The sequence below is a fragment of the Populus alba genome, chromosome 1, assembly GCF_005239225.2.
Source record: "Populus alba chromosome 1, ASM523922v2, whole genome shotgun sequence".
Lineage (NCBI taxonomy): Eukaryota > Viridiplantae > Streptophyta > Magnoliopsida > Malpighiales > Salicaceae > Populus > Populus alba.
Genome location: NC_133284.1, coordinates 41012162 through 41084250, shown reverse-complemented (window position 1 = coordinate 41084250; position 72089 = coordinate 41012162). Strand labels below are relative to the sequence as shown.

Sequence of the window (72089 nt, the reverse complement as noted above, 5' to 3'; positions counted from 1 at the left end):
TAAATTAGTGAAAAGGATGAGATATAATGTAAAAAACAAGAAGAAACTAAAGATTTGTGGTGGGTTTTGAATGTTGAGAGAGGGACATAAAGAGAATAATATTAAAAACTGAAGCTAATGACTTAAGGGTTGGCTCCGAATGATGATTCTGGGACTTAACGATGATAATGTATGTGACATAAAGATAAATCTAGTTTAAGAGAGAGAAAATTGGATTTATCTCTTTGATTCTTTTTTGTTTTTATTTTTTACATGATAGAAATTGAAAGTTAAAAGAGAGAGAAAAAGATAAGGTCAAACAAGTTGGGTATATTGTGAGTTATTAATGAAAAAAAAAACCCATACCAATCAAGTAACGATCAAAATTTTGTTTTGATTTATGATTTTTTATTAGTGGAGACAAAGAGGAGAAAATGAAACTCTTTGAAATGAAGGATTAATATAGGACAAAATCTGTTTTATTTATGTTTTTATTAAAATTTAAAATTTATATTAACCTAATAAATAAAGTGTAATTTCTAAAATTACAAAAGGAAAATATAATCCTTGCAATCCTTGGAAAGGTATAACAGCCTGGCCCAACCTGCCATATATTGTCCGCTTTGAGCTTTAACACCCTCATGATTTTGTTTATGGTAACACGAGCCCACTCCTGAGCATGATGCTCCAAAACACATATGACAAAGTAACACAGTGGCCCACACCTGTCATATGTTGTCCACTTTGGATCCCTCCCATCCCAGGGTTGCCGACCCGCATGATTTTCAAACGAGTATGACAAATCAACAACCAACACTTTTAATCTGCAAGCTTGTCTTGCTCGTTTTTTGATCTATATACTTCTTATATTTGATAAAAAAAAATAAAAAAAATTAATAAAATCAGTTACCATTCCCGCACCCGTTGATGTGAGATATTAAAAAATGTCACAATAATTACTACTAGATGTTAAAACAACTAAAAAAGACTATAATGCTTCACTATCATATGAATAGTGAAGCGCGCCTTAATCTTTTTTTTTTAAAATATATATATATTTTTTAAATTCTACATTTCAAATATTTTTTTTTAAATTTCATCATTCAATATTTGATTTTGAATTGGCTGTTATAATTTATTTTGTTTTGTGTTTTATGAGGTTATCATAGTCTTAAATAAACGCCCTTGTATTTGGTTGGTGTTTAATTTTTTCAAGCTTTTTTTTTTTGTTATAATATTATTAAATAAAAAATAAAATTTTTAAACCCAATAAAGTTTATGATCCGGATCGTGTGAGTTAAGCCGCGAAGCCTAGGTTGATTCAACATGTCACAATCTTAATATTAAAAAAAAATCATCTTGAAATATTTTGTAAAACAAACATCCCGATATTTTGTTAGTTCTTAATTTCATGAGCGTCTATTTTTATTATCACATCATTAGGTAAAAAATATTTTTTTAAAAAAAACAGAAGTGTTAAACTTAGTGGAGTCCATGATTTGGGTCGTAGATTTGACAGGTTAAACCGTAAAACCCAGATCGATCTAATATGTCATTGTCTCAATGCTAAAAAAATGTCATCTTGAAAGTTTTTTAAAGTCAAACAATGCTTTTTATCAGTCATCCGTGTTGTCTTTAAACTCATAAAATTGATTGAGTCATGTCGAAACAACTCTCACATAATTTTATTTGAAACATGTGCTAGGCAAGGAGTTGAGTCGAGAGTTTTTAAATTTGACCCCTGAGTCAGGTTTAGTAACAACTAGATAGGTTGTTCGCGCATTGTCGCGAGCTATTTTTGAAAACACGCGTTGCTTTTAATTGTGTGACAATTGAAAGATAAAAAATGCTTTCTAAACATGCAATCAAGAGCTAATAGCATTAAAATGTATATGATTTATCTTTCAAGGCTTGCTTAAACTGACTAGAATTTCATATAAGAATTAAATTGTAAAATGTAAAAGGGACATCAATCTAACAAAGCATTGTTTGAGCAACTTAAAACAAAATATGGCATGATGAACAAAATGAGTATGGAAGCCTAACTTTTAAATGAGAAGTGCATTTCCAACAACTATTAGCAAGTAAAGAATAACAAATACTTGTCAACTCCTTGTTACTGCATGGATCTGAATAATTTAGTTAAGTATCTGCAAAAATATTTATGTATTTATCTATGTATTTGGACCTAATTTATAAAATAAATATGGTACTTACCTCAAACACTCGCTTTAAAAGGTAAATTTTTCTCCTAAAAGAAAGTAACCTAAGAACACCTAAAGCCTTTAAACTTTCTTGGGCAAGCATTGACCAAATAGTTTCCTCCACCAGATTATGCACACGCGTGCGCACGCGTACACATATATATAACATAAAACTTATGCACACATCTAACTAAATAACCTAATAATCATTGTGTAAAGTAATGGGGAAAAAAAATTCATCAACAATAAACAAAAATGAAATTGAGATAACCAAGTGAAAAATTAAGATCAAGATATCTTACATCGCAACACAGTAACTTACATGGTCATGTTTAGTAAATACCTCTATCAAAATAAATTTGTAATAGAAACCGACACACATATAAAATTTATTAAGCAATATATATATATATATATATATATATATATATATATATATATATAATATATATATATATATAAGAATGCAAGGCTGCATATAACACATAAAATTTATTGTTTTGCACAAGCCATCGATTGTTGGTCAAATCTGTTAATTATTTTCAATTTACTTTTTTTTTAATCTTACATCCAAAAGTGCCTTCAAAACATAAAACAAATAATATCAAGGTATTATATATATAAAACATAGGCAAAATAATACGTAAATATGAGTAAAACTATCAAATAATATGGTCGCATCAGAGGTTGAGGTCTATGATTGGGTATGGTAGTTGGTGATGTTAGGCTTGTGTGATTAACTATGATGAATTCTTAGTGGCTAACAGTGGTGTGGAGAGAGGATGAAGATGGGGTGGCCATTTTTGTTATGTGGCTAGTGTTGGTTTTAGTTTTAAAGGGGCAGTGATGTTTAGCTTACAGTGGTGTTGAGGTTTGACCATGGAGAAGGGTATTTTTGCTCAATACAGAAGGTGGTGAGTTGTTCTGAAAAAAGGTTGGTGGAGTCCATTATGAAGGTGACGGAGATGGTGGCACATGGGTCTAAGATGGAAGGAGGTAGTTCATATTTGGTTCTTCCTTTTAAAGAGAAAGAGTGAAGTCACAAGTTTTGCTACTTTTTTTCTTGGAAAATGGAGGCTTTGAGGGGAGCTGATAGACCAATGTTTACTAGCAATTGGGAAAAGAGGATGATAGGTTGAAGATGATCTTTTTTTATTCTCCTTTGTAACTTACTATTGGCCTAAACAAAAATGGATTTATGGTTTTTTAAGTGTGTCTTTTTAGAGAGTGTGTGAGTTGGTGAGAAAAGTGTGGGGAAATGTTTTGGTATGTGGGTCATTTTTGTTCTAACTAATTCCCTCGTAAGATTCCTCCCCCTTCTTATGTGATACAACCATCTATTTGTAGGCAAAATAATTTGTCATTTTCCTTCTAATTTCTTGGTCCCCAAACAACTAAAAAAGCTTTGGTCTTTTTTTTTTTTTTTTTACACTTTTGGTCCCCTTGTCCAAATATATTATTTTTCTTTTTTCTTTTTCTTATTTATTATATTTTTATATTTGTTTTGAAAAGACAATATCAATGTCGAATCAATAATTTTAAAATGAGCGTATTAAAAACTAAATGTGTTGAAAGTAAATTTTTGAATTTTTAATTCTTTAGAAAAGAAGCTGGTAAAGCCAAAAACAATGCAATTACATCAAAAATATATATTTTTAGAATTTTTATTGTTTTTTTTTCTATTTTTTGGATTCTTTAAAAAAAGCAAGAATAAGAGGGTAAAAAATCGGGTTATGACAACATCAATCCATTTGGTCTATATTGCTTTTTGTTTCACTCTCTAAACTCTTTTCTTTCTTTTTATTTTCTTTTTTACAGTTGTCATTATAAAAATAATATAAAATAGAAAAATTAGGGGTAAAAAAAGGGCTATGATAATGGTGTTTAGAATAAACATATTTCGACAAAGCATAAACACTCCATTCTTGAATATCTAAATTGAAACATTCTTGATGAATGAATAATATTTATATTAAAAAAAAACTAGTCACTAAGAGATTTAGTCAAACCATATATGAGTTTTATAATATCCGAAGGAGCATGACATGTTACTTGACGTTGCACTTAATCTTTAAATATAAATTAATCAATATCTTGTAAATATATTTTCTTATAATCATTTAATTAAATAAAAAAAATTCTAAAAAGCAAGATTATTTAACCTAGCCAGGGCCATGACCTAAGTCATAAGTTATACATGTTAACCTTATAATTTTCTTTTTTTTTTTTCATAAAAAACACCAAAGCAACTTTGTTTTTAATTAATTTTTTAAATTCAAAATTGGTTTTGCTAGGTCGATCGAGTAGTAGGCTCACTTACCAAGTCAGTTGGGCCACTTGTTAATTCTCACCTAGTTTACTTTGATTCTTGGCTTCGTCCTAGATTTTTGGGTCACCATGTTGACCTGACGAGCTTGGCTTGATTTAATAACATTACTGAAGAGTTTCCTTAGGTAGCATATAGGCAACTGACTAGTTATGATAAACTCGAAAAGAAGTGGTGAAAACTCTGTTCAACACACTATTCATACAGGCACAAGTATTATGAATTGTTACCGTGCCTTTTTTCATCCCTATTTTTTATGTTATTTTTCCCTTATAGAACTAAATTGATAACCAATTTAAATAAATTTGTTAAGAGAGGAAAAAATTGAAAGAAAGGGACCATAGTGAAAAAGGCAAAGACAATAAGTGGAAGTTCCAAAATTCATTTAAAACATTCACTTTGGTTCTCTAACCTTATAAAATATAACTTTTCAATATCTCAATATTTTAAAAATCCAATTGTGGTACAAAACTTTATTTTTCTTATTTTTTTTAGTTTCTGATTTAAAAGAAGAGATAGAAAGTGGTTGGATTTTGGTTGTAGAGAGAGAAAATCTCAATTGATACTAATTTAGGTCATGAAAAGAATGATTTTGGTGTCAACAGGATCTATTTGATGAGAGGAGTTCCATCTAGGTGTTCTCTTCCCTTCCCATCGGCTAAAATGGTTGATATGAGCTCGGGAAGGTTTTTATTACTATTGATTTTAGTTTTTTAGACAATATCCTGGGTTATTGATGCCATGAATAGATTTGTCAAGGTGTTTAGGGTTTTTTCTAGGTGTTTTAGATCAAAATATATTAAAAATCAAGTTTTTTTAACAAAAACAAAAAAGCATGGCCTGGATTTTTAATGACCTTTCAGTTGCCTGAAACTAGACAAGCATATGACGCATCATCTATCATAGCAGGTGACGTGTCATCCACCCCTTGAAAAAGAAAAAGAAAAAGAAACCTAGCTCAGGTTCGCATACTAGGTTTTTGTTTTTTTAATTTTTAGGATTTTTATATTTTTTTTCTTTAATTGCATCCTTCAATGTTGACACTTTTTATTAGGTTCTTATATTGAATTTTTTTTTTCATTTTTATGATTTGTTTTAATATATTATGATTTAATTTTTACTTAGTTTACAAACAAGTTTTGATTTTTTTTTCTGGTATTAGAAGTCATTCTTTCTATGTAGTCGTATTTGTGTATTAATTTTATTCAATATCTTTTCTATAAGTTTCTTTTTATCATTTTATTAGATGAAGTATTGGTTTCATAAATAAATTTATTAAATACAATTAAGTTTATGACCTGTTTTTTTAGATTAGATATTTACTTTATCTATCTTTTAACTTTTCAATTTAGTCTTTGGTTAAATATTATTTATTTTTTACTTGGTTTTCAAACAAAATGATAATATTTTTTTTTCAGATATATGCAACCTTGTATAATTTTTTATTTGATTTTATTTAGTCTCTTTTATATATGTGTCTATTTTTTTTTAATCGTTTGATTAAATAAAAAATTGATTTTAATAAACAAAATCATTAAACACAATCAGGTACAAGACATATGTTGTGAGATTAAATATCTTGATATATATTTATCTCTTGATTTTTCTAGTTTAGTCTTTAGTTATCATTAATGATTTTTTTATATATTTATTTTCACAAATAGTTCTTGATTTATTTAATTAAATGCAGGTATAAACTCTTTGATTTTTTTTATTAAATTTTTTTTTGTAAAAAAACATATTAGAAAAGTTAGCATATTATTGTTTTACTGAAAAAAATATTCAACCTTAAATGGAGCATGAGCCAATAAACTTGTCTATAAAATATGTTGTATGGTTCTACAGTAAATGGTGTACAACTGTCTGGCATAAGACAATAATTGAATTTCAGGACATGTTCGTTGCTGGTAGTGAGACGCCATCTAGGACGGTAGAATGGGCAAAACAGAAATGGTAAAACATCCAAAAGTAACGGAAAAGGCACAAGCAGAAGCCAGGCAGGTCTTCGCAGATGTTGATGAAGCAGGTCTTCACAAACTGGACTGCTTATAGTTGCTTGTCTAAGAACCTCTTGAACATACCCCAATTCCTTTACTATTTCCAAGAGAAAGCAAAGAGGCTTGTAAGATTATTGGTTTCGACATGCCTGCCCAATCCAGAGTTATTGTGAACATATGGGTAATTGGGAGGGAACCCATTAACTGGACTGAGCCTGAGAGATTCTATCCAGAGAGATTTCTTGATAGGTCAATGGATTATAAGGGGATTGATTTTAAATTCATCCCATTTGGTGCTGGAACATTGTTTGGTATGGCTACCGTGGTGCTTCCACTTGCACAGCTGCTATGGTTTTAATGGTCTGAGATCAGCAGATCTTGCCACGTCCCAGAGTGAAAAGTGCAGGACTTCAAGGAATAAACAACAAAAGTGCAGGTCTTCAAGGAAAACACAAGTCTGCAATTTTTCTGCAGAGTCAGCTATGAATAAGGGAGAGTCGTCCCTAAAACTGCTGAACTTTTAATTCACTCTTCTCTCTCTCTTATAGTTCCTTGCAAAACATTCAACCCTATTTATACATACAGAATCAACACACCTTCCTTACACTTGTTCACTTTAATTACCACTTAAGCTAACTCTAATTGCATTAACTAATTAACACAAGTTCATGTCAGTGTCAGTAATTTCCTAGCCATAAACGTCCTGAACTAATTAACACAAGTTCAGGACGTTTATGGCTACAGTGAGAAGATCATTTCTCATTTTAGCAGAAGAATAGAGCGTTTCAGCAGTGGGTTTTTTGGTGCCAGAAGAGCTGCATGTTGAGGGACAATTACTCCGCATTGACAAATTTTTCTGCTCACAAGAGTTTCATGAGAGACTCGAGTTTTATCTATTCATTATTGGAATCCATTTTCATGGATCTCCTCTTGTTCATGTTGATCTTAAATAAAGACCTGACTTGTTTCCTACTGGATCATGTAATTAAGAGACAGCAGTAATTGATGCCCTTGACACAATCTCCATGCAACCAAGATCATGTCTTAGCTCCCATATGTAAATTTACAGAGACAACAGTGATTGCACTGTTCATAGCAGTCTATTTATCTCCTCAAATGCTATAAATGAATAACAAAAAAAATTAATTTTTGACATCCATTTAAAAAAATATATAATTTTTAAAAGGATTATGGAATGTTGGTCTATAAAGGCTTTTTAATATGAGCTAAACCCTTGACTAGTTTTATAAACAAGTTATAAACCCAGTACGAATGAATAAATGTATGAGTGAACATTATTATTTTATGACAAAGTAAACTTATACATAAATAACACAAAGGAACATCAAACATAAATAAAATGCAAACTTTTAAAGATTTGGCCTCGATGTGCAAAAACTAAAAAGACTTGAAACACATTAAATATATTCACAATGCAAATTTATATACAAAATACAACATGTTAAAAAACACATTAACAAATCAAAACGTTCACATAAATACACAATTAATCTTAAAGTTTGTTCAAATCCAACAATTTCATCATAAATACATATCTAAAGCAACCATAAATCAAAATAATATTTCATAAAATATTTAGATTTGAAATAGATCTTTTGGAGTGGATGTGGTGGACCAGAATAGGCAAAAATAGTTAGCGAAAGTGGAGAAACAACGTTGGAATAGTGTTGCACAAGTTGGCAGCGGTGACTCGGATTACGTCGCACCATTCAGCTAAACCATGTGGAGAGGAGGTGTCGACTAGTCCCCAGGAAGCACCACTTCTTCTTTTTCCTCATGTTGTTAGCGGTGGAAGTCACCTCCATTTACAGAAGGAGAACAATGTCAAAAAGTTTTGATCTTTTTTTGCCCTTAATTTTTTTTTTTCATTTCTAGCTAGATAGCTTGGTTTTCAACATGTCGTTAAGTTTATTGGCGGGGAGGGGAGGCATGTGGGCCTCATGAGGCTACAACACTTCGCCTTCTTCCTTTTGGCAGTGTCAGTGTAAGCCACCACTGGCGGTGGAGCTAGATTTGAGAGCTTGAAGCTTTGGTGGCATGCTGTCTTTTTCTACTACTTTATCGTTGTTTCATTGTTCTTCTTTCTTTCTTGATTTTTATTTTTTTGTCCTAATTTATGATTAGTAGAGGTTGTTGTGTAGCTGGAGGTATTGATGGGTTTATAGCAGTGAAGTTTATGCCTTGACCATCTCTATACTAATACCATGGAAGACATTTACATATCTTGGGAAAGGGATATTGCATGCATGATCCTTGTCATTATCCTTTTACAATCATATATAGCGAGGAGGAAATGGCATCTCAATCAACAAAATTATTTTTGAAATCTCACAAATAAAAATAAAATTAAAAAGATAATTTTATTGGCAATTTTTTGTTTCAAATGTGCTATTTAGGAGTTATATTCTTAGTCTTTGAGCTTGAGTTCTTTATTTGTTTCTAAGTATATTTGTAAATTTAAAATGCTAGCTAGGACTTAGGCCCGTATATTGTTGACAAGTTAATAACATCAACATCCAAGCCTTCCAGCTAGGATTAATTAAGAAGAAAGATGGATAATATATGTAGGGTTTAATATTGCAGTAGTGATTATTTTTTAAAATATTTTTTATTTAGAAATATATTAAAATAATATTTATTTTTATTTTTAAAATTTTATTTTTGATATCTACGTATCAAAACAATTTAAAATTAAAAAAAATAATTTAAAAAAAATTAAATTTTTAATAAATAATATTTTCATCCCAATATCAAATATTTACATATTCAATTCAAGCATCAAGGAGGCATTCCTCCTTTTTTTTTACATGGACCCCATGAGACCATCACCTTTGTAATTCATAGACAAATCCTTTTAAAGAGAAATGAGATGATATGGTTAAGACTGCATCAAAAAATTCATTGTAAGTTCTAATTGGACCAATTACAAGATATAGGGTAAAGAAGCTCAAAATGTATTTAATGAGTTTATTTAGAGTATATGAGCTAAAGTGAATTTCAATAAAATTACAACTTCAATAAGTGATGATCAAACATTAGTCAATCTAGTCTATGTGCAAGAAGGGCCTAATTCATCTACAATACAAGCCTAATTATTTTGTAATGGCGGGTAATTAATTTTGGTATTAGAAGTGGTTTTGGGCTTATTTGTTTCAATACATAATTTTACTCTAACAAATATATTTGTTTATTCGATTGTTGCATCGAGCTGAAATTTTACTAGATATTTTTAGAGATCTTGTTTTATATTGGGTTAAAATTTTAGGCAATTAAAAATCAGAAAGGCCTTGTGATAAATTCCATAAGATACTGTGCGAGAATTACATTAATTTCCTAGTTAATTTATAATTATTTTTTCTATTTTATTTAAAACTCTTTTATTATTTTTTCATCATTATTTGAGACTTTTTACTTAATTATAAATATGATTATTTATCTTGTATTTATATTTTTAGGTACATATTTTGATTTCAGTAATTATTATTGTGTGTGAAAGATTTTACTCATATTTTTTTCCCCATTAACTACTCTAATTTATTGAAGAATTAACCAGCTTCATAATATATTATATACTTTTTATTTGCATATTTTTATATGTATTTGGGTGGGGGTTTGGTTACTTATGGTCTTGGTGTCTCCGTACAAGTTATCATTGTGTCATACTCAATTCTAAATATAATCTTAGTTTTTTTAAAAAGAGTAAATTTCATTGTGAATTTTTGAATTTTTATATTCACAAAGTTCACATCACAAGGCTATAACATATGATTTATAAGCCCATATAGATAATAAAACCTAATACCTAGCATGCAGGCTTTTAAGGTCTATAAACCCAACTAATTTCGTATCCAAATAACATAACCTATCAACCATATCTCAAACTTTAGTTACACTTTAAGTCTTTTCGAAGAGTTGTAGTCTAACTAGGACTCTAAATTTAGGAGTGTGGTTGTGGTTACTTTTCAAAGTAATTTTTACTTAAAAATATATCAAAATGATAATTTTTTTTATTTTAAAAAAATTATTTTTGATATTAGCATATTAAAATGATCTAAAAACATTAAAAATATATACTTTTAAAATAAAAAGATAAATAAGATTTTAGCAGAGATAGAGCTACGAGGAATTAAATTTATCCTAAAAACTCAGATTTCATAAACTTAATTTTATATTTTATGGACAATTAATATTGTTCACTTTAATGGAATCACTGTCACAAGCTACCAACTACAGAATTTAGCAAAAACATGAGCAGCTTGGAAGGAAGGCCGACCACATAATTGTAATTATCTATGCTGACTTAAAATGGAACGGGTCAATGGTTTGCTGCCCAAGGAAATGGTTTGTCGTCATTCGACCCGAAAGGAACCTTTGGCATCCCTGAAATTTCAACTCTTTTTATTCTTTCATGACTCCAAATAATTATATCTCCCTTCGTTTTTTATTTTATTTTATTTTATTTATTTCATTTTTATGAATACATGAGCCCATATTCTTTCAGAATCATTTGAAATTTTTTTTAATAAATTAATTTATTTAAACCATCTTAACATATTAACTCGAGATATAAATTAATTTAGATTTTATAAAAAATAAAAATAAAAATTGATCCGATCAAATCTCAAATTTATCCGTGATATGAATATAACCCAGTAAAAACCCAATAATTAAATTGAAAATTGTTAGAATGATATTAATCTAAAGTTGGTTAATGATCATAAGAAAACAAGTAAAAAATCAATAAAAAATTTATTAAATTTTTTAAATGAAGATTGTTAGAATGATATTTATCTAAATTTTTTTTTTAAATCAAGTTAATCTTATAGATGTGTAGCCCGCATCAAAATTAAGCTTAATAACTAAAATAAAATAAATAATTATAACAAAAGCTAAATGATATTGAAAAATTACTATAAATCAACAGATTTTTTATTATGAATTGTAATAGTAGTTTGACTTTTAATTTCTCATTTTATTTTTTCGATTTAATTTGGCTCAGATTCAAAAAGTTAAAATATTTTTAATATTTTTTATACTTTTAATATTTTTTTAAAAATAATAGAACACGAAATAATTTACTAATTAAAGAACTCTAAAAGGCGTGGGGAAATCACTGTAGCTTCGTTTTGATTTGCGCTTACCTCCGCTTGTCAGTTTTTTTTTGAGGGGTTTTGCCGTGTGTGGTACCTTCAACCATCTTTCAAACTTTGTGTTTTTATATCCAAGAAACAAGAGGTGGCAATCACCGCATCCATTTCTTGGTGACCACACCACGGCGGAGACTTTCTTTTAGTCGTCAAAATTGAGTGTTAGCCACCGTGTCCTTTTGTTACTGCAAATAAATTAAAGGATTGGTTAGTCATGACTATGACTCCTGAAAGCAGATTACAGAATTATCCAATCATATTTCATTGCATTAATTTGTAAAATGACTGTTCAGTTAAAATATATATAAAACAAGTCAAAGAAATTAAAGATCTTAAATATTTTTTTAAATAATTAAAATTTGTGAAAATGCTTAAAAAATGAAAAAAATTAATGTCTAAAAAGAGAAAAAATGACAAGAATTCTAGGGAAAAAAAAATATCAACATTACTTGGTCTTTAAGATTTTTCTCAATGATGCTTAAGAGAGAAATTAGTTATTTTTGTAAAATAATGAATGCTAATTGTTGTGCATTAATTTTATTTGATATTGTGATTTAATTGTGTTTTTTTTTAAAAATTTATTTTTATTATTATTTTTAAGTGTTAATATTAAAAATAAATTTTAAAAATAAAAAAAGTATTTTAAAAAATCAAATTTATAAGAAATAAAATATTAAAATAACTTAGACATGAAAATTATGGTGTCCATGTATTGTCGTTTTTGTTAATTTGTTTTTCTATATTCTTCTCATTCCTGAAAGATTCTCAATTTATTTTATTCCTTACACATTATCGAGAATCTTAATCTATCTCCATCCTACAATTTAATGCAATTTAATTCAATTGGATTAAATTAACTAAATTTGACTAAAATCAGAACAAATCCTTTTCATAAGGGTTTATTTGCTGAACGGCTTCAAAGAAATGGTCAATTTTGGGGATTTTTCCTGATAACTTTCTTAAAGAAAGAGTCAGCAACGGCAAGGAAAGAAAGGAGCATTTTCCCAAGTTGACTATTAAAATCATATGTAGGTATAATAATTAATAAATCACTACTACCGTCCTTTACACAACCCTGTTTATTTTTTTATTAAAAAATAAATGAAAATTAACTTTTCATTTTTCTTCGTCAAAACATATAAAACACTTCCTTAATTATATCTTTCAAAGTGTGCGATGAGAGCACATTAAAAGATACACCCCTCCTATAGACCAACCACAGTATAAGTATAAGGTAGGTTAGCTAAAAGCATAGTTTTAAAACACCCGGGAGCATGGGACCGGTCCGTGAAGGCCAAAACCCGTTTGGGAATTGTCAACATCTAGCCCCAAACCCGTTGACTTTTATTTTTTTTTGTTTTTTTTTTGCTAAAACGACGTCGTTTTGATTTTTTTTAAAAAAAAATTAATTTTTTTTTTTGAAGCCGAATTGGAAAAAAAAAAAAACTGAAAAATCAAGAAAATAAAAAAATAACTGAAAAAATCAAACTGTAAAAAAAAATCGATTAAATCGATTAAAATTTTAAAAAAACTAAGTTTCGATTTTATAAGTATAAAACCGAAAAAACTGAACCGAACCCAAATTGAGCTAAAACAAGAAAAAAATTGAGTCAAACTGAAAAAATCCAGCCAAACCGGTTTCAACCGGTTTTTATTCTAAAAATCTAAATCAAACTGAAACTGATCGGTTTGAACTGATTTTGAATTTTTTTTTAAAAGAAACCAACTACAGTATTAAATTATCTCTCCATCCTTCCGCGGCATGCAGTTGTACAAAAAAATATTTACCCCCCTTCTCTCTCTCTCTCTCTCTCTATATATATATATATATATATATATATGAGATTAAATTATGGTAGGAGATGGTGTGATCTTTGTGTGGAAAGCTCAAGGCAAACAATGAGGGCCCATGCATCTTTGTATGTGATAGGTCCCAATCAAGCTATTACTATATAATGCAGAATTTATTCTACTTCGGGTGAGAATTAACCTCAAGAATTGTATTTGAATGAAATAAGTTGCCCTTTTCTGATTTCCCAAAGGGTCTTTTTATACAGGAAAGAAACTAACAAACATTCCTAATTCTGGGATCGTATCCCTCAGAATCAGGACACTACCTTCTACTGGCAATCAGCCACTTCGGCATTATTGAAAGTCAAATAACTAATAGACCTATTCTTAAGCACGCATGCTTTGTGGGCATGACTAACAAGTTAGACCATGTCCTTGGTTACAGGTCCATGCATGACAGCAAACAATTAATCGAAATACTTTGGGTTTTTTACTGCTACCCTTGCAGATCTTCGTGGTTCACTTTGTGGCTCATCAATACTCCCCCCTATGACACAAACCTTGTCCTCAAGGTTGAAATTCATGAATTTGTCGCGTAATTCCTGAGTGTTTTCCCATGTAGCATCATCACGTGGAAGCCGCTTCCATTGGATTAAACTCTCCTCAATAAATTTGGATTCACGTTTTACCCAGCGAGTATCTAACACACACTTCGGTTCCAGGAGCAATTCCCCATCATCTGCTACTGGAGGCAGGTCAGTGTGAGTAGTAATGTGATCTCCCACCGTTTTCTTTAAAAGAGAGATATGAAAAATGGGGTGAATGCAAGAGCTGGGGGGAAGATGGAGTTTGTAAGCATAATTTCCAATCTTTTCTTCCACGAGATAAGGCCCATAAAATCTGCTTGCAAGTTTTTGATAAGCTCGCTTAAATACGGACTGCTGACGATAGGGATGTAGTTTGAGAAATACCCTGTCACCAACCTGGAACTCAACATCTCTGCGTTTGGCATCAACCTGTTGTTTCATACGATTATTTGCAGCATGAAGATTGCTCTTAAGTTGCTGAAGCAGAGCATCTCGGAAAGCTAAGTTCTTGTCAACTTCATGTATTGGACAAAATCCTTCATGGTACTGAGGAATCATTGGTGGTGGTTTCCCATAGAGAGCCTGGAATGGGGTCTTACCTGATAAGGCATGATAGGTGGTGTTGTACCAAAATTCAGCCCAAGGTAGAAATGAATACCACTTACGGGGTTGTTGGTAAGTAAAGCAACGTAAATATTGCTCAATGCAGCGATTGACGACCTCCGTTTGTCCGTCAGTTTGCGGATGGTAAGCTGAACTCATCTTCAATTTAGTGCCGGACAATTTAAAAAATTCTTTCCAAAAATGACTGATAAACACGGGGTCCCGATCACTCACAATAGACTGAGGCATGCCATGGAGCTTGACAATGCCAGTAATGAAAATTTCAGCCACCATTTTAGCAGTATATGGGTGCGCCAGAGCCAAGAAATGAGCCGATTTACTCAATCTGTCAACAACAACCAGAATTGTAGTTTTGCCAGCTGAGGGGGGAAGACCAACAATAAAATCCATCGTAATGTCATCCCAAACTTGACACGGATTTGGAAGAGGTTGCAAAAGACCAGCTGGTGACAGTGTGTCATTTTTAGTGCGTTGGTAGATTTCACATGCTACCACATACGTCTTCACTGCTTGGAACATGGAGGGCTAATAGAATTGCTGTGCCAACCGTTTGTAGGTACGTAAGACACCAGAATGGCCACCACTGGGAGAGTCATGGAATTCATGGAGCAACTGGGAAATTATTTGGGAATGTGGTGGCACCACCACCTGATTCTTGTAGCAAACCAACCCATTACTCCAGCTGTAGGGAGCCCCGGGATTTGCAGTAGCCTTGTTGCTGATTGTCAACATGTAGGGGTTGCCGCGAGCCTCATCTTTGATTGCGTCCCATAATGAAGTGTGAGAGACAGATAAATTATCCAGGCGTGGACTGCCCAGTACCCGTGAGAGAGCATCAGCTGCATTGTTATCCCGACCTGGTCTATAAATTATCTCATAATCATAACCAAGCAGTTTTGTTACCCATTTTTGTTGCTTAGGTGTCACTATACGTTGATCCAACCAATATTTGAGGCTGCGCTGGTCAGTTTGAATGAAGAACTTCCCAGCAGAAATGGTCTCCATGTTTGAATGGCATGAATGATGGCCAGCATTTCTTTAGCATACACCGACCATGATTGTTTGGTAATACCCAATGCGCGGCTCATGAATGTGATAGGCTGCCCTTGTTGACTCAAAACAGCCTCAATGCCAGTACCAGACGCGTCTGGCTCAATGGTGAAAGGTTCATTGAAATTGGGCATCGCAAGTGTGGGTGTTGTTGTCATGGCAGTTTTGAGTTCTTGAAATGCTTTTTCAGCTACATCAGACCACCCGAACTTGCCCTTCTTGAGAAGACTGGTAAGAGGCTGAGCAATGAGTCCATAGTTCCGAACAAATTTCCGGTAATAACCTGTAAGGCCTAAAAAACCATGTAATTCGGAAACATTAGTAGGGCGAGGCCAATTTAGCATCGCTGTAATTTTGTTTTGATCCACCTTGACTCCTTGGGAAGTCACAATATGCCCCAAATATTCCAATTCTTGCAAACCAAAAGCACATTTACTGAATTTGACAAAGAACTGGTGTTACCTTAAAATTTCAAATGCCTTCGTAACATGTTCAAGACGCATGCTCAAATTGGGGCTATAAATTAAAATGTCATAAAAAAAGATTAGTACAAATTTACGCAGGTAAGGGCGGAAAATAGAATTCATAATAGCTTGGAAAGTAGATGGAGCGTTACAAAGACCAAAGGGCATAACCAAGTATTCATAATGACCATTATGAGTTCGAAAGGCAGTTTTAGGGATATTAGATGGATGTACTCGTACCTGGTGGTATCCTGCTCGTAAATCAAGTTTGGTGAAATAATTAGCTCCATAAAGTTCATCGAGCATGTCATCAATAGTGGGGATAGGAAACCTATCTTTGATGGTTACGACATTAAGGGCTCTATAATCAGTACAAAACTGCCACGAACCATCTTTTTTCTTTACCAACAAAACAGGAGATGAAAAAGGACTAGTACTAGATTTTATTAGCCCCAATTTTAACATATCATGAACTTGTTTTTCAATTTCGGCTTTTTGAAAGTAGGCATACCTATAGGGTCACACGTTGATGGGCGTTGTCCCCTCCTGCAAATTGATGTGATGATCTACTTCTCTTGTGGGTGGAAGTTGAGTGGGCTCTTGAAATAAATCTGCAAAGTCTTCCAATACTTGTTTCAGCTCTGGATTGACATTCTGTTCTTGTGGATTAGCTGAAGATTGCATGCAAATGGCAAACATCGAACTCCCTTGACGCACATCTTTGGCAATAGCTTTCCTAGATGTGGGCTGAATTGAGGTACCCATCCCCTGCAGTACATGATTTTGGTTGCACCATTGAAATTCCATTGTTAATTTCTTCCAATTGCATATGACAGTACCTAATTGTTCCAGCCAATGAATCCCCAAGACCACATCTAATCCAACTAAAGGCAGGGCATACAACGTGAGGATAAAAGGAATACCTTGGAGTGAAATATGGACGTTTTCAAACCTGCCTTGACATTGTAGTGGTCTGCCATTCGCCACGCGCACATTGAAGGAGTCTGTTGGAATCACCGGCAATTGCAGCAGACTAGCTACTTTTTCGCTGATGAAGTTGTGCGTAGATTCGCTATCAATGAGAACAACAATCTTATAGGGTCCAATTTCGGCCAACACTCGCATGGTCTTATATGCCGACAATCCAGACAGCGCATGCAAGGATATTTCAGGTTGAAATTCCTCCGAACAGTCAGCTTCTTTTAAAGATTCACAGCAGCCGTAGCTGTGGCCCTTTGCATCTGTGACCAGGGGTAAATTTCTCTTCACAATTAAAACATAAACCCTGTGCGCGTTTCTTCTGCATTTTATCCCATGAAATTCGTTTCATGCCTGGATTTGTTTTGAATCTGTTTGGTGGAGCGTCGTCTTGCATGACCCGAGGCATGGATCGTGCACTTTGTCGTTGGTGGTTCAACTGTTCATCTCGCATTCGTGCAAGGCTGCTAGCTTCCTTTAATGACTCCGGTTTAAACATCCGAATGCCATCAGCTATTTTGGGTTTGAGGCCACCCATGAATGTCCCTACTAAAGCCTTATGTGGCCATCCATGCACCTGATTACCTAAACGTTCAAATTCTTTTTGATACTCGCGCAAAGATCCCTCCTGTTTGACCTTAGATAAGGCCTCATCGAAGTCCTCACATTCGGTAGGGCCAAATCTTGCCCACAGCTCTTCCTGAAAAATGCCCCACGTTACCTCCCTGTCTTCTTCTCTATAAGATCGCCTCAGCCACTGCCACCATTGATTAGCTTCACCTTGTAAGTGGAATGACACGACCAAAAGCTTGATGTCTTTTCCCAAGTGCAGGAGTGTCGAAGTAATAAATAACCCGGCAAGACCGGGGTCGAACCACAGAGAGGTTAATTGTATAAATTATAAATAACAAGACAACAACAACAACAACAACAACAACAATAATACTTGGTACGTGGCGTTGTTATACCTGAGAATGATCCAAAAGATCGGGTCACAGGTTTCCAGCCTATATACTGAGTTTATGAAAAGATCAAAGATATATATTATATAATATAAACAGAATATAAATAATAATAATAAAAGGGGAAGATGAAGAAATTAATGAGAACTTTGAGATGAAAGATTAACGTAAGGATTAAACAATGATAAAAACAAATGTCAAGGTTAGAGGATCCACTAATGGTACTTCAAACAAGTATAGTATAAACTCTTATTACTCAATTGGAAACCACACATAAAGGAGGTTCCAATCAGATTATAAATTGTTAACATGATTACATTAGTTATCTTATTCGAATAAAGCTAATACTTGTAAATGTTGGCAGGCATTCATGATTATAACTTATGTTAACAACAAATCAAGTTCCTTTCATAGCTCAGGTGTCGGTTAAACCATACAGTATGGGCTATGAAAGTGCCAAGTATTTGTTGTACCAAGTGTTATACAACATAAATCTAGATTAACCATTTAACAAGCAAAGTATTAAAAGTGAACAAGATAACAAATATAAAACATGTTAGTATCCAACGTTAAGGTCCATGTTAAGTTTATATTATACTTATTCTTACACCATTAGTGTACCCTTTTCACCTTGACATAATTAACTTAGCTGAACATAATGAAAGAAAGAAACATAAATGAACAAGATAAGAACATAAATGAGAAAGAAGTTAACTAAATAAAGAAAAGGAAATGAAGTGCATAAACTTGATATTAATGAAAGCAAGACATAAGCAATACAAAGAGAGAAAGCAAGAGCATGATCTTGATCTGGAAACCAAGATGCCTCAATACATGGTAAGTGCCTCCTTTTATAGGCCAAAATTTGGAACTATTGATTTGTTGACTAATTGATGAGTGGGTGGCCACATCTTGACTTGATAACAGTCCTTATCTTCTTGTCTGAACAAGACGTCATTGCTAACATCATAATTTGCCCAGAATCCTCAGGAATGTTCTAGGAAATTGTCTCAGCTTTCCAACAAAAAAAAGATGAGGTCATTTGGACTTCTAGAACTCAAGATATGGGCTGAACACTAAATAGTGTTTGGGCTGCAGGACAGCTTCAGACTTCTTCGTTGTTCCTTCAATTTGGACTTCAAAACGACCTTTTTAAATCTTGGGCTCCCATGAAAGTTGTAGGCCTTTGTTTTACCTTTCCATCCATATAAAATAGACCTAAATCCGAGATCTAGAGCTCCAGATATGATCCAATTACTGAGCAATGTTCCGGTTTGGACTGCACCGACATCTCTTTTCTAAGTTTGACCATCTCTTTGTCTTTAACTTTCAATACTTAAACTCATCAATCAATCCTTTTATTTATGTGATAGTCCTGCATTTAAAATGAGCATTTACCATAAATTAAGGTATCTTATAATATCAAACTTGTTATTATAAAACATGCTTTAGTTAAGGAGTTATTGATACTTCAAGTGCAAAATGATGATATAAAACCTTGATAAACATGCACTTTTAAGTACTAATCACACCCCCCAACCAGCTTATTACTAGTCCCTAGTAATCTAAAGCGTTAAAATAGAGAAACAATTTGCAAGTTCCACAAAGCAAGGCATTCATCATTCAACTTCCATTAATCTATCCAGATAAACAAACTCTCATTAAATTTATATTCCTGCTTCATACTTCTTAAACAAGATATTAATAAACCTTCTTTTTGTGTGCTCAATGAAAACATAGATGATGGGGCTTTTGTTGGAAGAAAACAATATTATGTTCAAATGTTTAAGGTGAACTTCCTTGGGTTGGGATTATTTTTTTTTTTTTATTATTATTTATATACACATACAACTTAAAACACAATGTATCTTTAACCCATGTAACGAGTTTTAGGCTAATGACTCCCAGACCAGTTGGTCTTAGGGCATTAGGTGTTCAGACACCCCTATGAGCTTAACAACTCGGGTTGCAGATACTGATACGTAGATAGTGCAATGTTTGATTCCCTTAAGCTTTTCTCCTTAACCCATGTAACAAGCTTTTGGGCCAATAGCTCCCAAGTTAGTTGACTTCGGGCTTAATTGCTTAGGTTATGGAGGCTACGAAAACCAAACTTATCCACGTTTTTTATCATCAATACTATCTTTTTTTTTTTTTTTTGCATATTATATACTATCCATTTCCCTTAGTTGTTACCTTCAACAAAAAGAACATAAATAATGTAATGATCCAATGTGCAACCCACAATCATATGTTGAAGTGTGTGTGTGAAAATAAAGGTTTAATAATACTTGTTAAATGAGTATAGGAGCAGAATCAAGTGATAACAATGCGAGAGTTTTTGTAAACCTGAATATTTCAAGAAGTATTCTAATAGGCATTGTTATGAATATTGCAAATAACCATTAGAAAATTTTTACTAAGATGCGTCTCAAGAATAATTCCTCTTTACTCTGTCATCATAGTAATAACAGTTTTGCCAAATGGTTTTTTAAAAACAAAAACAATTAGTTGGTTAGTTTTTTTTTTTCTTAACTACTACCCTCTCCCCCCAACCAAAACGAGACATTGTCCTCAATGTTCGAAGGTAGAAAGATAGAGTATAGAAGACATCACCTGAAACAACGAACAATGACAAACCTGAAACACACTTAAACAAACATAAGAAGTAACAAAACAAAATAATATGCTATTAATAAAACCAAAAGACACAAGGTTTCACAGATGAAGGCTCAAATCTAATCTAAGCTTTTTACGGCTTTCCTTAGTTGACCAATCTAGGCGACTCATGCAGGGATCAATGATAGGGATGAAAGATTGTAGTTGGTCAATCAATTGTTCAGCAGTAGCAGCAGAGATTATGATTTGTCGTGCCGAAGATGTTAGAAATTCATGTTCCACAGCTTGATCAAGGAAAGACAACAACTTATCATAAAAACCATTATCATTTAACAAACCTATAGGTTTATGGTGAATGTGCAGTTGGGCCCAAGATGAAATATGAAAGATCTCTTCCAATGTGCCCAGACCACCTGGTAAGGCAATGAAGGCATCAACATGGTTAAACATGGTATTCAGTCGGTCAGACATTGTTGGGACCTGTAGTTCTTCTCCAATTGTTTTTCCAATGATGTCCCCATTTGCTAAAGCTTTGGGGACAACCTCCAAAACTTGATTGCCTCCTAAAAATGCAGCCATTGACACCCCTCCCATTAACCCAAGGCTACCTCCCCATACACCAAATGAATCTTTCTCTCAGCTAGTACCCGACCAAGATGATTTGCTGATTCTAAAAAACTCTTTTTCTTTCCCAGGGCTAGATCCACCGAAAACACAAATATTTCTTATGTGATGACTTGAGGAACCTGCCATTTCTACACACTTCTATATTTGGTAAATGTATGAGATAGTAGAAATGAAGGGAAGGAAGAGAAGAATTTTATAGATGAAAAAATTGAAAAATGCCATCATACCACCTATATGTAGGCCAGTTGTAGTCTCACAAACTCTCTCTCTCTCTCTCTCTCTCTCTATCTCTTTATTAATTATTTATTTTGAAAAAGCATGTATGTACAGGTAGTTGTGATTGTGGCTCACATCTTCCCTTGGTTTTACGTCCAAGAACTGCTTAAACGCCCTCTATGGGTCGGGGATAGGCTTCCCATCCAGTTTTCTTAAAAACCGGCAAACAGGGTCTTTTTTTAGTCAGATTCCCAAGACTAAGTCGATCATGTTCTTTATGGAATTGTGGCCATAAATCATGAATTACATGATGCACATCTCCATTAGGATGCGTCTCAAGGGTCAACAAAAGATTATCTAAAGACCCCTTACTCAGGCCATCCTTAATGAACTGTATCTTATCTTCACGGTTTACAGATATCATTTCTAAAGAACGACATGTTGTATTGCAAGTCCATCTGGCACATCTGTGACAGACTTTTAGTCGTTTTGCACGACGTTTCTTTGCAAAAGTGCTTTTACCTGTTCCAGGCATGTGTGAAATGAAAGAATTGGAGGACTCACCTGATAAGCGGACCTTTGCTTCAATTAGCCAGCGAATATCTTCAGGAATTCCATGATCCATTAATAACCTCAATCTTGCACACCTAGCACCGGGTAAATTTTATTAATCGCATTTGGAGGCAAAGCGGGAAAATACCTTTTCAACTTTTCAAGAATGGTGTCCATTTTCAAAAAGAGAATTAGAGAAGAGATTCAAAGAAGGGGAGAAAGAGCTAAGAATTGTACAAATATATACAGATATCAGTTATTTGGGAAACTGAAAGAACCGACTTAAGTCACGGAGTACCGTTATCCGCCATTTGACCGGGGTGAAAGAGAGACTAGCAAAACAATAGATACAACAAAACACAAAACAATGTGAGAAAAAAGAATCAATCTTTATATACAAGGATCACTCAATTCAATAGAGTCATTTTCAACCGAAAAATTGTCAAAATAAACTTTCAAACGATGCCCATTTACCTTGAAAAACATTGTCATTCTTTGGATTCTCATATCACAGGCCCCATATGGATACACATGTTTCACAATAAAAGGACCGCTCCATCTTGATCTTAGTTTTCCAGGAAATAAATGGAGTCGAGAATTATAAAGCAAGACTTTTTTACCAACATTGAATGTTTTTCTTAGTATTTTCTTGTCATGAAACTCTTTAATTCTTGCTTTATTGAATTTTTGAATTGTCATATGCATCATTTCTTATTTCCTCAAGCTCATTTATTTGCAATTTTCGCAGTTGACTAGCATCATCAAGGCTTGAATTGAAAGCTTTAATAGCCCAATAAGCTTTATGTTCAATTTCCACAGGCAAGTGACAAGGTTTTCCATAGACTAGTCTATAAGGTGACATACCTAATGATGTTTTATAAGCAGTTCGATAAGCCCAAAGTGCATCATTAAGTCTTAAAGACCAGTCTTTCCTATTAGGGTTCACTGTTTTCTCCAAGATCTGTTTGATCTCCCTATTAGCAAGCTCTACTTGTCCACTTGTCTGAGGGTGATAAGGGGTGGCAACTTTATGTGTGATTCCGTATTTCTTCATTAAAAGACTCAAATGGCTTGTTTGCAAAAGTGTGTTTCCACCGTCACTTATCATGGCTCGATGGATTCCAAATCGACTTAAAATGTTTTCTTTCAAAAACTTTATCACTATTTTGTGATCATTGGTTCGACTTGGAATTGCCTCTATCCATTTTGAAACATAATCTACTGCGACCAATATGTACAAGAAACCAAATGATGGAGGAAATAGACCCATGAAATCTATACCCCAACAGTCAAAGATCTCAATGACAAGAATAAGATTTAAAGGCATCATGTGACGTTTTGAAATAGATCCCAACTTTTGACAATTTTCACAAATCTTATAGAATGCATGTGAGTCTTTGAACATGGTGGGCCAGTAAAATCCACTTTGTAAGATTTTTGCAGTTGTCTTTCTTGATGAGAAATGACCCCCACATGCCTCAGAATGACAAAATTTAATGACACTACTTACCTCATTATCAGGAATGCATCTTCGAAATATTTGATCAGGACAATATTTGAATAAATAAGGGTCATCCCAATAAAATTTCTTCACTTCGTTCAAGAACTTTCTTTTGTCTTGGGTACTCCAATGAGCTAGCAATTGTCCTGAAACAAGAAAATTAACAATATTAGCAAACCAAGGCATCGTAGAGACAGAAAATAAAGATTCATCAGGAAAGTAGTCATCGATTGGTGTAATGTCAGATCTCGAATCGGTTGTCAATCTTGACAAATGATCCGCGACAACATTTTTGGTGGCTTTCTTGTCTTTGATTGTGATATCAAATTATTGAAGTAACAAAAATCCACCGCACCAATCTAGCCTTAGATCTTTCTTAGAGAGAAAGATATTTCAATGCTGTCATGATCACTAAAAACAACAAACAGGTGAGCCAACAAGATAAGATCTGAACTTGTCACATGCAAATACTACTGCAAGTAATTCTTTTTCAGTGGTAGGTTAATTCATTTGAGCACTATTTAAAGTTTTACTTGCATAGTAAATCACATAAGGTTTCTTATCTTTTCTTTGTCCCAAGACAGCACCCACGGCATAATCACTAGCGTCACACATTATTTCAAAAGGTAATGACCAATCAGGAGGTTGAATGACAGGAGCAGAAGTAAGCAAGTATTTAAGTTTAACAAAGGCTTCCTCACAATGTTCAGTCCATTCAAAAATATTATCCTTTGTTAGAAGGTTACTCAAGGGCTTAGATATTACACTAAAATCTTTGATGAACCTTCTGTAAAAACCAGCATGTCCTAAGAATGATCTAACATCCTTAACAGATTTTGGTGTTGGTAAGTTGGCAATTAACTCGATTTTAGATTTATCAACCTCAATTCCTTTCGATAAAACAATGTGACCAAGTACAATGTCGTTTGTTACCATAAAGTGACATTTTTCCCAATTCAGTACAAGATTCTTCTCTTCACACCTGCTCAAAACCTTTTCTAAGTTAGTCAAACAATCATCAAATGAATCACTAAAAACACAAAAATCATCCATAAAAATTTCAAGAAAACATTCAACCATATCACTGAATATGCTAAGCATGCATCTTTGAAACATGGCTGGTGCATTACATAATCCAAAAGGCATCCTTCGATATGCAAAAGTACCAAATGGACATGTGAAAGTAGTCTTTTCTTGATCTTCCAATGCAATTTCAATTTGATTGTAACCTGAATAGCCATCTAGGAAACAATAAAATTCATGACCTGCAACTCTTTCTAGGATTTTGGTCCATGAAAGGTAAAGGGAAATGATCTTTTCTAGTCATTGAATTAAGTTTCCTATAGTCAATGCACATGCGCCAACCCGTAACAGTCCTAGTTGGAATTAACTCATTTTTCTCATTCGTTATCACAGTGACTCCAGACATTTTGGGTACAACTTGGGTAGGACTTACCCCATTTGCTGTCAGAAATAGGATAAATGATTCCATTATCTAGAAAGCTTAATGAGCTTCATTTTTCACTACTTCTTTTTCATATTAGGATTAAGCCTTCATTGCATTTCTCTAGAAGGTTTAGCATTTTCCTTCAAATAAATCCCTGTGTGTGCAAATCAAAGGGCTAATTCCTTTTATGTCAGCTATGGTCCATCCTAATGCATTTTTGTGCATTTTTAGAGTCTGTAATAAAACTTACCTTCTTGATGCGCATTAAGTTTGGAAGAGATTATTACCGGAAAAGTTTTCATTTTCTCCCAAAAAATGAGTATTTTGAAATTAAATGGTAATGCTTCAATTCAGGTTTTGGTGGTTGAAAACACTTGAAGGTATGGCTCAATTAATCGTGGTGGCAATTCTTCAATTTGTGGTCTCCAATTGCATGCCTTTGATTCCTGAAAGTAGACCATTTGCAAATCATCAGATTCATCAATCTCAGTTTCACTAGAAGTGGTTTGAAATTGATCATGAACTAATTTTTCAATAAAGTCCACTTCCTGTAAATCATTATCATCTCCAGGTTGCTTTGTAAATGTTGAAAATATTTCATGTCTAATGTTCATGTTTCAAAATGATAGCTTCATTCAGTCCATTCCTACAATTAATCAATGCATTAGAAGTGGCAAGAAATGGACGTCTTAAAATGAATGGAATTGAATTACATGCTTCAACAGGTTGTGTATCCAAGACAACAAAATCTACAGGGTAAATGAATTTATCAACTTGTACTAACACATCCTCAACTATTCCTCTAGGCACTTTTACAGATCTATCAGCAAGTAAAAGAGTTACAGAGGTTGGTTTTAACTCACCTAGATTGAGACTCTAAAAAACTGAATATGGAAGTAAATTCACACTAGCTCCAAGATCAAGTAAGGCTCTTTCAATTTTATGTTCTCCAATAAAGCAAGAAATTGTAGGACAACCAGGGTCTTTATATTTCAAAGCATTATTGTTTTGAAGAATGGCACTTACTTGTTCGGCTAAAAAGGCTTTCTTTTTCACATTCAGTTTTCTCTTCACAGTGCACAGATCTTTCAAAAATTTAGCATAGGAAGGAACCTATTTAATAGCATCCAACAAAGGTATATTGATCCTTACCTGTTTGAAAATTTCAAAGATTTCAGAGTTGTGATTGACTTTCCTTTGTTTGGTCATGGCATGAGGAAATGGAAGTGCTAGCGGGGAATCAGCCTTCTCTTTGCAATGTTCAGATTCAACCCCTTCCTTACCCTCAGAGATAGACTCATCATCTTTCTCACAAGGTTCAAGAATGGGTTTTTCAATAACCTTACCACTACGAAGAGTGATGACTGATTTGACTTGATCCATGTGTTGGCTTCCAGAACCACTTGCATTTTAATTGCATTTCTCTTGGAAACTGAGAGCAGTTGTTAATTTTGCAAGAGCATCTTTAAAATCGGTCATGCTTTAAGCAAGTTGAGTGTTGATTGTCTCCTGCTTTTCAATGAATACGTGCAATGTTTCCTCAAAATTTCTTCTAGGAGGTGGAGCATAAGGAGGTGCATATCCATGAGAATTTTGGAAATTATGGTGTGCTTGAAATGGTGGCTGTGAAGTTTGTGCATTGTTGTTATCACTCTTCCAACTAAAATTCGGGTGATTTCTCCAACCAGGATTGTATGTTTGCGAGTATGGGTTATGGTTGGGCCTTTGGAAACTGTTTAAAGCATGGGCTTGTTCATGGAGGCATTCCTTAAAAGAAGGCAAAGTTGGACAATCATTGGTTGCATGCTCATTTGTTTCACAGATTTGACACACAATGTCTTGAACAGATTTTAATTGACCACTCTTTTTCAATTCTAGTGCCTCGACTTTTCTAGCTAAAAGATGCAAACTTGCTTGAGGTCATGATCTTCCCTAAGGTTGTGCATACCTCCACTAGATGTATGAGGTTGAGTTTTACTTGGTGCCTCATAAGTACCTGTGGTATCCCAATTTTGAGCATTTTTTACTAGCAAGTCTAGGTACTCCATTGCTTCATTAGGGTCTTTATCTTCAAAGGTTCCATTGCACATCAATTCAACCATTTGCCTATCTCTAGGTGTTAAACCTTCATAAAAATATGAAACCAATCTCCATGTTTCAAAACCATGATGAGGGCAAGTATTAAGCAAATCTCGATACCTATCCCAACATTGGTAAAATGTTTCTCCTGGTTTTTGAGTGAAAGTGATGATTTGTTTTTTGAAAGAGTTTGTTCTGTGAGATGAAAAAGGAAAAAGCTTTAATCGAATGGTGTTCATGCTACAATTTGAGTCATTATAGGTATTACAGACCTCCTCAAATTCCCTTAAATGCAAGTATGGATTTTCTAGGTCTAAACCATGAAAAGAAGGTAAAAGTTGAATAATGCCTGGCTTAAAATTAAAATGAGATGCATCAGGAGGGAACACTATGCATGAGGGTGCACTTATTCTTGTGGGATTCATGTGGTCTCTAAGTGTTCTCATACGGTTATTCTCATTATTCTCATTATGAAGTGATTGATTATCTTCTTCGGCCATATTTTCTGAAAATGATGAGGATACCCTACAAAGTCGACCACTTAATGTACGTGACCACACTCTCATGCACGTGTAAGAAGAGAATAAAAGCAAGAAAAGAAAATAGAAGAAAAGGAAACAAAACAAAACAAAGGAAACAAAAATAGATAAAATGACACGACCAAAAGCTTGATGTCTTTTCCAAGTGCAGGAGTGTCGAAGTAATAAATAACCCGGCAAACCGGGTCGAACCACAGAGAGGTTAATTGTATAAAATTATAAATAACAAGACAACAACAACAACAACAACAATAATACTTGGTACGTGGCGTTGTTATACCTGAGAATGATCCAAAAGATCGGGTCACAGGTTTCCAGCCTATATACTGAGTTTATGAAAAGATCAAAGATATATATTATATAATATAAAACAGAATATAAATAATAATAATAAAAGGGGAAGATGAAGAAATTAATGAGAAACTTTGAGATGAAAAGATTAACGTTTAAGATTAAAACAATGATAAAAACAAATGTCAAAGTTAGAGGATCCACTAATTGTACTTCAAACAAGTATAGTATAAAACTCTTATTACTCAATTGGAAACCACACATAAAGAGGTTCCAATCAGATTATAAATTGTTAAACATGATTACATTAAGTTATCTTATCTCGAATAAAGCCTAATACTTGTAAAATGTTTGGCAGGCATTCATGATTATAACTTATGTTAACAACAAATCAAGTTCCTTTCATAGCTCAGGTGTCCGGTTAAACCATACAGTATGGGCTATGAAATGCCAAGTATTGTGTACCAAGTGTTATACAACATAAATCTAGATTAACCATTTAACAAGCAAAGTATTAAAAAGTGAACAAGATAACAAATATAAAACATGTTAGTATCCAACGTTAAGGTCCATGTTAAGTTTATATTATACTTATTCTTACACCATTAGTGTTACCCTTTTCACCTTGACATAATTAACTTAGCTCTGAACATAATGAAAGAAAGAAACATAAATGAACAAGATAAGAACATAAATGAGAAAGAAGTTAACTTAAATAAAGAAAAGGAAATGAAGTGCATTAAACTTGATATTAATGAAAGCAAGACATAAGCAATACAAAGAGAGAAAGCAAGAGCATGATCTTGATCTGGAAACCAAGATGCCTCAATACATGGTAAGTGCCTCCTTTTATAGGCCAAATTTGGAACTATTGATTTGTTGACTAATTGATGAGTGGGTGGCCACATCTTGACTTGATAACAGTCCTTATCTTCTTGTCTGAACAAGACGTCATTGCTAACATCATAATTTGCCCAGAATCCTCAGGAATGTTCTAGGAAATTGTCTCAGCTTTCCAACAAAAAAAAAGATGAGTCATTTGGACTTCTAGAACTCAAGATATGGGCTGAACACTAAATAGTGTTTGGGCTGCAGGACAGCTTCGGACTTCTTCGTTGTTCCTTCAATTTGGACTTCAAAACGACCTTTTTAAATCTTGGCTCCCATGAAAGTTGTAGCCTTTGTTTTACCTTTCCATCCATATAAAATAGACCTAAATCCGAGATCTAGAGCTCCAGATATGATCCAATTACTGAGCAATGTTCCGGTTTGGACTGCACCGACATCTCTTTTCTAAGTTTGACCATCTCTTTGTCTTTAACTTTCAATACTTAAACTCATCAATCAATCCTTTTATTTATGTGATAGTCCTGCATTTAAAATGAGCATTTACCATAAATTAAGGTATCTTATAATATCAAACTTGTTATTATAAAACATGCTTTAGTTAAGGAGTATTGATACTTCAAGTGCAAAATGATGATATAAAACCTTGATAAACATGCACTTTTAAGTACTAATCACACCCCCCAACCAGCTTATTACTAGTCCCTTAGTAATCTAAAGCGTTAAAATAGAGAAACAATTTGCAAGTTCCACAAAGCAAGGCATTCATCATTCAACTTCCATTAATCTATCCAGATAAACAAACTCTCATTAAATTTATATTCCTGCTTCATACTTCTTAAAACAAGATATTAATAAACCTTCTTTTTGTGTGCTCAATGAAAACATAGATGATGGGGCTTTTGTTGGAAGAAAACAATATTATGTTCAAATGTTTAAGGTGAACTTCCTTGGTTGGATTATTATTTTTTTATTATTATTATTTATATACACATACAACTTAAAACACAATGTATCTTTAACCCATGTAACGAGTTTTAGGCTAATGACTCCCAGACCAGTTGGTCTTAGGGCATTAGGTGTTCAGACACCCCTATGAGCTTAACAACTCGGGTTGCAGATACTGATACGTAGATAGTGCAATGTTTGATTCCCTTAAGCTTTTCTCCTTAACCCATGTAACAAGCTTTGGGCCAATAGCTCCCAAGTTAGTTGACTTCGGGCTTAATTGCTTAGGTTATGGAGGCTACGAAACCAAACTTATCCACGTTTTATTATCATCAATACTATCTTTTTTTTTTTTTTTGCATATTATATACTATCCATTTCCCTTAGTTGTTACCTTCAACAAAAGAACATAAATAATGTAATGATCCAATGTGCAACCCACAATCATATGTTGAAGTGTGTGTGTGAAAATAAAGGTTTAATAATACTTGTTAAATGAGTATAGGAGCAGAATCAAGTGATAACAATGCGAGAGTTTGTAAACCTGAATATTTCAAGAAGTATTCTAATAGGCATTGTTATGAATATTGCAAATAACCATTAGAAAATTTTTACTAAGATGCGTCTCAAGAATAATTCCTCTTTACTCTGTCATCATAGTAATAACAGTTTTGCCAAATGGTTTTTTAAAAAAAAAAACAATTAGTTGGTTAGTTTTTTTTTTCTTAACTACTACCCTCTCCCCCCAACCAAAACGAGACATTGTCCTCAATGTTCGAAGGTAGAAAGATAGAGTATAGAAGACATCACCTGAAACAACGAACAATGACAAACCTGAAACACACTTAAACAAACATAAGAAGTAACAAAACAAAATAATATGCTATTAATAAAACCAAAAGACACAAGGTTTCACAGATGAAGGCTCAAATCTAATCTAAGCTTTTTACGGCTTTCCTTAGTTGACCAATCTAGGCGACTCATGCAGGGATCAATGATAGGGATGAAAGATTGTAGTTGGTCAATCAATTGTTCAGCAGTAGCAGCAGAGATTATGATTTGTCGTGCCGAAGATGTTAGAAATTCATGTTCCACAGCTTGATCAAGGAAAGACAACAACTTATCATAAAAACCATTATCATTTAACAAACCTATAGGTTTATGGTGAATGTGCAGTTGGGCCCAAGATGAAATATGAAAGATCTCTTCCAATGTGCCCAGACCACCTGGTAAGGCAATGAAGGCATCAACATGGTTAAACATGGTATTCAGTCGGTCAGACATTGTTGGGACCTGTAGTTCTTCTCCAATTGTTTTTCCAATGATGTCCCCATTTGCTAAAGCTTTGGGGACAACCTCCAAAACTTGATTGCCTCCTAAAAATGCAGCCATTGACACCCCTCCCATTAACCCAAGGCTACCTCCCCCATACACCAAATGAATCTTTCTCTCAGCTAGTACCCGACCAAGATGATTTGCTGATTCTAAAAACTCTTTTTCTTTCCCAGGGCTAGATCCACCGAAAACACAAATATTTCTTATGTGATGACTTGAGGAACCTGCCATTTCTACACACTTCTATATTTGGTAAATGTATGAGATGAGTAGAAATGAAGGGAAGGAAGAGAAGAATTTATAGATGAAAAATTGAAAATGCCATCATACCACCTATATGTAGGCCAGTTGTAGTCTCACAAACTCTCTCTCTCTCTCTCTCTCTCTATCTCTTTATTAATTATTTATTTTGAAAAAGCATGTATGTACAGGTAGTTGTGATTGTGGCTCACATCTTCCCTTGGTTTTACGTCCAAGAACTGCTTAAACGCCCTCTATGGGTCGGGGATAGGCTTCCCATCCAGTTTTCTTAAAAACCGGCAAACAGGGTCTTTTTTAGTCAGATTCCCAAGACTAAGTCGATCATGTTCTTTATGGAATTGTGGCCATAAATCATGAATTACATGATGCACATCTCCATTAGGATGCGTCTCAAGGGTCAACAAAAGATTATCTAAAGACCCCTTACTCAGGCCATCCTTAATGAACTGTATCTTATCTTCACGGTTTACAGATATCATTTCTAAAGAACGACATGTTGTATTGCAAGTCCATCTGGCACATCTGTGACAGACTTTTAGTCGTTTTGCACGACGTTTCTTTGCAAAAGTGCTTTTACCTGTTCCAGGCATGTGTGAAATGAAAGAATTGGAGGACTCACCTGATAAGCGGACCTTTGCTTCAATTAGCCAGCGAATATCTTCAGGAATTCCATGATCCATTAATAACCTCAATCTTGCACACCTAGCACGGTAAATTTTATTAATCGCATTTGGAGGCAAAGCGGGAAAATACCTTTTCAACTTTTCAAGAATGGTGTCCATTTTCAAAAGAGAATTAGAGAAGAGATTCAAAGAAGGGAGAAAGAGCTAAGAATTGTACAAATATATACAGATATCAGTTATTTGGGAAACTGAAAGAACCGACTTAAGTCACGGAGTACCGTTATCCGCCATTTGACCGGGGTGAAAGAGAGACTAGCAAAACAATAGATACAACAAAACACAAAACAATGTGAGAAAAAGAATCAATCTTTATATACAGGATCACTCAATTCAATAGAGTCATTTTCAACCGAAAAATTGTCAAAATAAACTTTCAAACGATGCCCATTTACCTTGAAAACATTGTCATTCTTTGGATTCTCAATATCACAGGCCCCATATGGATACACATGTTTCACAATAAAAGGACCGCTCCATCTTGATCTTAGTTTTCCAGGAAATAAATGGAGTCGAGAATTATAAAGCAAGACTTTTTTACCAACATTGAATGTTTTTCTTAGTATTTTCTTGTCATGAAACTCTTTAATTCTTGCTTTATGAATTTTTGAATTGTCATATGCATCATTTCTTATTTCCTCAAGCTCATTTATTTGCAATTTTCGCAGTTGACTAGCATCATCAAGGCTTGAATTGAAAGCTTTAATAGCCCAATAAGCTTTATGTTCAATTTCCACAGGCAAGTGACAAGGTTTTCCATAGACTAGTCTATAAGGTGACATACCTAATGATGTTTTATAAGCAGTTCGATAAGCCCAAAGTGCATCATTAAGTCTTAAAGACCAGTCTTTCCTATTAGGGTTCACTGTTTTCTCCAAGATCTGTTTGATCTCCCTATTAGCAAGCTCTACTTGTCCACTTGTCTGAGGGTGATAAGGGGTGGCAACTTTATGTGTGATTCCGTATTTCTTCATTAAAGACTCAAATGGCTTGTTGCAAAAGTGTGTTCCACCGTCACTTATCATGGCTCGATGGATTCCAAATCGACTTAAAATGTTTTCTTTCAAAAACTTTATCACTATTTTGTGATCATTGGTTCGACTTGGAATTGCCTCTATCCATTTTGAAACATAATCTACTGCGACCAATATGTACAAGAAACCAAATGATGGAGGAAATAGACCCATGAAATCTATACCCCAACAGTCAAAGATCTCAATGACAAGAATAAGATTTAAAGGCATCATGTGACGTTTTGAAATAGATCCCAACTTTTGACAATTTTCACAAATCTTATAGAATGCATGTGAGTCTTTGAACATGGTGGGCCAGTAAAATCCACTTTGTAAGATTTTTGCAGTTGTCTTTCTTGATGAGAAATGACCCCCACATGCCTCAGAATGACAAAATTTAATGACACTACTTACCTCATTATCAGGAATGCATCTTCGAAATATTTGATCAGGACAATATTTGAATAAATAAGGGTCATCCCAATAAAATTTCTTCACTTCGTTCAAGAACTTTCTTTTGTCTTGGGTACTCCAATGAGCTAGCAATTGTCCTGAAACAAGAAAATTAACAATATTAGCAAACCAAGGCATCGTAGAGACAGAAAATAAAGATTCATCAGGAAAGTAGTCATCGATTGGTGTAATGTCAGATCTCGAATCGGTTGTCAATCTTGACAAATGATCCGCGACAACATTTTTGGTGGCTTTCTTGTCTTTGATTGTGATATCAAATTATTGAAAGAAAGAAACATAAATGAACAAGATAAGAACATAAATGAGAAAGAAGTTAACTAAATAAAGAAAAGGAAATGAAGTGCATAAACTTGATATTAATGAAAGCAAGACATAAGCAATACAAAGAGAGAAAGCAAGAGCATGATCTTGATCTGGAAACCAAGATGCCTCAATACATGGTAAGTGCCTCCTTTTATAGGCCAAAATTTGGAACTATTGATTTGTTGACTAATTGATGAGTGGGTGGCCACATCTTGACTTGATAACAGTCCTTATCTTCTTGTCTAAACAAGACGTCATTGCTAACATATTCTTTTGCTTCAAAGGCATATTCTTTTGAACAACAGCAGATACAACTTCACCCATACTTACCATTTCATGACCTTTTAGTTTGAAAGCTCTCTTGGTAGTACACAACTCCTTCAAAAATTTGGCATACTTAGGAATTTGTTTGATAGAATCAAGTAAAGGAATGTTGAGTTCTATTTTCTTGAAAACCTCTAAAATCTCTTTTTCTTTGTCCTCTTTCTTTAACCTAGAAGAACTCACAGGAAATGGTGGAATTGTTTTAAAACTAGAATTCATTGAGTGAGGAGTTACCTTTGGAGTGATGGTCGATGTTTCAGTTTGTGGAGGAGGAAGATGTTCCTTTTTTGTACTTAATTCAGTTTCTATCTCTTCTTCTTCCTCCATCTCAATTTGTTTCGACCTTTTCTCTTCAAGTTCATTCCCACTTCGCAGCATGATCGCACTAACATTTTCTATTGGATTCAATGCTTGGGAGGGCAATTTTCCATTCATTTGTGCTTCCAATTTCCCCACACTTGAAGCTACTTGCCCCATTTTCTTCTCCAAGTTGTGAATACTTGACCTTGTTTCCTGTTGAAAAGACATGACATTTTGTTGCAAAGTAACAGTATTAGAAGCCAAAGTTTTCATCATCTCACGAAGATCATCATTGGATGAAGACCCCATAACATTGGAGTTTGTGAATGGAGGGGGCTGTCTTGCTTGATAATTCTGTTGGGATTGAAATCCATTGGGATGGAATTGTCGGCCTTGATTGCCTTGTTGAGGTTGGTTCCCATACCGTAGGTTAGGATGATCTCTCCATCCAGGGTTGTACGTGTGGGAAAAAGGATCATACGTACTCTGAGGTTGTCCATTAAATGCTCCATCAACTGCATTAGCTTGTTCAATGTAATCTTCTTGCATTGTTGGGCACATATCTGAAGTATGTCCTTGTAAGGAGCATATGCTACAAGCTTTCACCTGTTGTACATTGCCACAAGCCAAAGAACGCACAAGAGAAGTAAGATCATTAACTTTATTCTCAAGGTTAGAAATACTTACCTCATTTACTCGTTTGTTTGCGAAGTCTCCACGAGTGCCAAACTGTTTTGAGTTGGCTGCCATGTTTGAGATTAATTGGCGTGCAGCCTCGGGTGTCTTATCTACCAATGCCCCTCCACTTGCAGCATTAATGATACTACGGTCAGTAGGTATCAATCCTTCATAGAAATATTGAATGAGCAGCTGATCGGGTATTTGATGATGAGGGCATTGAAAACACAGTTGCTCAAATCTTTCCCAATACTCGAAAAGTGTCTCTCCATGAGATTGTCGAATCCCACATATTTCTTTTCTTATGTTGGCAACTCGAGATGCTGGGAAATACTTCTCAAGGAAGATCTTTTTCATGTCATTCCAAGTTCCAATTGAACCTGGGAGAATGGAGAAAAGCCATGATTTTGCTACCCTTTTTAAAGAGAAAGGGAAAGCTTTCAACTTAACCTGTTCTTCGTCAACTCCATTCGGTTTCATGCCAACACAAACCATATGGAACTCCTTGAGATGAGTATGAGGATCTTCTCCTGCAAGACCATTAAATGTTGGTAGCAAATGTATAAAACCAGATTTGAGCTCAAAGTTTACACTATTGTCGATGTTTATGCACAATGGCTGATTTTCCACGTTAGGAGCAGCAAGCTCCTTGAGTGTTTGTTGTCGTGCATTAGCCATGGTGTTGAGGCGAGCTTCCTTTCGTAACCTGCGTAAAGTTTTTTCTATTTCGAGATCTAATTGGACTTGACTTTGATTAGTAGAACGGGTTACTGGCATAAAGCATCAAGAAAACTCAAAAGAAACCAACCACGCAAGAGATCGAAAACAATGCAAATTGTACGAAAATCTTACATTAGAAAACTAAAACTGCCTAAAAACCCTAGAAAACAGCTGAATTTGGCCTCGATAGAGTGGGGCTAGTGGTTTACCACTAGTTCTGTTTAGAACGTCGTTTCCCTTCAAAAAACAAAAGGCTGAAACCTAATTTCACCAAAACAATCTGTTTTGAACAGTACCGTTGCCGCAAGTGAACAGTACCGCCGCAAGCAAAAATTCTGTTTCTCTTTTTTTTTTTTTTCAGAAATATAAATAACAATCACAGCAACTAAAAATAACAGTAAAAGCACAAGAATCAACTAAAATTACTTCCCCGGCAACGGCGCCAAAATTTGTTGCGATGTCGCGGTCGCACAAATTAATTACCCTAGCTTCAAACACAACACACAAGATAGTATAGAGCAAGCAAGGGGTCGATCCCACAATGAAGATTCAAGTTCAGATTTTTTTTGCTATACGTTATGCAATTTGGGGGGCTTGGATGTTATATAGGCTAAAGAAAAATAAAACAGAAAACTATCAAACAGAATTTAATAAAATCAGAAAATTATCAAGAGAACAAACCTTGGTCGCAAGCACACATCCACCTATAGAAATCAGAACTGATCCTTGAAATGAAACTCCAGTTTATATTCTGAATTTTTATCTTTTCTTAACATTGGTTAATTAACGGATCCGTCGTATAACTAACCCTAACCAACAAATAATCACAGTGTCCGCACTAATGATTTAATCCAATGGCAGCCTTAAGATCTAGATAAATTCATTAATCTTAACAACCAAGTTGTCTGCTTATGTTGCTTTGATCGAATGTTCTCCTTAAGATTAATAACATAGATCCGCTACAATTATTCACAAGTTCATATACCACAACTCCGGTTTTGATATCAAACTTAGTAATAAATTGTCTACAATAATAACTTAGAGTCCGCTCTAGCAATTAAAATAAACAATCATAGGAAAAATAAGCATAGGAGAACAAACATATTCATCATATAAACTGAAAAGAAAAGGTAAAATAGATCTCACAGTTCTTGAAATCCAAAGGTTTCTGTGTCCTTGCAACCAAGAAATTGAGTTTAGCCTTGCATGTTTGTTGAACAACTAATCAAAAAGATGGAAGAATGCATGATTTAGGGTTTCTTAGAGTAGGGGGGCGTTTTTCTCCTCTTGGGTGGCTGCCCCCCTTCTCTTCTCTCATTCTTTTTATATGCTAGGAAACCCTAATCTCTATTTTACAAAATAGTCCTCCCTTAAGTAGACAATTTACATTTAAGTAGTTCAATAACTATTTTCCTAAAAAAGGAGAAATAGCTTTGCATGAAATCTTCAAGCTTTGACTTAGAGGAGCTACATTGCTGAAATAAAAACTCGGATGTCGGTTTAGATGCTTCGGAACGTAATCTGGACTCGTTTCTTCACGAAACGTGTTTGCTGGCAGAATTCAGTTGTCATCTTTGAAAAATCATATCTCCCTCATATGACATCTTTTTTGGCTGAAATTTGGAGCGTTTATAGGCCTTTGAGTCACGAATCCAAAACAATTGAGTTTGCATCAATTGGACTTTAGTAGCTCTAAATATTCAAGTCGGAATGACCGAAGGTCAACATTGGCAGATTGCGAGATTTGACTTTGAAAGCTGCGATTTCCATGCTCTTCCTTATTTTATTGTCTTGCCTTCAATTTACTCCTTTTTGCATCTTTCATCCAAAAGTGCCTTCAAAACATAAAACAAAGAATATCAAGGCATTTTATATATAAAACATAGGCAAAACACTAGTTAAATGTGGGTGAAACTATCAAATAATATGGTTGCATCAAATACCCCCACACTTAGCTCTTGCTCGTCCTCGAGAAAGGATAGGTAAAATCAAATCAAAGTTAAATTAAATCAAATCATTATGACCAATCTCCTAATCTCCCATCAATATCCAAGAATATATGCATTATAAACAAGAACACAATTAAGAAGGATAAAGAGTATAAATTTTCATGAATTTATTTACATGCAAACTTCAAAACTCAATTAATGTCGGGATTTAAATGAAATCTATGCCATGCCAAAGTGATAGGTCCTCTCATTGATATACACTCAAACACTCACGTGTTTAGGGCTTATGTGTTTAAATCTCTCAAATTCAATCAATGAATATGTTCTACCATAAGCTTGCTCTTCAATCTCATCTCCATTACTAACATATTACAAGCAATGCATGAATCAAAAGGTCTTATTTCCGGTTGTAGTGGGGCTAAGGTTAAGGTGAAGTAAAAGAGAGTAAAAGAGAAGGTTCAAACCAAAGAAAGTAGAGCATTCTAAAAATTGATATTTCAAACAAGATATTCCATCAAAGCACATAAATTTTCCATCTTTAATCACCAATGCTTAACTTTTTTTGATTTCAAGCTCTTTCAATATAAAATCTTAAGAACATAAAGGAACACTTATTTCTTTCTTTCTTTCTTTCTTTCTTTTTTTTTTTTGTATATTTTTTTTTTGTTTTTCACCTTTGGCAACTTGCCCATATTTTCATCAAGCATCACTTCTTCTTTCTTTTCACATAATTTCCAACCATAATTCCATAAGATATCACAAGTATATGCTCTACTAATCCTTAGCCAGGAGAAAGGAAAACATATATAAAGTTAAGGCTTATACATGGATAAAGCAAAGAAAAGATAAACAAGCTCAAAAGGGGCTCACTAAGGATAATATGCTTTAGGTTGGCTTTTTTTTGGCTCAAGTGGTTAAAATTCCTAATGCCTTTATCATCTTCATGTATATATGTAATGCGAATGTAATCTCAACAAGATATGAAGCAAGTTCTAGAGATACATATCATTGGAAGAATGCACACTCAAAGAATATAATGTTGAAGGCTCAAAAGCTTCCATTGGTATAACACTATAAAGTCAACATGGCATATTCTCAAAGTCAATCCCTAAACCAATTAAACCTTAAAATTTGCATGCATACTCCTTCATTTGATTTATATCTTCATCTATCTCAATTAATTCTCATATATAATATTGATATTCTCAAAAACCAATGGGAGTTAAAAAGATCAAACACAATTTTTTTTTTTAAGAATAACAAAGAAAATTAAAATAATAAAACCAAAATTCTCCCAATACCCCCACACTTAAAACACAACATTGTCCTCAATGTTGAAATAAAAGCAAATACCAATTATCTTTGACCCATAGTCTTCCCACCATGGGTTAATCAAGATAAATTTCAATGCAAATACGAGCAAAACGGCCTCGTTCAACATTCAGCGTATGTAGGTCAACCTTAATAAGTTTGCCTATAGTCGAAGCCATGGCCATGAGGAAACTCTCATCATAAAACACTAGATTATTGCTTGAAATCCTTAACCATACCATTACTCTATTGATTTTTTCTGTGGAAAATACAACTTTGATGACCAATTATGTACTGCAAAGTAATGGTCAAAAGGCATCCAAGGCCCTACATTAATTATTTTCGCTCTATCATCTGCAAGATCAAATTTGACCATGAAAAAACCATTGCCAATGTCTATAAGCTCAAAACCTCCGTTCAATTTCTAGACCCCTTTCAATCTCAATCTTAACTAATAGTAACCAATGTTCTCACCAATAAGTTTAATGATCAAAGAGTCATACCAAAGATAGCATAACTCTTGAAAGACTGAATCATCAATATAGAACTTTGGTAATATATGATTCTCATTATCATGCTCAATACGGACAATCATCGGTAATCAAATTAACCCTTTCTCTCATAGACGAAGGAGTTTGAATACCTAGTATCTTATCTCTGAAAGAGACTCTCTCTTGTCCCGATGAAAATCCAAATTCATTCACTATATCAGGTGGTTTTGTGGGAAGCGATCTCACTCCAGCCAAAGTATCTGCAGACACCATGTTCATTCTCTCCTTACGAGACTCAAGCGAGAGATTTCTCTTAATTCATCAAGTTTAAATTGTGGTTTTAAATACTATCATAAACTGCTTTGTGATAAACATGAAGTAACTAGTAATATTATATTAATTATTTCATGGTATTTATTTTATAAAAAATAAATACAAGAGAGGGAAAAAAAAGTAAAATCCATTACCAATAAACAAAGATACTCATTTATTTCTTTTTTATTAAAGTAAAATTCAAAAAATAATTTATAAAATACCGCTAATTATTTCTCAAACATCATGAAATATCTCAATGCTCTCCCTGCTTCTTTTTTTCAAAATTTAAAGGAAAAAAAAATGGCAAATGTTGATGGGAGGAGGTACAGTCGAGGGTGGAGAGGCGGTGGTGATGCGTTGCAATGGCTGGCGGGGAGAGTGAAAATTTGCAAAGGAGTGAAATTAAATGGAGGGCTGAGATTAGAGTTTAACATCTTCATGATCTTCGTCATCCTCGGTACGTAATCATAACATTACTAAACTTGCTGTTAATGTTTTACATGAACATGACCTGATCAATTCATTGTGAGCAACGATAAATTCATAAATAAATAGTAATAATAATCAGAAAGTTAAACATCTCCAAGGTAACGTTCTTCCTTCCTAGTAAAAGCCGCCAACATTTTGTCTCTTCCTTCTCCGACTCCGAGTTCTAAGTCTTGCTCGCCACGTTTCCAATTCTCTCCTTCGTTCTCTCTCCCACTAAACTCCCTTTCAATCTATATATAGATTTGCAGCCACGGATTTCCCCACTAGCCAAAACGACAAGAAAAAAAGGGTCTTCCTCTCCCCTTTTGTTTATTGTCGAGCGAAGCACCAAAAACCTCTCAAAACACTAAAACACCTCTCTCAAAAAAAAAAAAAAAAAAAAAACGAAAAACATCTCAAAACGATGCATCTCTTTGATTCGACAAACACTGCTACTGCTCTCCTGACCAATCTTTTAAAGTCTTCTTCCAGCTTAATGGATTCAGCTACTTATTTTCTCCTTAAACCCATTTTCCTACGTGGCTTTGCTGCTTCATTGCACTTTGTTTTGTTACTTGCTCTGTTTGTCTCCTTTGTGTTTAAAAAGCTCAGGGTGGGTGATGGTGATCAAGGTTCTAAAGAGAGGTTTAGCAATAACAAGAGGTTTTTGTTCTACAAACAGACTCTCTTCTGTTCTTTAGGTGTTTCATTGCTTAATCTTGTCCTGTCTTTAGTCAGCTACTTCTATTGGTATACAAATGGTTGGTCTGATGATAAACTAGTGACCCTTTTAGATTTTGTGCTTACTGCACTGTCTTGGGCTGCACTTTCTGTTTATCTTCACACCCAATTCTTCAATTCAGGTGAAACAAAGTTCCCTTTCTGGTTGAGAGTCTGGTGGGCTCTTTTTTTCTCAATTTCTTGTTATTGTCTTGTTGTAGATTTTCTTGTTTATCATAAACATGGGTCCTTTGAGATACAGTATTTAGTATCTGATTTAGTCTCTGTTTTCACTGCCTTTTTTCTCTGTTATGTGGGGTTTTCGAGAAATGAGTATCAAGATACTCTTCTTGAACAACCCCTTTTGAATGGTGATTCTAGTTCAATTAATGGTTTAGAGTCAAGTAAGTCCAGAGGAGGTGATAGTTTGACCCCTTATGCAAATGCTGGTCTTTTCAGTATTCTTACCTTCTCTTGGATGGGTTCTCTTATTGCTTTTGGCAATAAGAAAACTCTAGACCTTGAAGATGTTCCTCAACTTCATAGTGTTGATAGTGTAGCTGGAGCATTCTCAGTTTTTAAAAATAAGCTTGAGTCAGATAGTGGTGCTGCTAGTAGAGTTACGGCTTTCAAGCTCCTCAAGGCATTGTTCTTGTCTGCTTGGAAAGAAATTCTATTGACAGCTTTGTTGGCAATAATATACACCTCAGCTTCTTATGTTGGTCCTTACCTTATTGATTCTTTTGTTCAATGCCTTGATGGGCGAGGAGAATACAAAAATCAGGGATATATTTTAGCTTCAACCTTTTTTGTTGCCAAGGTTGTAGAGTGCCTCTCACAGAGGCACTGGTTCTTTAGGTTGCAGCAAATTGGAATTAGGCTCCGTGCTGTAGCAACCACGATGATTTACAACAAGGCTTTAACCCTTTCCAGTCAGTCAAAGCAGGGCCAGACTAGTGGGGAAATCATCAACATCATGACGGTTGATGCAGAGAGAATTAGTGATTTTAGTTGGTACATGCATGATCCGTGGTTGCTCATCTTGCAAGTTGGTTTGGCCTTGCTGATACTGTACAAAAATCTGGGGCTTGCAACAGTTTCTACTTTTGTTGCAACAATAGTTGTCATGTTGTTAAACTATCCACTGGGGAGATTGCAAGAGCATTTTCAAGAGAAGTTAATGGAATCAAAAGATAAAAGAATGAAGGCTACCTCTGAGATTTTAAGGAATATGAGGATTCTCAAGTTGCAGGGGTGGGAAATGAAGTTTTTGTCTAAGATTCTTGATCTTAGGCAAGTAGAGACAGGATGGTTGAAGAAATATGTTTATAATTCCGCAATGATCAGTTTTGTCTTCTGGGGGGCTCCTAGTTTCGTGGCTGTGGCCACTTTTGGTACTTGTATGCTTATTGGAATCCCTCTTGAATCAGGGAAGATCTTATCTGCACTTGCAACATTCAGGATTCTTCAAGACCCAATCTATGGTCTTCCTGATATGGTTTCTATGATAGTTCAGACCAAGGTTTCCCTGGACAGAATTGCATCTTTCATTAGTCTTGATGACTTGAAGAATGATGTGTTAGAGAAGCTTCCAAAAGGTAGTTCTGATACAGCAGTTGAGATCGTGGATGGGAATTTCTCTTGGGACGTTTCTTCGCCTAGTGCAACATTGAAAAATATAAACTTCCAAGTGTTCCATGGCATGAGAGTTGCTGTTTGCGGAACAGTTGGTTCAGGCAAGTCAAGCTTACTTTCCTGCATATTGGGTGAAGTACCCCAGATCTCAGGGACTCTCAAGATATGTGGGACAAAAGCCTACGTTGCCCAGTCACCTTGGATACAGAGTGGCAAGATTGAAGAGAACATATTGTTTGGTAAGGTTATGGACAGAGAGAGATACGAAAGGGTACTGGAGGCATGTTCCCTGAAGAAGGACCTTGAAATTCTGTCATTTGGTGATCAAACAGTTATTGGTGAGAGGGGAATCAACTTAAGCGGTGGACAGAAGCAAAGAATTCAGATAGCACGGGCTCTGTACCAAGACGCTGATATCTATCTTTTCGATGACCCTTTCAGTGCTGTGGATGCTCATACAGGATCTCATTTATTTAAGGTGAAATTTCTCATCTTTCTTAATACAATTGTTCGTAGTGACTGTTGGTTAAATTTGCAAGTGCACAAATCGTAACAAGTAATAAAGTGATGAGTAGAATATCGTCCCACGAGGATTTGTAAAAATTACTACTAATTACCAAAGTCTTTTAAATTATGATCTATTTGAGGAATCGAATAAGATAGTTTATGAAATAAAAATTAATGATTAAAAACAAACAACCAATTGATTAAATATTAATGAATTCAATTATACTGGTTCTAGGATTTCTGACTTACCGTAACTATGCTTACATGAACTTTCTCGATTAAATTAATTACTCCTAATGTTGATAATCAGGTTTTCCTTATGTAAATATTAATCTCTCTCGAGCATCAATAAATTATTTCGACAAACAAATTTCATATACTCTACAAAAGTTTTGAACTTGTCGAAATCTATTAAGTACTGTAAAACCTGTAACGATTACAAAAGTTCTTAGGATATCTCTATCCTATAGATTTCTTACGGTATTTCAAACAATAGCTAAAACAATTATCACTTCTCAGTTTCAAATTGAAATCTAAATCATGCAGATGTTGGCCAAACACACTCAAGCATTACACATAGAATGAAATACTCAACATCTTAATGTAATAATTCAATCGAAGAAATTGTTCACATAATCATAGTAAGGTTACATCAAAAATCCCAGAATAAAAGTCTACTCCATAGTTAAATTAAAGAGAAACAAACTTGATACGATGAACATCACTCAAGAGCAGAGAATTTCCGTCGAAAAGATAGGTGTCCTCCCGGTTTTCAATAGTTTTGCCTCTGCCCCTCTTTTGTTCCTTTGGTGCCGCCTCCTCTCTTTCTATTTTCTATGTTGTAGGGTTTCTGTTCTGTCTTCTCTCCTCCTTTTTCTTCTTTTATATTGTGACTTTTCTACCCCTGCAGTAATGAGGAAAGTTTCCTTTTCTGCATTAAATTCCTTCCTACTCAGACATTGCGGGCCCGATTTGAGGTAGAAAACGTGCGAATTCAAAGATCTCTATTTCTGGAGAAATTGTAGAGAATCAAATTTTCTTTCCAACGAAACTGATCTTGCAATTTTTGGACATCTGAGCGTTGCGATAAGTGCCATAAACCGAAACAGTCTTTGCAGTGCAGGAATTTCGGGCTGGTTCAATCCTTGTTTTTCAACTCGCTGTTTGGGCTTCGAAACAACAAAACTGAGTTATATGCCCTTCATATGTTTTGTAGACCTTCATCTCAGCTATTTGAAAATGGTTACGAACATCCGAAACTAAATTTTATAGCTTCTTTGCAGCACATAATGAATCACTGTTCAGTTTCACTGCCCGGCTCTGCCTGTTCAGTAACCTAAGATCTGAAAACACATTAATTTCCCACGAGGTCAATAGTTCAAAAAGAGATTCAAAATTCTAATTGTCTTGTGCAACATATCCAAAATAATTAAAAATCAAGCATGAATAGCGGAAATTATACATGCTAAAAATTCCCTTATCAGTGACTGTTAACTTTTGGTTGTAGTTTCTGTGGGAAAACAAATTACTAATCCAACTAGTTAAACCACCCGTTGTTCTGTTTTGCATTTTGATTGTTTTTTCCTCTCTTACATAAATTTCTCTTAGAATATATTTGTTTAATTTTGCCTAACAGGAAGCTTTGCTTGGGCTTTTGAATTCGAAAACTGTTATTTACGTTACTCATCAAGTCGAGTTCTTACCTGCTGCTGATCTAATTTTGGTGAGTATGCACATTTCTTTTCTTCATTGCATCTGGATTATCATTTCGCCTGATGGAATATTTTGATTCAACTTGTGCCTTCCGGTTAGGTCATGAAAGATGGAAGGATCACACAAGCTGGAAAATATGATGACATTCTCAATTCAGGATCTGATTTCATGGAACTTGTTGGTGCTCACAAGGCAGCTTTATCAGCATTTGATTCCAAACAAGCAGAATCGGCTTCTGAAAATGAAATTTCCGGGAACGAAAACAAAAGTGGGGATAGGATTTTGCAAAAAGAAGGAAATAAGGATTCTCAAAATGGTAAAGAACATGTGGTAGCTGGGCCAAAAGCACAACTCATTCAAGAAGAAGAGAGAGAGAAAGGTAGTGTTGGGTTTCCTATCTACTGGAAGTTTCTCACAACAGCATATGGTGGAGCTCTTGTGCCCTTCATATTAATGGCACAGATTCTCTTTCAGATCCTTCAAATTGGTAGCAATTATTGGATGGCATGGGCAACTCCTGTGTCAAAGGATATGAAACCTGTTGTCAGTGGATATACTCTAATAATGGTCTATGTATGTCTGGCTATTGGAAGTTCATTTTGCATCCTCGCTAGATCTACACTTCTTGTAATAGCAGGGTACAAAACTGCAACTCTACTCTTTAATAAAATGCATCTGTGCATTTTTCGTGCCCCCATGTCCTTTTTCGACTCAACTCCTAGTGGAAGAATCCTAAACAGAGTATGTAATTTCTGTATGTCTTATCAGGTTCTTTAATATACTGATAAAAATTGACTCAAAAGAAAGATACCAAGTTCACTGGTTTCACTTTATGTACTATTTCTTCTCGTACAGGCTTCTACCGATCAAAGTGAGGTTGAAACACAAATTCCATATCAAGTTGGAGCACTTGCCTTCTCATCTATTCAACTTCTGGGAATCATTGCAGTTATGTCTCAGGTGGCTTGGCAAGTTTTTATCGTTTTCATCCCTGTCATTGCTGCCTGCATCTGGTATCAGGTGATGTCTCCAGACTCTTTATATGTATCAAGTTCTACCTCAGTGCACACCATTTGTGCGCTTATCATCTCTTAATTGGCCTTTTTCTTTCTCCCATGATTTTGAACGGAAATGAAATTTTATAAGATAAAGTTCAACGGCATGCAAGTAGATGCAGCCACTGCTTCACATCTTTATTATTTAACATTCAGGAACAGATGGTTTCTAACATGTTTCATAACTCATGCAGCGATATTATATACCTTCAGCAAGAGAACTTTCAAGGTTGGTTGGGGTATACAAAGCTCCAGTTATCCAACATTTTTCTGAAACAATTTCAGGAGCAGCAACTATCAGGAGCTTTGATCAACAATCAAGATTCCAAGAAACAAATATGATAGTAACAGATGCATATTCTCGGCCCAAATTTCATGCTGTTGCTGCAATGGAATGGCTTTGCTTCCGCCTTCATATGTTCTCTTCTATTATGTTTGCTTTCTCTTTGGTTTTCGTAGTCTCTTTCCCAAAGGGAATTGATCCAGGTATGTAGTTCATTTCTTGTATATCGTTTTTTTTATCCCTTCCGAGAATTGACAATTAATTGCTAAACCTGAAATAAACCTTCTCCCTTTTCCTTTCTTTTTCTAAAGCCATTGCGGGCTTAGCAGTGACATATGGACTCAACCTGAACATGTTACAAGCTTGGGTAATACGGAATTTATGCAATTGTGAGAACAAAATCATATCAGTAGAGAGAATTCTTCAGTACATGTCCATTCCTAGTGAGCCTCCTCTCATAATAGAAGCAAGCAGGCCAAACCGTTCTTGGCCATCACATGGTGAAGTTGAAATTAATAATCTGCAGGTAATTTTAGCTGCTTTTCTCCAATGATTTCTCCAATTGCTATGTGCTAATTGTTACTAATGATTGAGGTGTTATGCAGGTCCGGTATGCCCCACATATGCCACTTGTTCTGCGTGGTCTCACTTGCACTTTCCCAGGAGGTATGAAAACTGGTATTGTAGGGAGGACAGGCAGTGGCAAATCGACGCTCATACAGACTCTTTTCCGTATTGTTGAACCTGCTGCTGGTCGCATTATGATTGACGATATTGATATCTCATTGATTGGACTGCATGACTTGAGGTCAAGACTGAGCATTATTCCTCAGGATCCAACCATGTTTGAAGGGACTGTACGAAGCAATCTGGACCCCCTTGAAGAGCACACGGATGAACAGATTTGGGAGGTAAACATAATTATTTACACGTGTATGCATATGTGTGTTCTTAGAATCGATATGCAATGCTTTTAGAAATGGTAATTGAAGGATGCCACACATGCTCACTTGAGTTCTTAATGGTTCTAGGCTCTGGATAAGTGCCAACTTGGAGATGAAGTTAGAAAGAAGGAAAGGAAGTTAGACTCCACAGGTTTGTATTTCTCACTAGTCACTGCTGTTCAATCTTTGTGCATATCTTCTTATAGATGAAAATGACATTTACTTACATTGGAAATGGTCATGTGGTGCTGCAGTGATCGAGAATGGAGAGAACTGGAGTATGGGTCAGAGGCAGCTAGTATGTCTTGGGCGTGTGCTACTGAAGAAAAGTAAGGTGTTGGTCCTTGACGAAGCTACTGCCTCAGTTGACACCTCTACCGATAATCTAATTCAGCAAACTTTAAGGCAGCACTTCTCCGATTGTACTGTTATAACCATCGCACATCGGATAACTTCTGTTCTTGATAGTGACATGGTTTTGCTTTTGAGTAATGGTGAGTAAGGAAACATGATGTGACAGCACGTAGAAGTTCTGGTGATGGTAAAGTTTCTAAAGCATTTGCTATCATGTTGCAGGGCTCATTGAGGAATATGATTCTCCAGCAAGATTGTTAGAGAACAAATCTTCGTCATTTGCACAACTTGTTGCAGAGTACAGAGTCAGGTCAGATACGGGTTTTGAGAGATTTAACTGAACTAAATGATATGGCTGCTGCTGAAATGAATTATCATGTGTTTATGTTCTCTCGATGACGACGACAACTGAGGCATCATCACAACCGCCTGAATCGTGTCCTATCAGGAACTGTAGTTTCGGTAACCAAGACAGTTATAGACTTTTTTGCTAATTTAGTTGCTGCTAGTTAAAAATTGATGTTGAATATAAAAAATAATTAAATGATGTTCTATTAAAATTGTTATTGAAAATGTTATTAATAAAATAACTAAAAAAATATGTAATAATTTCATTAGTTTGAATCTGATGGATGTTTTTACTACATAGTTTACCCAATTTGTTATGATATATATATCCTAAATAAAATTAATGAGCAATAACATTTCAAAGACATAGGGTAAAATTAATTACAATAACCTTGTTAATGTGTTTTAAAGCTGTAAGAATTGACCAAATATTTGAAAATTTAACAGAAACCCCAATTATATCCAAAATGCCTTTGATTACTATTTAGAAAAAGATTACTTGAATTAATTTTTTAAAAATTAAAGAGATATTAAAAAAAGCTCCAAATAAAATTAACTAATATTAAATAATAAATTTAATCTTATTTAATTTTATAAAAAACCATGTGCAACTAAAGAACTCTAAAACGCGTAGGATTTTCACTGTAGTAGTAGTTGTTTTTTTTTCCTTTTTTTGTAGCAGGTTTTTTTTTTTTTTTACATGTTTTTTTTTTACCTAAAATACTGTAACGTTTTTTTTTTCTTCTTTTTATTTTTCTGTAGCAGCTTTTTTTTCCACTTTTGTTTCTTTTCTTTTTTACATGTTTTTTTTCCTTTTTTTACCCAAAATTGGCTTCTTCTTCTTCTTCTTTTTTTCAAAAATTATCTTTGTTAATTGTTTTATATATTGAGCTGGTTGAAAATTTAACTATGTAATTTTTTTTTTAAAAACATTGTGGATTGCTATAATATTCTCATACATTGTTTTTTTTTTATGATTTATTTATTCCTTTTGTTTTCAAAATAGTCTTTGTAGATTTTATTTTTTTTATATTAAGTTGGTTGAGAATTTAGCTTTGTAGTTTTTTTTTTTAAAAATATGGATTGCTACAGTGTTTTCCCTACATAGTTTTTGTTTTGCTGCAGTGTTCCCCCACATATTTTTTTAAAAAATTATCTTTATCGAATTTATTTTTTTAATATTGAGCCTGATAATCTAGCTTTAGTTTTCCCCAAATGTTTTTTATTTGTTTTTTTTTCCAAAGTTGTCATTTTTTACATATTTTCTTCTTCTTTTTCTTTTTTTTTTTTCAGAATTATTTTTGTTGATTTTATTTTTTTACTATTAAGTTGGTTGAAAAATTTAGTTTTTTTTTTTTTTTTTCTTTTAAACACTGTAGCTTTCCCATGTGTTTTTTTTTTCTCTTTTGTTTTCTTTTTTTTACATTTATTTCATTTATTTTACCCAAAATTGACTTTCTCTTTTTTTTTTTAAATAGTCTTTGTCGGTTTTTTTTATATATTGAGCTGGTTGAGAACTTAACTTTGTAGATTTAAAAAAAAAAAAAAACACTATGGATTACTACAGTATTAGCTTTTTTTTTCTTTCTAATTTTTTTTGTTTGATTTAGTTTTTTTAATGTTAAATTTTTTTTATTTAATTATCAGATTTTCATGATATGGATCTCGGGTTTGATGGGTTAATCTGCTTTGACAAGTTATTTTTTTCATTTAGTTTTGTTTGTTAAAGTTAATTTTCTTTCTATTTAATTATCAGACTTTCATACTTTCATGACACGTATCATGGGCTTGACAGGTTAACTTGGTTTGATAGGTTAACCCAGTTAGTTTTGGGTAAACCCATCATTTTTTTTTCTATTTAGTTATCAAACTTTCATGACGCGAATCCTAGGTTTTACGGGATAACCTGGTTTAAAGGGTTAATCCAATTAATTCATTTTTTTTTCTTTTTCTTCATTAGTTTTTTTTCCTTCCTGTTGATTTTTTTTTGTTTTTTTAATTAATCTATTTAATTATCACACTTTTATGACACGAACTTATATCCAGATCCACATCCAATATTCTTGAATTCGGTGTTGCAACCATGCTCATTTAAACTTGGATCATGCAAGTTTAATTTTATTATTAATATTATAAATATTATTCTTAGATCAGCTTCCTACTATGTTGGTCCATACCTTATCGACGCTTTTGTTCAATGCCTTGATGGACGAGGAGAATACAAAAATCAGGGATATATTTTAGCTTCAACCTTTTTCATTGCGAAGCTTGTAGAGTGCATCTCACAGAGGCACTGGTTCTTTAGGTTGCAACAAATAGGATTAAGGCACCGTGCAGTAACAACCACAATGATTTACAACAAAGGTTTGACCCTCTCTAATCAGTCAAAGCAGGGCCAAACTAGCGGTGAAATCATCAATATCATGACTGTTGATGCAGACAGAATTGGTGAGTTTAGTTGGTACATGCACGATCCATGGTTGATCCTATTGCAAGTTGGTTTGGCCTTATTGATACTATACCAAAATTTGGGGCTTGCATTAGTTGCTGCTTTTGTTGCAACAATAGGTGTCATGTTGATGAACTATCCTCTGGGTAGATTACAAGAAACGTTTCAAGACAAGTTAATGGACTCAAAAGATAAAAGAATGAGGGCAACCACAGAGATTTTAAGGAATATGAGGATTTTTAAGCTTCAGGGGTGGGAAATGAAGTTTCTGTCTAAGATTCTTGAACTCAGAGACGTAGAGACAGGATGGTTGAAGAAATATGTTTATAATTCGGCAATGATCATGTCTGTCTTCTGGCTAGCTCCTACTCTTGTGGCTGTGGCCACTTTTGGTGCTTGTATGCTTATAGGCATCCCACTTGAATCAGGGAAAATCTTATCTGCACTTGCAACTTTCAGTGTCCTTCAAATGCCAATCTATAGTCTTCCTGATACACTTTCTATGACAGTTCAGACCAAGGTTTCTCTTGACCGAATTGCCTCTTTCCTTTGTCTTGATGACTTGCAGTCTGATGTTTTGGAGAAGCAACCAATGGGAAGCTCTGATACAGCAATTGAGATTGCTGATGGAAATTTCTCCTGGGATTTGTCTTCACCTAGTGCAACATTAAAGGATATTAACGTCAGAGTGCTCCATGGCATGAGAGTTGTTGTTTGCGGAACAGTTGGTTCAGGCAAGTCAAGCTTACTTTCCTGCGTTTTGGGGGAACTGCACAAGATCTCAGGGACTCTCAAGTTATGTGGGACGAAGGCCTATGTTGCCCAGTCTGCCTGGATACAGAGTGGCAAGATTGAAGAGAACATATTGTTTGGTAAGGAGATGGACAGAGAAAGATATGAAAGGATACTGGAGGCATGTTCCCTGAAGATGGACCTTGAAATTATGTCATTTGGTGATCAAACAGTTATTGGTGAGAGGGGAAACAACTTAAGCGATGGACAGAAGCAGAGAATTCAGATAGCACGGGCTCTATACCAAGACGCAGAAAGGACCGGTGTCAGATACTAATGGTATTGTGCAGAAACAAGGAAAAAACGATTATGAAAATGGTAAATCAGATAAGGTAGCTGAGCCAAAAGCACAGATCATTCAAGAAGAAGAAAGAGAGACAGGTAGTGTTGGATTTCCTATTTACTGGAACTATATCACAACAACATATGGAGGAGGTCTTGTGCCCTTTATATTATTGGCACAGATTCTCTTTCAGGTCCTTCAAATTAGTAGCAACTACTGGATGGCATGGGCAGCTCCTGTGTCAAAGGATGTTAAACCTGTTGTCAGTGGATCTACATTAATAATCATCTATGTCTTGTTCGCTATTGGAAGTTCGATTTGCATTTTAGCTACAGCCACGCTTCATGCAACAGCGGGTACAAAACTGCAACTCTACTCTTCAATAAAATGCATCTGTGCATATTTCGTGCTCCTATATCCTTTTTCGATGCTACCCCTAGTGGACGAATGATAAATAAAGTAAGCAACTTCTGTAGGTCTGATGCTCTAAAATCCAATCTCTTTAAAAATAAGATACCAATTTCATTAGTTTCACTTTATTGATGTCTTTCTTCTCATATAGGTTTCTACGGATCAAAGTGCAGTTGAAACTCGAATTCCATATCTAATTGGGGCACTTGCCTTCTCAGTTATCCAGCTTCTAGGAATCATTGCAGTGATGTCACAGGTAGCATGGCAAGTTTTTATCGTTTTCATCCCTGTGATTGCTGCCTGCATCTGGTATCAGGTAATCCTCGTGATTATCAGAGTTGGTTTGGAATGACTTGAAAATGAAATTTGATATTGAGTTATAGTTCAGAAGTTGTTTTTCATAGATAAGTTATGATAAAAATGAGTGAAGTCAGAAGATAGGAAACGACTTTAAAGTAATTCTTAGCAATTAGATGTAACCCCCGTTTTATTAATTATGACTAAGAGGAGATATAATGCATTTCCATAATGCACGCAGAGATATTACATATCTTATGCAAGAGAGCTTTCACGTTTGGTTGGAGTATGCAAAGCTCCAGTTATACAACATTTTTCTGAAACAATTTCGGGAGCAACAACTATCAAGAGCTTCGATCAGCAATCAAGATTCCAAGAAACAAATATGAAAGTTACAGATGCGTATTCTCGGCCCAAATTTCACATTGCTGGTGCAAGGGAGTGGCTTTGCTTCCGCCTGGACATGTTCTCTTCTGTTACTTTTGCTTTCTCTTTGGCTTTCTTAGTCTCCTTCCGAAGCAATATTGATCCAGGTATGTAGTTCATGTCTGATATCTACTCTTTATTTTCTTGAACATTAACATGTAGGTGCTAAGCCAAAAACACACCCTTTTCCTTTTGTTTTCCCATTTCTAAAGCCATTGTCGGCTTGGCTGTGACATATGGACTCAACCTAAACATGTTACAAGCTTCAGTGATATGGAATTTATGTGATTGTGAGAACAAAATCATATCTGTAGAGAGAATTATTCAATACATGTCTATTCCTAGTGAGCCACCTCTTGTAGTAGAAGCAAACAGGCCAGGCCGTTCTTGGCCATCCCATGGTGAAGTTGACGTCAACAACCTGCAGGTAACTTTAGTTTCTTCCATTGATTGCGCCAATTCATAGCTATTTGTGTTATTATTAAATACTGTATGACAGGTCCGTTATGCTCCAGAACTGCCACTTGTGCTCCGCGGTATTACATGCACCTTTCCAGGGGGAAAGAAAACTGGTATTGTAGGGAGAACAGGCAGTGGTAAATCAACTCTCATACAAACTCTTTTTCGTATTGTCAAACCTGCTGCTGGTCAGATTATGATTGATGGACTTGATATCTCATCGATTGGACTGCATGATTTAAGGTCAAGACTAAGCATTATTCCTCAGGATCCAACCATGTTTGAAGGGACTATACGAAGTAATCTGGACCCACTTGAAGAGCACACTGATGAACTGATCTGGTAGGTGTGTTGTTTCTATCATGTTTGCCCCTAAGAGAAGAGGGGTGCGTGTGTGTAGAATATATAGTAACATACAAGTGTGAGTATGAGTTTGTGTGTTTCCTTTGAATTGATTTGCAATGTTTCTAGGATTGGTCATTGATGGATGACACACATGCTAACTTGAGTTCTTTAATGGTTCTAGGCTCTTGACAAGTGCCAACTTGGAGACGAAGTTAGGAAGAAAGAAAGAAAGCTAGACTCCACAGGTTTTTCTTTCTTGCCAGCCACCACTTTACAATTTGCATGCATGGCTTCTTGAACTGATAATGACATGGAATTTACATACATTGCAAATGATCATCCGATGTTGTAGTTAACGAGAACGGGGAGAACTGGAGTATGGGTCAGAGGCAGCTAGTTTGTCTTGGGCGTGTGCTACTCAAGAAAAGTAAGGTGTTAGTCCTTGATGAAGCTACTGCTTCGGTTGACACATCTACCGATAATCTTATCCAGCAAACCCTCAGGCAACACTTCTCTGACTGTACAGTTATAACCATTGCACATCGGATAACTTCTGTTCTTGACAGTGACATGGTTTTGCTTCTGAGTCACGGTGTGTATTGAAACGTTAGAGATGTAACAATCCCTAGAAATTACGTTGATGCTCAATTTGTTAGGATACTGGCATGCAAACCCGACAAGATAAAAGGCTTAAATGAGAAATGAGACACACGAGAATTTACGTGGTTCACCCAATTAGGCTACGTCCACGGGCAAGTATAGAAGGATTTTACTAGTAATGTGGGAATTACAACCTCTCTCTATAATAGGAGAACAACTAAGAATCTCTCTATTACTAGGAGAAAACACCTCACTTACTCTCTCACAAATACCTCACAATTTAGTGGGATTACTTTCCCTCTTCACTCTCTCTTATTTCTCTCTTCACTATCTTTTATTTCTCTCTTCACTTGACATGTATAATGCTTGGATGCTTGCCTATTTATAGGCAAGCATCCATGAAGGAGCAAGTGGCCAAGTGGCCAAGTTGGCCAAGTTGGCCAACTATCTTCACATTCTCCCACTTGAAGACTTTGATGATTTAATCAAGTCTTCACACTTGATCATTGTGATTCTTCTATCCTTTCAATACTTGCCATCTTCATGCTGCTTACGTTTCTGCTAGGCCATAAGAGGATCTGCACCATATATACTTATCAGTGTTGACTGGTTTGGTCAAAGCATCTGCTGGGTTTTCCTTTGTATAAACCTTCTGAAAATCCACACTTCCATCTTCCACCACTTCGCGAACAAAGTGATACTGAACATCTATATGTTTTGTTCTTGAATGAAACGCTGGATTTCTTGCAATATGCAAGGCACTCTGACTATCACAATACACCAGAATCTTCTCGTGTTTGTGCCCGAGCTCCTCCATAAGTTTCTTCATCCATATTGCTTCTTTACAAGCTTGTGTAGTTGCCATATACTCAGCTTCTGTTGTGGATAACGCTACAACAGTTTGAAGTTTAGAGACCCAGCTCACAGCTCCTCCTGCAATTATGAACACATAGCCTGTAGTGGATTTTCTTTTCTCAAGGTCACCAGCAAAATCTGAGTCAACATAACCTCTGACAATGAATTCTGATCCTCCATAACATAATGCGGCATCTGAGGTCCCCTTGATGTATCTCAAGATCCTCTTGATAGTATTCCAATGCTCTCTACCAGGATTTGCCATGTATCGACTAGCTGCTCCCACTGCTTGTGCAATGTCTGGTCGTGTACATATCATGGCAAACATTAAACTTCCCACTACTGATGCATACGGTACTCGAGACATCTCTATCCTCTCTGCTTCATTGCTAGGAGACATACTTGAGGATAATTTGAAGTTAATAGGAAGTGGGGTGGAAATTGGCTTACAATCTTGCATGTTAAAGCGTCGCAAGATCTTCTTCAAATAATTCTTCTGAGAAAGCAAATCTTCCTCTTACTTCTGTCTCGGTGAATTTGCATCCCTAGAATCTTGTTTTGCTGGTCCCAAGTCCTTCATATCAAACTCCCTAGCCAACTGTGCCTTCAATTCTTGGACTCGATCTTTGTTGGGGCCTATTACCAAACATGTCATCCACGTACAAACAACAGAATGATGAAAACATCATTTTCTTCAAACCTCTTGTAATACGTACAATGGTCTGAACTGAGTCTGTTGTACCCAAGGCTAATTATGAAGGAATCAAAATCTCTTGTACCAACACCTCGGCGCCTGTTTGAGACCGTATAGAGATTTGTTCAACCTGCAAACCAAGTTCTCCTTGCATGTTTCAGCAAAACCCTCTGGTTGGAGCATATAAATTTCTTCTTCAAGTTCTCCATGAAGAAATGCAGTTTTCACATCTAACTGCTCTAAGTGAAGATCAAATATAGCACACATTGCCAAGACTACTCTGATTGTAGTAAGTCGTACCACCGGAGAAAATATCTCATTAAAGTCTATTCCTTCTTTCTGAGCATATCCTTTCACCACCAATCTTGCACGATACCGCTCCACTTGATCATTGCCATCACGCTTTATCTTGTAAACCCATTTGTTGCCAATGGCCTTTCTTCCTTGTGGTAGCGAAACAAGATCCCAAGTGTTATTCTTGTGCAGAGCTTCAATCTCCTCTTGCATTGCTGTCATCCACATAGATACATCTGTGCTTTTGATAGCCTCATGGAAAGTTGATGGCTCTCCATCCTCTGTTAGAAGACAGTATGCAATATTGCTCTCAGTAACATATTCTGAGTGCCAAGCCGGTGGTCTTCTTTCACGAGTTGACCGTCGAACTTCAGGAGTTTCAGACTCTATTTGTTCTTGTTCTTCATGATCTGGTACAGCTTCAGAAGAAGTACGATTCTGAGTATTTTCCATCTGGACTTCTGTAGTCTTCTTTAAAATGCTATTATTTTCTTCCATTTGCATTTTATCTTCTGCAAATATGACATCTCTGCTGATGACTACCTTGTGGGCAGTGGGATCCCACAAGCGATACCCCTTCACTCCATCAGGATATCCCAAGAATACACATTTTCTGGATTTTGAATCCAGCTTGCTGACCTCTTGAGTATTGTACATCACGTACACAGGACTTCCAAATATATGCAATCGAGAATAATCAGCTGGCTTTCCAGTCCAAATCTCCATCGGTGTCTTCAACTCAATTGCAGTAGACGGAGATCGATTTATTACATAACAGGCGGTATTGACTGCTTCTGCCCAGAATGACTTTTCTAGACCTGCAGCCTTCAACATTGCTCTTGTTCTTTCCAATAGAGTTCTGTTCATCCGCTCTGCCACTCCATTTTGTTGTGGAGTGTATGCCGTTGTGAACTGCCTTTTGATACCTTCATGTTGACAGAAGTTATCAAATTCATCACTGGTATATTCTCCTCCATTGTCAGTCCTCAAACACTTGATCTTCTTTTCAGATTCAAGTTCTACTCGCACTTTGAAGGTTTTAAAAACTGCGAACACATCTGCCTTCCTTCTAATCGGATACACCCAACATCTCCTGGAGAAGTCATCTATGAATGATACAAAGTATCTTGCTCCTCCCAAGGATACAACCGGTGCTTGCCAAACATCAGAGTGAATCAGGTCTAAGATGCATTTGCTCTTAGTTGTTGACGTGCCAAACTTCAACCTATGTTGTTTGCTTGTAACACAGTGCTCACAAAAGGGTAAAGTAACCTTTGTAAGCCCAGGGAGTAACTTCTTATCAGAGAGAACCTTTAAACCTTTCTCTGACATGTGGCCTAGTTTTTTATGCCACATCATCGTCTTCTCTTCTGCAGGACTGGCTGATGCGATTGATGCTTCTGCCTCATGATGTGTTTCTCCCATTAATACAAACATGTTTGCAACTGTCTTTCTTGCCTTTAAAACCACCAGCGCTTCTTTGACAATTTTCATGATTCCATTCTCTGTTCGGATCTTACAGCCAAGACTATCAAATTGTCCTACGGACAAAAGATTCTTCTTTAAGTCTTTCACATGTCGCACTCCTGAAATAGTACGAATTAAGCCATCATACATCTTCAATTTGATGGTGCCAATGCCAGAAATCTCTACAGCATGATTATCACCCATGAACACTGTGCCTCCAGAGATAGGTTCATATGTATGGAACCAATCTCGTCTAGGGGTCATATGCCATGTTGCTCCTGAATCCATTAGCCAGACCTCAGCGAGCTCTTCTCTATCTGTAGAGATTGTTGCTGCTTCACTATATAGAACCTCTCCATCTTCTGAGGTGCTTGCAACACATCCTTGAGGTCTTGATGACTCTGCAGTATTCTCTATACCCTTTTTAAACCAACAGTCCTTTTTGAAATGCCCTTTTCTGCCACAGTTGTAGCATTTCACCATCTTCTTACTTCTTGATTTGGACCTCCCCTGCCTTTGACTCCCACTAGAGCCACGTTCCGTTGATCTTCCTCTTGATACCAACAATGCCTCAGCTTGGTTTGAACTGTTTCTGTCTCCTTTGTTTTTGTGCCTATTTTCTTCTTCCAAGATAGCGGCTGCAACATCATCGAAGACTAAATAGTCTGAGAGGATATTATTGGTCAAGTTGATAATGAGCTGATCATACGAATCAGGAAGACTTTGAAGTAGAAGCTCTGCACGTTCATTTTCCTCTATTTGTTGACCCAAAGTAGTGAGTTGTGAAAATAGAGTTCTTATTGTGTTGATGTGGTCAGTCACCGACGTGGTTTCTGCCATTCGAAGGGTATAAAGTCTCCGCTTTAAGAAAATCTTAGTGTGCAAAGACTTGGACTCGTATAGCTTTGTTAGAGTCTCCCATATCTCCTTAGCTGTTTTCTTCTCCGCCACACTTGATAATACTTCATCAGTTAGTGCTAAATGTATGTTAGCAATAGCATTGCCATCCATCTCATTCCATTTTGCATTATCAGTGATCTCCGCGGGCCGATCCCCAATTGCTGCCAAGCAATTGTCTTTCCTCAAGATTGCCTTGATTCTCATTTTCCACAGTGAGAAATTACTACCCTTGAACCTCTCAATCTCGTACTTTGCTGCCATTGTATTCACCGAGATCTATTCAGCTATCACCGTTTCACAGATCTGTAACGTATATAGAAATAGTATCGTGTGAATAATACTTCACTAAGTAAGTTCCTAGGAAAGATTGGAGGGGTCACAAACGGTCCCGCTTAAAACCCAATCTCCTTAGACAGAACTTCCTAGACTGTATTTAATCACCGCACTGACTTTCTATATACGCCAACAGTAGCGTAAGTGAACAGTACCGTATGGATGAATAGTGCCGTATAGGTGAATAGTGCCGTAGACGTGAATAGTAACCGTATACACGAATAACTTTTGTGTGTTAACAACACCAACCAGGAATGCTCTGATACCACTGTTAGGATACTGTCATGCAAACCCGACAAGATAAAAGGCTTAAATGAGAAATGAGACACACGAGAATTTACGTGGTTCACCCAATTAGGCTACGTCCACGGGCAAGTATAGAAGGATTTTACTAGTAATGTGGGAATTACAACCTCTCTCTATAATAGGAGAACAACTAAGAATCTCTCTATTACTAGGAGAAAACACCTCACTTACTCTCTCACAAATACCTCACAATTTAGTGGGATTACTTTCCCTCTTCACTCTCTCTTATTTCTCTCTTCACTATCTCTTATTTCTCTCTTCACTTGACATGTATAATGCTTGGATGCTTGCCTATTTATAGGCAAGCATCCATGAAGGAGCAAGTGGCCAAGTTGGCCAAGTTGGCAACTTGGCCAACTATCTTCACACAATTTTCTTTATTATCTGCGATCATGCATGTTGCAGGGCTCGTTATGGAATATGATTCTCCAACAAGATTGTTAGAAAACAAGTCATCATCTTTCGCACAACTTGTCGCAGAGTACACAATCAGGTCAAATGCCAATTCATTATGTTAAATCCAATATGTTCATGAATAGAGTTTTTTAGTGTTAGGATAATATTCTCTCTTTTTGAATTGGTGGAATAGAGAATTTGTGGTAAATGTGTCAGTTCCTGCAAGACAATTTCTTTGGTGGGGTTTAGAGACCCCAATGATTAAGTCAATGACTTTTTAATAAGAAATTATAATAAATAAAAACTAAACATTAAATTTTAGGAACTAGAGTGTATATTCTTGGTTTTTTGTATGATAAATGCTATGAGAATGTATGATAAGAGAATAGAAAATGTGAATCATGTACCTAGGTGATTTAGAAAATATTTATATTATCTGAACCTTGTTGTTTTGTTAAAAAGATGAATTAAAACTTTGATGAGAAAAAATATCTCTTATATAATGGAAATAATTATTATATCAACATTAATGTTAATTGAAACATGACAAGATCTTAAAAGACCTTTATACATTTATAGGTATATAGAAATGACTATCCTAAATTCTTAGAATCATAAAAACAGCCTTATGACTCAATATAAAGTCTGTAAAAACTATCTATTCCATATCTATTTAGTCCTAAAATGATTCCAAATCCTAGGGTATTGAGTCAGGCATTTTATCAGGCTTACATGTACTTGGGTCCAATACATAACTAAACTAAAGGGTGTTTATTTTGACATCTTGTCAAACTCACATGTACTTGGGCTCAGCACGTAACTAAACCTAAAAGGTCTGGCAACCACAAGCACTTGGGCTCAATGTATAACTGAACCCAAGGGGATTGGATCTGGCATCTTTACTAGATCCATGTGCACCTGGATTTAACATATAATTGAATCAAAGAGTGTTGGATCTGGCATCTTGATAAACTCATATGTACTTAAACTCAATGTGCAGTTAAACCCAAAGGGTTAGGTCTGGCATCTTACTAGACCTACAATCATTTGGGTTCCGTGTGTAGTTGAACCTAACGGTATTGGGTCTGACATCTTATCAGATTTACATGTATTTGAGCTCAATGCGTAGCTAGACCCAAGAGGTTGGGTCAAGCATCTTGCCAGATCCAAGTACATTTGAGTTTAACGCATCAATGAACCTCAAAGGTGTTGAGTTTGATATCTTGTCAAATCCATGTTTTCCGGGCTAGGCACCTATTGCATACATTTTTTTTATGTTCATTTAATTTTTCTTGAATATTTCATGAGTAAAAAAACATATTTTCATTTATATACATTATATAGTTGACTTATTGATTAAAAAACATATTTATATACATTATATAGTTGACTTATTGATTAAAAATTTTACTCTCATCATTAAGATTTATTTCCTTTCAAGTTATGTTATATGGTTTTATGTCTTGGGATTTATTTCTATTTGCATGTTTTTGAATATTTTGATGTTAAATTAAATTTTGATTTTATAAAATAGAATTTTTGGTTGTTATTAAAGGGAGCTAATATTAAAATGACTTTACTTCAAAAAAAAAGAAGATGAGAGAAAAAAGTGTTTGATCGGCCACGTTTCGACCCAAAACAATGGTACATTTGGAGTGAATTGGTTCGTTTGAGAGATAAGAATTTAATTGAGGTAGTTTTTCTCTTAAATAGGCTAGAGAAAAAAATAGATTTTGCTTCAATTTGACTTTGAGTATTTGAACTCATTTGAGGATGTTTTAGGGTTGAATATAACTTTATTGAGGTTTTTGGTTTTTGGAAAACAAGTTGGAAAAAATTGAGGTAAAGAATTTCAAACAAAATTTTTCCATCACTAAAAGGTGTTTAGAAAATTCTACAAAAGATGAAACATCATATAGCATAATAAACAATACATCGTTCACTAAAAAAAAATGCTAAAGGAGACATACACTTTTTCTTTTTAAAAAGCATGAGCTTGGCTTGCTTAGCCCATCTATGCCTGATTTTTGTTTTTTTGAATTTTAATTTTAATTAATATCTTATCTCTTTTTAAATTGTTTAGTTTTCTTCTTTCAATAATTATTATTTTTTTAATTGTTTATATAATTTTATAATACTTTAAAGAGACTATTGAAATTTATTTTTAAATTTTTTTCCTCTTAAATTTTAGTTAGATAAATTATATTTGAAAGATACATTTATAAAAATAAAAATCATATGTATTTAGCAATTATTATTGACCACTAGAAGTGAAGTAAAATATATGAATATACTTTTATCCTTTTCTTCTTACAAGAAAAATCAATTTTTCACTTTGGTATTTAGTTAACATTAATAATTTTTATTTTAAATTTTTAGTTATTATATTTTTCAATTTATTCTATTGTGCATACACATTATCTTTTTAATTTTTTATTAAAAAATTATAATATTAAAAAACACATTCATAATGTTGATATCTTCTTCAATATTATTAAATATTAAATTAAAATCATTCATGTAATGTAGTGCGAATGCACTAGTTTACTACAATCAAGAACTATTTCAAATTGTCACAGATAAATTATATCAAATGAATAGTACTTTTACTATAAATCAATTCTATTTGACATGGCTTGTGTGAGAGAATAAGGATGGCCATTCATGCTAGAGAGAGAATTGTGGAAAGTGTTTTTAAGTTTTTTCATAAATTTTTAAATAGTTCAAGAATTATTTAGTATTTTTCAAATGTTTATCGTTTTGAAAACTATACATATTAGATTGGTAAATTTATAATTATCAAAACTCTTAATTTATCTACAATATGTTATTTTTAATTTATTTTAACGAAGTCATAAATAGTTTTCACACATAAATTAGAATTTCATGGTTGGATTGATGGGCTTGTCTAGTCTTGAAAAAATTAGTTACTTAAAAAAAAATAAAACTCTTTAATATTTAAATTAATATGTGTGTAAAGAAAAAAAAATAAAATGAGAGTTAGGGTGTTTGTACTTGGCATGGATTTCAATGGTTTTGCATTGTCTTTAGATGGCTTTAGGTATCTATGGCTGACTTTTATGGTCTTTAGCCAGGTTTTCTTATGTTGTGATTTTGTTTATGATGATGTTATAATTGGCTCCAATTACCCTTTACATGAGTAACAAAGTGTATTTATACACTCAAGTCTGAGAATTTTTTTCATGGAGAAAAGATTGTATCATTGGTGAAAAAACTGATTTGGCTAACAATGATGGCTCTTGGTTGGTGTACAATGTCTTGATTATTATGTTAGAGAAATTATTTAAGATGGAAACAAATAAAAAATTGGCTTAAAGGCGTGAAAATATTGTTTTTAAGGTGAGAAGAAAGACAAAAGAATATAATACATCAAAACAATTCTTAGATAAGATGGTTATAGTTGAAAGAGTCAAACGAGCTTTAAAAAATAAAAAACAATTAATATATAAGGATACCCACTAGTAATTATTGAAGAAAAGGCAACTAAAATGAATCAGTGGGTCAATATAATTCATGAACATGGTCCATAATCTTGGTCATATCATAAAAAAAAATTTCCATTATCAAACATCTTTAACAATTCTATAAAATACTATATCCTACCCTAAAAGTCAAACATCAGCACCATCCTTATTTTAGCTTGAACAACATATTTTTCAAAGCACACAAGGTTCAAGTTGTAAAAGAAAATATTGTGAACAATCATTTTTGTTTATTTCTCTCATTCATATTTACCAATATCTTATAAATGTCTGTTTGATAGTATATTAACCTTTTGAACCCATCTAACCATATTTTCCTAAATGATACAATAAAAATACTAAATGTGAATATCATATATAAGTCATGGGCCATTTCATTGATTATTGGCAAGGGTTTAAGAAGCTTGTTAACAATATAATTCAGAATGGATGGATATCATTTGAAGAGAAAATAGTAAATATAGCATACTCACAATAGGTTTTGGGATTGTTGAATGGGATAACTCAGGCTTGATGTGATCTTAGTGATGAATGGATTAAGCAATTAATTTCTCAAAACGACAAGTAAAGAGGTGCATTTTGGCTTTTGATGAAGTGACCCAAAGAAATCATGGTTGTTAGAAAAATGGTACTTCAACTTTGCAAATACAGTTATATTACTCTTTTTGTACATATTTAAAAAATCGTTGATTTTTTATGTTTTGGGACTACATTGCATCTTTTTATGAAATATGTTTTCAAAATCAAGAGATACATTTATGAAAGTAACATTTGACATTTTTTTTCATCCATAATTGGATAAATAAAATGACAAATTCATTTAAAACTCTCAAAATTAGTAAAAATTCAAAAGCATGTCATGTGAATGCTAGGGGCAATTAATTTTTTTTTTGGTCCTAAAATCTTCTTTTCCAATCTCGATAAATCATAAAAGGTAGAGTTTAACTTATCCATTCCTTTTAGATCACAAAAGGGTGAAATCTTACTCTGAACTCTTTTTGGGCTTTAAAAAACTTTTTCACTCTTAACAAGCCTCAAATGTGAGAATTTCACTTCAAATAATATAATTATATCAAAAATAAAATCAGATGATTTAATGTCTTAAATAATGATAAACAATGCGTAATTGAGTAATAATCTCACCCATCCTGTCACTCATTCTCTAAGGTAAACCTTATGGTTTCCCTAATTAATGATGAAAAGGCTATGATTTATCAATATGAGCAAGCTTGATTTTCAGATGAAGAAATGTCATCTTTGGTATATCCTTCACATATAAAATGTATTTTTTGTTGTCCCTCTTTGAGCCTTAAATATTTCTTGAATGGTAATCGAGATAAGGATTACTCTTCATATTTTGGAAGCTTTTAGAAAATTGAAGAAATTCTCTAAGTAAAAAGAAATAGAAAATTGTGAATGAAATAAAAGTGTTACAAAAAAAGTGCTAGAAAATGATCAAATACAAATATAAACAAGATAAAAATTGAAAAGCTCTCTAAAAAATCTCTTATAATGGTGTAAAGTTCAAAATTAAAGATAAAATTTCAAGGATAAAATAAAAATACATTTGGGAGAATTGACATTGAAGTGAGATAAATCATTCTAATGATAAAATCAAGGTAGCAAGCCTACAAGATCTCTAAAAAAAAAATAAGTGGTTTTATGTCTTTTAACCCTTAAACATTACTTGAGCCATTTGGGAGAATTGACAATGAAGTGAGATAAATCATTCTAATGATAAAATCAAGGTAGCAAGCCTACAAGATCTCTAAAAAAAAATAAGTGGTTTTATGTCTTTTAACCCTTAAACATTACTTGAGCCATATGAATATCCTATTCTTTCATAAGACATGAACTTCAACCTATATTACATGCTTTTAAAAGTGTTTTTTTTTTTTTTTTATCAAAAGCAATTTGACTTGTGTTGTTAAGTTTTAACTTCTCTAAAGAAAATAAAATGTTTTCTTAATAAGAAATCATGGACTGTTTTTGTGTTGCATATCATTATTTATGACATCAAACCATGGTTTTCCATCAATAAATAAGCAAGATCAATACCACATAAGTAAGATGTTGTTTACAAGTTAAAATCATCCTTTTGAAACCCAACTTTTTTGTTTCAAAATAGCCCTTTTTTTGTTAGATAATTTATTTAAGCCATTCATTCATAAAAAAACAACCAAATTTTTTCGATAACCATGCATTTATTAAATCTCAACCAATATCCATTTTGTTGCTTTATAAAACTTGAATGACATATTTTAGACTTTTGATCAAAAAACTTTAAATGTCTATTTGATGAAAATACTTTCAAACTTACATCTCAATGATAACATTTCAACTATTAGACTTATGTAAGCATAGTTATTAAATTTGAAGTAATTTTGAAACACAAAAGGATGACTCTTGAAAAAATATTTTATAACAAAATTCTCATTGACTGAATTTGAAAAAGTTCTTAACAAGAATGATGATGATGGTGTATGCATGCTTTTGACATCCATTGTAAAGATGATCATAGCTAGATTAGTTAAGGGGTACTTTTATTTGAAGAAATCTATTGCAGTGACAATAATATGAATGATTCCATTATAAGTCATGAGCAGTAAAAGAAACATTTGATGATGATGGTGATGTTTACATGTCTTTTCATGGTTACTAGAAGAGATGAGTACAACTAGATTAATTGATGATAATTCAATTAAATGAGACTTTTTGCAATGATAATTGGATGATGACATGAAAAACTCCATTACAAGTTATGAGTGGTAGAAGAAATAATTAATGATGATAATGTTGGTTCATGTATGTATTTTGGTTGCTATGAACATAGCCAAATCAATTGGAGGCATTTCTTTTTGAAAAAAATCTATGGAAATGATTATAATCAAATAATGAGTTGATGAACTCCTTTAAAAGTTCAGAGCAGTAAGCACATCTTTTTCATTGGAATGATAGAGAATAGGCAATGATAAAAGAAATACCCTCATAATACATTTGGAGGCATTGACAAGTAAAGTTAATATGGTCTCAAAATGATGGATAAATCATGCGCATCTAATAATCAATAATAAAGAACATGAGGTGTCAAACCCGTAGCGAGCATTAAGGGCATTGAAACAATTTAAGCAAACCAATGATTGATTATTGATGCTTCCATAGCCAGATATCTTTAAACATACATATGACATTAAAAAGAAAGATTGAGCCCTTAAAATTTACAACATGTGCTCCCCCTTGTTATCAAGAGGTGTCATTGAAATTTTCTTCAAGCTTATCACTCTCGAAAGTGACTAAATTTTCAAAATCACTTCAAGATGATTGCTTTATAACAAGATAAAATTCTAAAATCACTTTGAGTTAATCTTTCTTTAAAATGAGTAAATTTTCAAAAATTACTTTAAAATGACCAGTTTATAAAAGGATAAAATTTTAGAATCATTTGGAGCTGATAATTTTTAAAATGAGTAATTTTTTAGAAAATCACTTCAGGTTGGTCACTTTCTAAAATGTCTATGCTTTTAGAAAAACACTTCGAGTTTGTTACTTTATAAAAAAATCATTTTAAAAGACACTTTGAGTTTGTCACCCTATAAAATTACTATTTTGAAAAAACAATTTAAGTTCATCACTTTATGTTAAATCTTTTACAATATTAAGCCCCAACCAACAAGTTTTAAGTCCAGCAAGGTTCTTATAATTTTAAGCCTAGGAAGACTTAGACAAATTTAAACCAAACAAGGTTCATTGTAATTATTGGGTCTAGCAAGACTTCAACAAATTTGAGTATAGCAAGACTCTAATAAACTTGAACTAGGTAAATATGGATGCATACATGATATCTAACCCTAAAATACTAGTATTTGTGCAATGTTTTCTAGAAGTTTAGAAGTAAAAACCCTAATGGAAAGCCAAAAAAGCTCAAAATGAGCCAAGTTAACTGAGATCCGACAAAGTTTATTCTAACTCAAATTTGAATAAAAAGGTTAAACCTTATAATTTAGGAGCACTAAGAATTTGATTCTTTTAGAAAGACCATCATGCGATAGAATTTAACCTGTACTAAAAGATCTAGCCTCGCATCTAGATTCAACCCGTACCGAGCATCATATTCTTTCAAAGATGTAGACTCTAAGTCCATAGATTTCAAACCAGTGCTAGAAGACTTATCCTACATCAATGGACTTTAAGCTGTCATTTGAAATTTGTCCAAAAGATGATTATGTGTTGGTGGAATTTATATCATCACCAAAGTTTTATTTAGAAGATGATTCTATATCAATGGAGTTCAAAACATCACAAGAGCTTATTCAAAAGTTGATCCTATGTTTATGGAGTTCAAACAATCATTATAAATTATCTAAAAGTCAAACCTTAAGTTGATGGAATTCAAACCACACTAAGAATGTCATCTTATGGTAGAATTTAACTCGTACCAAGAAGATTCCCATCTTATCCGACCATCTTGATAGCCAAGTAAGTCACTATTGAACTCTAATACAGGTCACCTTTTAAATTATCAAAATTTCAAAATTCTCAGAGAATTCTCTTACCATCTTTTGCAGTTTCTCAAAGTTTATATATATATATATATATAAACACTATATTTTCTTTACAATCTTATTACACAAAGCCTATGAAAATCCTTTTTCATAAGATTTTATTATGTAAGCATTGTAAGGAGAAGACAACTATCGTAACCCAATTTTTTACATTCTTTTTCAAAATATGTTCCAAAAATCCAAAACAAGTAAAAACAATTCAAAATAATGTGTCTTTTTGATGCATTTAGGCTATTCACACGTTTTTTTTTGTAATATTCAATTATTTTCTCTTATTGATATATTTTTTGAAAAAAATTAAATTCAAAGAAATACATCTTCGACGCATCCGTATCCATTTCATATTTTTTTATTACTTTTATTATCAAATTGATGTTAACTTTGTTTCATATATTTTTTAAAAAAGCAAGATCAAAAATCAAAATAGGGAGCAAAATACACATGGGACTAAAGTGCAAAAAAAAAAGTGAAATAAAAAATAAAAAATTAAGTTACCTGAGGATCTCGTAACAAAAAAAGATGAGAAAATTTGTAGACTATAAATAAATGAGTGAATTGTAGAGAAAAGAGGGTCTACCATACAAAAAATATGTATAATATATAGAAACTCACATTACAACAATCCCATAAAAAAAATACATAATCTGGTGGATGAAACAAGAGCCTTGAATCTCAATCTCAAACTACAATTGTTTTCTTTAAAAAAAAGCCCCACCTTTTTCACCTAATGTTTCAAATCCTTTAAAACTTAATCAAGTAAAGAACTTGAAATTTAAACACATTACTTTTATAGTTAGTAGGTGTATCAACCAGAAATAAGTTGCAATAATATACAAATTGAAACTAAGAAAAATAAATTAGTGAAAAGGACGAGAGATAGAATGTAAAAAACAAGAAGAAATTAAAGATTTGTGTTGGGTTTTGAATGCTAAGAAAGGGACATAAAGAGAATAATATTAAAAACTGAAGTTAATGACTCAAGGTTTGGCTTCGAATGATGATTGTGGAACTTAACGAGATAATGTATGTGGCATAAAGATAAATCTAGTTTAAGAGAGAGAAAATTGGATTTATCTCTTTGATTCTCTTTTGTTTTTATTTTTTACATTAGAGAAGTTGAAAGTTAAAAGAGAGAGAAAGATAAGGTCAAACAAGTTGGGTATCTTTGTGGGTTATTTATGAAAAAAAATAATAAAAAAAACCCATACCAATCAAGTAACGATCAAAATTTTGTTTTGATTTATGTTTTTTTATTAGTGGAGACAAAGAGAAGAAAATGAAAATCTTTGAAATGAAAGATTAATATAGGACAATATCTTTGTTTTATTTATGTTTTTATCAAAACTTAAATTTTATATTAACCTAATAAATAAAGTGTAATTTCTAAAATTACAAAAGGAAAATATAATCCCTGCAATATTTGGAAAGGTGTAACAGCCCGACCCAACTTGCCATATATTGTCCGCTTTGGGTCTTAATGCCCTCACGGTTTTGTTCCTGGTGATGTGAGTCCACTTCTAAGCATGACGTCCCAAAACACATATGACAGAATAACACAACGGCCCACACCTATCATCTACTATCCACTTTGGGTCCCTCCCATCCCAGGGTTGCCGACCAGCATGATTTTCAAACGCATATGACAAATCAACAACCAACACTCTTAATAAGGTCAATTATCACTCCCTCACCCGTCGATGTGAGATATTACAAAAGATCACAACAATTACTACTACATGTTAAAACAACTAAAAAAGACTATAATGCTTCACTATCATATGAATAGTGAAGCGCACCTTAATCTTTTTAAAAAATATTTTTTTTTTCTTTTCAAATTCTATATTTCAAATATTTTTTTAAAATTTTATCATTCAATATTTTATTGATTTTAAATTGGTTGTTATAATTTATTTTGGTTTGTGTTTTATGAGATTATCATAGTCTTAAATAAACGCCCTTGTATTTGGTTGGTGTTCAATTTTTTCAAGCATTTTTTTTGTTATCATATTATTAAATAAAAAATAAAATTTTTAAACCCAATAAAATTTATGATCCGGATCGTAGGTTTGTGAGTTAAGCCGCGAAGCTTAGGCTGATCCAACATGTCACAATCTTAATATTAAAGAAAAAAATCATCTTGAAATATTTTTAAAGGCAAACCATGATTTCACTTATTGTTTAGGTTGCCTTTAGACTTGTCAATTCAATAAAGTTATCTAGAGTCAACTCCCTTATAAGTTAATTTTAAACTCGAGCTAGGCAAGGAGTTAAGTCAAAATGTTTCAAACTTGACCTATAGAATTAGGTTTAATAACAATGCCAATAGTTTTCTTTTTTCAATAAATTCTGTCTTCCAATTATTTTTCTTTCAATTGAATCCTTATTTTTTTGTCAATTTTTTCCTTTAATATTTGGTTGATTTTGAATTAATATTCATAATTTGTTTCTATTTACTTTCTGAGAGGTTATTATAGTCTCAAACAAACATCCCGATAATTTGTTAGTTCTTAATTTTATGAGCGTTTATTTTTGTTATGATATCATTAGGTAAAAAATATTTTTTAAAAAACATAGTTGTTAAACCTAGTGGAGTCCATGATTTGAGTTGTAGATTTGACAGGTTAAGCCGCGAAATCCAGGTCGATCTAATATGTTATTGCCTCAATGTTAAAAAAATATCATCTTGAAAGATTTTTAAAGTCAAATAATGCTTTTTATTAGTCATCCGTGTTGTCTTTAAACTCGTCAAATTGATTAAGTCATGTCGAGACAACTCTCACATAATTTTATTTGAAACATGTGCTAGGCAAGGAGTTAAGTCAAGAGTTTTTTAAGTTGACCCCTGAGTCAAATTTAGTAACAACTAGATAGGTTGTCTGCACGTTGTCACAGGCTATTTTTGGAAACACGCGTTATTTTTAATTGTGTGACAATTGAAAGATAAAAAACGCTTTCTAAGGATGCAATCAAGAGCTAATAGCATTAAAATGTATATGATTTATCTTTCAAGGCTTGCTTAAACTGTCTAAAATTTCATATAAGAATCAAATTGTAAAATGTAAAGGGATATCAATCTAACAAAGCCTTGCTTGAGCAACTTAAAACAAAATGTGGCATAATGAACAAAAGGAGTATGAAAGCTCAACTTTTAAGTGAGAAGTGAATTTCCAACAATTGTTAGCAAGTAAAGAATAACAAATACTTGTCAACTCCTTGTTACTGCATGCACCTGAATAATTTAGTTAAGTGTCTGCAAAAATATTTTTTGTATTCATATAAGTATTTGGACCTAATTTATAAAACAAATATGGTACTTACCTCAAACACTTGCCTTAAAAGATAAATTTTTCCCTCAACAGAAAGTAACCTAAGAGCACCTAAAGCCTTTAAACTTTCTTGGGCATAAAACTTATGCACGCATTTAACTAAATAACCTAATAACCATTGTGTAAAGTAATGAGAAAAAAATAATCAACAATAAACAAAAATGAAATTGAGATAACCAAGTAAAAAATAAAGATCAAGATATCTTACGTCGCAACACGGTAATTTACATGGTCATGTTTAATAAATTATTCTATCAAAATAAATTTGTAATAGAAACCGACACACACATAAAATTTATTAAACAATATATATATATATATATATATATATATATATATATATATATATATATATATATATATATATTATATATATATAAAGAATGCAAGGCTGCACATAACACATAAAATTTATTGAATAATCATTTAAAAAAAAAACAATGCAAGGCTACACATATGAAAATTTTTATAAAAAAAATCAATATTAAGAAAAAAATAATCTACATAAAATTAAGAAAACAAAAAAACCATGCCAAACCCAAGCACCTTAGATCTAGCAACCATGCTAGACCCACTTAAAATTTATTGAACAATAATTATAAAAAAAAACAATGCATGACTGCATATAACACATAAAATTTCTTGAAAAATAATTAAAAAAAAACAATGCAAGGTTGCATTTATGAAAAATCCTATAAAAAAAATCAATATTAAAAAAAATAATCTATATAAAACTTTTTTTTAATTAAAACACAGAGGAATCATACCTACCTCTCTAAAAACTAAACACTCCTAATATCATTTACAAATAAGAACATTCTAATTAAAACATTTTATGTATTCATCTATGTATTTAGACCCAATGTATAAAATAAGTATGGTACATACCTCAAATACTCACTTTAGAAGGTAATTTTTTTCTTTAAGAGAAAGCAACCTAAGAGCACCTAAAGCCTTTAAACTTTCTTGGGCATACATTGACCAAATAGTTTCCTCCATTAGATTTTGCACGCACGCACGCACACGCACATAGCATAAAAACTCTTAAATGTAAATCAAAAAATTTATGCACGCATCTAATTAAACAACTCAATAACCATTGTGTAAAGTAATGGAAAAAAAAAGCATTAACAATAAACAAAAAATAAAATTGAGAAAACCAAGAAAAAAATAAAGATCAAGATATCTAACATCGTAACATATGTAATTTAACTGGTCATGTTTAATTAATTCATCTATCAAAATAAATTTATAATAGAAAAACACATAAAATTTATAATAGAAACTGACACACACATATAATTTATTGAACAATAATTATATATAAAAAAAGAAAGCAAGGTTGCACATAACACATAAAATGTATTGAACAATAATTAAAAAAAAAATACAAGATTGCACATATAAATTTTTTT

At 33.8% G+C, this 72089-nt stretch overlaps 1 protein-coding gene and 2 pseudogenes across 1 annotated transcript; all 3 read left to right on the top strand.

Moving 5' to 3' along the window:
• Positions 1–6444: 6444 nt before the first annotated feature.
• LOC140955251 (desmethyl-deoxy-podophyllotoxin synthase-like) lies at positions 6445–6864 on the top strand. The gene is made up of 2 exons (XM_073407362.1): positions 6445–6535; positions 6617–6864. The coding sequence occupies exons 1-2, from the start codon at positions 6445–6447 to the stop codon at positions 6862–6864; spliced, it is 339 nt and encodes a 112-aa protein (XP_073263463.1).
• Positions 6865–40557: 33693 nt separating this feature from the next.
• On the top strand, positions 40558–48245 carry LOC118056903 (ABC transporter C family member 3-like; annotated as a pseudogene).
• Positions 48246–48374: 129 nt separating this feature from the next.
• Positions 48375–59598, top strand: LOC118056782 (ABC transporter C family member 3-like; annotated as a pseudogene).
• The last annotated feature ends 12491 nt before the right edge of the window (positions 59599–72089 follow it).

Coding starts and splice junctions, on each gene's coding strand:
- LOC140955251 (XM_073407362.1), top strand. CDS start 6,445: ATGGGCAAAACAGAAATGGTAAAACATCCAAAAGTAACGGAAAAGGCA. Junction 6,536..6,616: donor CGCAGATGTTGATGAAGCAG/GTCTTCACAAAC, acceptor TATTTCCAAGAG/AAAGCAAAGAGGCTTGTAAG.